We start from the raw sequence: 72,089 nt of genomic DNA, 5'->3' as shown, positions 1-72,089 counted from the left end.
TCCCGGAGCTTGCTCAAACTCATGTCCACTGAGCCAGTGATGCCAGCCAACCACCTCAACATCATCCCTGCTTCTTGTTTTTCTTTAAAAATCTCCTTTTCTATTTAGACTGTCTGCTGCAGAGGACAATGATGAGCTAGAAAGATATATTGGACTTGCAGTTTCACCTGCATACATGATGGCTTTTTAAAATATCCCTTCGCGTGGTTGAACTGTCCCTACCCTGGAAGCAAGGGCCACATGAAGTGGTAGGGAACGACTGATGTGACCATAAAGACAAAGGAGAAGGGGAAAGATATACCCAACTGAATACAGAGTTTCAGAGAATAGCAAGGATAGAGCTGAAAGCCTTCTTAAGTGAACAACACAAAGAAATAGAGGAAAACAATAGAATGGGAAAGACTAGAGCTCTCTTTAAGAAAATTAGAGATACCAAGGGAACATTTTGTGCAAAGATAAGCACAATAAAGGACAGAAACAGCAAGGACTTATCAGAAGCAGAAGAGATTAAGAAGAGGTGGCAAGAATACATAGAAGAACTACACAAAAAAGGACTTAATGACCCAGATAACCATGATGGTGTGGTCACTCACCTAGAGCCAGACATCTTGGAGTACGAAGTCAAGTGGACCTTAGAAAGCATTACTATGAGCACAACTAGTGGAGGTGATGGAATTTCAGCTGAGCTATTTCAAATCCTAAAAGATGATGCTGTGAAAGTGCTACACTCAATATGCCAGCAAATTTGGAAAACTCAGCAATGACCACGGGACTGGAAAAGGTCAGTTTTCATCCAATCCTCCCCCCCAAAAAAATGCCAAAACTGTTCAGTCACACGATTACGCTCATTTCACATGCTAGCAAGGTAATGCCCCAAATCCTTCAAGCCAGACTTCAACGTTATGTGAACCAAGAACTTCCAGATGTACAAGTTGGATTTAGAAAAGGAAGTGGAACCAGAGGTCAAACTGTCAACATCTGTTGGATCATAGAAAAAGCAAGGGAATTCTGAAAAATCATCTACCACTGATTCTTTGACTACACTAAAGCCTTTGACTATGTGGATCACAACAAACTGTGAAAAATTTTTAAGAGATTGGGACTACCAGACCACCCTACCTGTCTCCTGAGAAACCTGAATGCAGGACAAGAAGCAAGTTAGAACTGGACATGGAACAACAACTAAAAATTGGAAAGAAGTACATCAAGGCTGTATATTGTCACCCTGCTTTCTTAACATGTATGCAGAGTACATCATGTGAAATGTCACCCTGGATGAAGCACAAGCTGGAATCAAGATTGCCAGGAGATATATCAACAACCTCAGATATGCAGATGATACCACTCTAATGGCAGAAATCAGAGGAACTAAAGAACCTCTTGACAAAGGTGAAAGAGGAGAGTGAAAAAGCTGGCTTAAAATTCAACATTCAAAAAACTAAGTTCATGGCCTATAGTCCCATCACTTCATGGCAAATAGATGGGGAAACAATGGAAACAGTGGCAAATGTTATTTTCTTGGACTCCAAAACCACTGTAGATGGCAACTGCAGTCACAAAATTAAAAGACCTTTTCTCCTTGGAGGAAAAGCTATGACAAACCTAGATAAGGTATTATAAAGCAGAGACGTCCATATAGTCAAAGTTGTGGCTTTTCCGGTAGGCACACGCAGATGTGCGAGTTGGACCATAAAGAAGGCTGAGCTCCAAAAAATTAATGCTTTTGAATTGTGGTGCTTGAGAGACCCTTGGTCTCTTGAAAGACAGCAAGGATATCAAATCAGTCCATCCTAAAGAAAATTAACCCTTGAGACACCCTTGGTCTTTTGAGAGACAGCAAGGATATCAAATCAGTCCATCCTAAAGAAAATTAACCCTGAATATTCATTGGAGGAATTGATGCTGGAGCTGAAGCTCCAATACTTTGGCCACCAGATGTGAAGAGCCAACTTATTGGAAAAGACCCTTATGTTGGGAAAGAATGAGGGCAAGAGGAGAAGGGGACAGCAGAGGATGAGATGGTTAGACAGCATCACTGGCTCAATGGACATGAATCTGAGCAAACTCCAGAAAGTAGTGAAGGACAGGGAATGGTGTGCTGCAGGTTTTGTGGTCCCAAAGAGTTGGACACGACTTAGTCACTAACAACAATGTGACCATATATTTTATCTTCCAAACCAGGACACTTTGTAAGGTTACAAGACATCATTTGGACTTACAATAGAACAGTGGGTGAAAACCGCAAACTTGGGCTTACACTTACAAGGGAGGAAAGAGTCTGGATGTTGGAGTCAGACTTAGCTTTGAATCCTAGCTCTGTCTCTTACTGGCTAAGTGACCGTGTGCAAGTTACCTGAGCTCTCATAACCTCAGAATCTTTACCTAAAATTATAATAGAAGGCTTATCATCATATATGAGAATTACATTAGATAAAAGGCTCAAAATAATGTCTAAAAAGATATAGGTAGTTATTAGATGTACTTACAATAGTTATCATTTATATTATTAATACTTAGAACAGTGTCTGACACATGGAAAGTTTTCAATTAAGATATGTTGAATACATTAACAAAAAATTAATGAATGGATAAAAGCATTGAGAACTGAATTTCACTTAGAATTAAATTATGGTTGCTTTTTATGATAATCCTATAGGTCATAGGAGGGCTGGAAAAGAGAGAGATAGTGTGCTGGGGGCAATTGAGTCAGTCTTGGAGAAACTACAAAATAAATTCAAATCAGTATTATTCAGTAGAAAATTAATCTGCTTCATGTCTAAAATTATATTAAGTCTCAAGCAATTGTAGTTGGAGTTTCCGTTCATTTGTGTTAAACATGTAAAATGGTGTTTTTTTTTTTCTATTGGGTTATCAGATATTCTGTCATTGTCTCTTTTCTATTTTAAAATCCTATATTAACATGATCATTGTGATAAGAGGAAAAAGAAAGCTGGAGGGCCTCACTGTAACAAATAAATGTTTCAGCATGGATATGCCACAGGTCATCATTCCTATCACAGGACAGGTAAGGTAAAAAATTACAAAAAAAGCTTGAGTTAAACCAGTAATGAGGTACTTTGATAATTTAAGGCAGCAGCAATGAGATGCTGAACTATAACAATGCAAAAATAAATGAGAATCACCGAACCAGTACATTGATTGAAATTAGCAAATAGTTGTGTGTGTGTAAGTGTGTTAGTGACTCAGCCGTGTCCAACTCTTTATGACCCTCCGTACTCTAGCCTACCAGGCTCCTCTGTCCGTGGAGTTTCCCAGGCAAGAATACTGGAGCGGGTGGTGGTTCCCTTCTCCAGGGGATCTTCCTGACCCGGGGATTGAACCTGAGTCTCCCACATTGTGGGCAGATACTTCACATCTGAGCCACCTGGGAAGCCCCAGCAACATATAAGCAGATGCTTACCTATAGAGAATGAAAAACTGGAAAGTGTTGAAGACAATTTGAAGACACTAAACCCATACGCCCGTGGTGATAACACTGCTCTAGTGGAGAACAGCGGAGAAAGAGCCAGCTGATATTTGTTTGTAAACATGATGAGTTTGGAGCTTGGAACTGGCATTGGTTTCTGATTTTTGTACACCTTGGTCACTCCCATCCATTCACCTCAATTTCCTTTCAGGGATACATTTCCTCCCCTCTCTTAATCCTTAGATTGTGGTGACACTGACACAATGAACAGCTGCAAAAAAAAATAAGCCTGTAAATCAGACTTGAAGAAATTAGCACTTCCTACCCTGTCGCTGTGGGCTTCCCAGGTGGCACAGTGATAAAGAATCCACCTGCCAATGCAGGAGACATGAGTGACGCGCTTCTGTCTCTGGGGCAGGAACATGCCCTGGGGGAGGAAACGGCAACCCCCTCCAGTGTTTCTGCCTGGAAAATTCCATGGACAGAAGGAGCTTGGCGGGCTACAGTCTATGTGGTTGCAAAGAGCCAGAAGCTCCTGAGCACACACACACATCCCCTCTGGCTGCAGCCATGAAATGCCAATTGAAGCCAACTGGGAAGCAGCTTCATGTTTTTCCATTAGATCTTAAAACTTTAGGAAGATAGGTCCCAAGCTTCTGGATGCAGCCTTAAACATTTCAGGTTTTCATAAGTCAAATTTTAGGGAGCTGAAGTTTTTATGATGTTTTGTTTTATTTCCTAAGGTCCCGATTAGACACACCTACAAAACAAACAGCCACGATTCAGACTTCACACACACAGGCACATTTATTTCTGGTTATTACATTTGTACAAAACATAATTTAAAGATTAGCATAGTTTTTTGAAGCTTGCAGTCCTATATTTCTTTCTGTTTCTATCTCCTCACTCCTTTCCATCTCCCCAGAGACAACACTCTCACTTTTTTTTTTATATAATTTTAATTACAAATTTTTTTTACAAGGTTGTATTGGTCTAGGACATGCAACAACTTGAATCAGCCATAATTATGCATACATCCCTTCCTTCCCTAGACTCCCTCCCCTCCCCATCCCATTCCTTCAAGTCATCACAGAGCACCAGACTGGGTTCCCTGTGCTACACAGGGACTTCTCACCAGCTAGCCATCTTCCACCTGAGAGTGTATATATGTTGGTGTCCTTTCTCCATCCGTCTCACTCTCTCCTTCCCCCACTGTGTCCACAAGTCCTTTCTCTACATCTGTGTCTCCATCCCTTCGCTGCTGGAATTTTGTTTGGAATTTACTTTCATGTCTCTAATTAATCAGCCTGTACTTCTCGATTTTACCCCAATAAGCAATGGTTATGGATTCGTTAGTATCATTCAATGATTTCATAGCTCCTTTCCCTCCACAATTCAATCACTCCTTTTTATTCCAGAGATCTTGGTTAATTTCAGTAACTGATTATTTGGGCAGCTTGTTGTTTTTTTTTTCCTCTCTTCTCGAGTTGCTCTTATGTTTTAAATTCACCAATAAACAGTAAGCCCATGAAACCCTATGCCCCCCACTCGTGTTGAATGAAAACACACTCACAATGTAAGAGCTGTGAGGTGAGTTTTATTCAGTGTCTTACTAAGACTTACAACCTGGGAGACAACCTCTCAGATAGCTCCTAGGAATTACTACAAAGAGGTGGGGGGAAAGCCTGCATATATGTGATTTTGGCTAAAGAATACATGCAGTCAAGAGCATATCTCAGTAGAAGATTAATGCTAGTCACCAGAAACAGTTTTCTTAGTTAATGATTTTGGTGCTTTTCTATGTATGGGAAGATGCAAGAATCATGGTTCATAAATTTTTTTTCCTGAAATGCATCTCACTTTCTAAGGAGCCCATTTCCAAAGCACAGAGTGCCTTATCCCAGGCTCCTTTCAGGGTGTACAGTAGGCAGGTCATCAACTGCAGGGGCTATTGACTTCGTTCTTTACAGAACTGATCTTCCCCGGTAGGTAGATAAAAGCATCTACCTACAATGTGGGAGACCTGGGTTCTACCCCTGGGTCAGGAAGATCCCCTGGAGAAGGAAAGAGCAAACCACTCCAGTACTCTTTCTGGAAAATCCCATGGACAGAGGAGCCTGGCGGGCTACAGTCCATGGGGTTGCAAAGAGTCGGACACGACTGAGAGAATTCACTTTCACTTTCCAGAACCGAGTGGCGAGCAGTGTTCTTTGTCTTGTACCCTCAAACCATATAAAAGCAGAACCTCAGACCCATGGGTGCTAACTCTCTAGCCTCCACTATATAGTGAGGTCCAAGGGGTGCCACATGCTTTCCAAGACCTGTGAGTTATAAACCTTTTGTCCCCAAAGCGTCCAGATGGTTATTGCTGAGGGTGTCTTGCAATCCTTGTAAGAACCACAAGGGCAGGTCAGCTACAACATTGGTTATTGAGAGGCTGAGACTAGCACAAAATCATTACCAATTTGGCTGCTGCTTGGCATGAGCAAGTTGATTATTAGCTTGGTAGTCAACTTGCTCAATCAACGTAAGAGCCATATAAACTACTGCTGCAGGGCAGAAAGTAAGGGGCAAAGACAAAAGCAAATTGTGTGTCTATGGAGTTGGTCACTCACGTGATTGAGGAAAAACAAGTGGACAAGGGCCTCAAATATCAGCGCCATTGAGAGGATCAGAGTGGGCTTGTAATAGGAGGATGCACAAGCCCTCACCTCTAGTTGACAAATGAATGTTATTTCTGGCCTAATTTCTCTTTCTTCTCCCCTTACTCTCTTACCTCTTATTCTGGTATTATTTTTGACACAACCCCACAAAGTTTTTGAAAATTTCCTTTCACTAAAATCTATCCCAGGCACGTTTGTACTCTTTTTGTCTAAGACTTTGGAATCAATTGTTTTACTAAGGAATTTTAGTTACTTTAAGTGCAAAATGACTTCAAGGAGGCTAACCCTAGAGTTACAGATTCCCACCATTGGAATGATACTGTTTGCAGGTCATTTGAAAGGACAAAGACGATATTTAGAAGATACACTTTAAAATAATTGAATCACATGAATAAATCCAGTTCAATTTGAATATAACAATGGGCTTGCTTAAATTCTTTGAATTATGTCTGTCTTCAAATTATATCTACCTTCTCTAGCACTAATAATCTTAACTCAAAATAATATACTTATTTACTTTGTCTCATTATATAATAGAGATAGTTTCAAAATATTATTGCTAATGTTCCTAATATTAAATTATTGAAGAAACTAGAAATCATTCCTATTTGGTTCTGTGCTTATTGTACATTTCATTAAGGCTGTACAGTCAACATTATATGCTATAAAGTCCCATTCTTTGTGTGATTAGCTTTAAAATTAATTTATTTGTTTCAGTTTGTTTTTAAGCCCAAGGAATTATCTTGTTTTCTTTTGAATTGTAATTCATTTACAGGATTCAAAAGTAAACTATACAGATAGGTATACAGAGATTATTTTGTTCTTGTTTACATCCCTACCCTAGTCACCCTGTGATCCAACTGCCTCCCTTATTAGTAAATTTCCCTGTGGACTAGCTATTAACAGGTGCCAAGTGAGAGGTAAGAGCTTTTTGCAGGTAAAAGGAAGGGTTGAAGGCTAGCTCTCTGGGATTCTCAGCTCAAGGGCTCCCTCTTCTGTTAAGTGTCAAACAGTTTATTAAATAAAGGATTGTACTTTGTTCTTCAAATTTCAAAATCTTTTTAAAAATGCTTTCCCAGTATTCCTGTCTTGATCATTTCATTCTCAGACTTTTCATAGCAGTTATCCTAAAGATCCCTCCCTGGGGAGAGTGGGGGATCGTATTTGCATGGTTTTCTGGACTCTGCCTCTTCTCCGGCTAATATTGTATGTCTCCCACCTACCAAACCAGCCATTCTGTGCCCCATTGACTTGCCTCACTGCTGTTAACATCCACTCTGACTCTGCTGCCTCCAGCAGGTTTCTGTCCCTCTGCAAACACACTCTATTGAGCAACGGGATGAATCTGTAGGCATTCTCTGCCTGGAGGTATGGCTTGGTCTGTTATTAATAGTACTAGTCCTATAGGGTAGCTTAAAGGATTTTCTTGTTCTGTAGGATTTTTACAGAAGAAGTATGAGAGAATTGAAGTCAAGGATGCAGCCAGGCTTCTGTAAGAATACAGAACCCTTGAAGATTTCTCAGGGTATTTGCCATGAGAAATCTTTATCCTACCCCTTCAATGTAAACTATGTTGGAAAATGGAGAAGGCCCCTAAAGAAGGCCTTGAGGATCAAAAACTAAAGTAAAATCACACACATAGTCAAGTCAAGAAGCTGAAAGCATGCTGCTTTTATTTCAGAATTTTTTTTAAAGAGACACTCCTCTAAAGAAAAGTGCTCTCAATTCTGTTAAGCATTCTTAGTACCTAGTACCTAATGCTGAGTTCCTCAGTCATGTCTGACTCTTTGCAATTCCATGGACTGTAGCCCTCCAGGCTCCTCTGTTCTTGGGATTCTGCAAGCAAGAATACTGGAGTGGTGGCCATTCCATTCTCCAGGGGATCTTCCTGACATGGGAATCAAACCCAGGGATCAAATAAATTTTCTAGTTTGTTTTTAAATTTATCCTCAATACAAGAGGTATGTCTTTTCATCAAAGTGCTCTTTCTTCAGTTGTAAGGATTATCTGCTTTATTGCCTATGTATGCTATTATATGTATTCTTTCTGGTCCTCCTGTTAGTTAGATGTTGGAACTATTTAATGTATCATCCAGATTTCACAACTTTTCTTTCATATTCCCCAGTTCTTTCTCCATCTGGTGGTGCTCTCTTGTTTTATTCTGTAAGAAGATCTTCCAGAACCTAATTAATCTTCTCAGTTTATCCTGACCTTTTGTTCTTAATTTCAATAACAGTTTTTATTTTTGAGAGTTATAATTTTTATTCACTTACTTCATAGTGTGTTAGCCACTCAGTCGTGTCTGACTGACTTCCTTGGTGGCTCAGATGGTAAAGAATCTGCCTGCAATGCAGGAGACCTGGGTTCAAAACCTGGGTCAGAAAGACCCACTCCAGTGAGAAAGAAATGGCAACCCACTCCAGTATTCTTGCCCAGAAAAATCCATGAAGAGAGAATCCATGAAGAGAGAAGGCTGGTGGGCCGCAGTCCATAGGGTTGCAAAGAGTCCAACACTACTGAGCGATTAACCCTTATTTTGTCTTACTTTATAGTTCTTATTTTATGACTATGGTTTACTCTTTCATGTAACCCAAATAAAGTTGAAAGATATAAATAACCCAATTGAAGCTGAAACATATAGAGTCATATAAAGGTACTGGTCATATAGGAAATATTCAGTGCTAGTTATTATAATTATTATTATTCTGCTTATTTGAAAATGCAGCTCTGCCTCCTCTATTACCATTTTCCTCTGTTTAAGTTCCTCCATGTATGCTCAGTCACTCAGTCATGTCCAGCTCTTTGTGACCCTGTGGACTGTACTCCACCAGGCTCCTCAGTCCATGAGATTTTCCCAGCAAGAATACTGGAATGGGTTGCCACGACCTCCTCTAGAGGATCTTTCTGACCCAAGTCTCCTGCATTGCAGGCAGATTCTTTACTACCAAGCCACTGGTGAATAATTCTTCCATATATGAGCTTTTTTTTTTTTTTTTCTGTCTTGGATTTTTTGCTTTGTTAGATGTCCTGGTTGCATGCTAATCTTGGGGGCTGAGTTTCCATTTAGACTATCTTCTGTGTTGATTTGTACAAACTGATTAAAGAGAGTAAAACATATTGGATTCTAGTGCTGTTGCAGAAGAAAGTAGTATCCTAATTGGATTCTCAGTGCTAGAATTCTACACATTTCCCAGGGGAAAAGCATAATGTTTTCATGTAGTCATCAGATCTGTTAAGAATGAGTAGAAGTTCAGTATTCAGGAACTTTTGAAAAGTTTATATCAATAGAATTAATTTTATTACCAATTTAAGTCAAGCTTTAGAATTAGAAGGATAAATGTAATAAGAGTTAATCATATAAACTTGGAAGTCAAACATGATTTACAGTTGAAACATTTTAGTTTTAACTTTCTTTCTTACTGGACATTCCTTTGGTGACTGCATTTAACTTCAGTAAGCTAAGATGAGATAAAATTGCTAGTACATTATTATTATTTGTTCTTTTGTTTTGCCTCAATTTTGGTTTTTCTTAATGCCACTCTCTTCTTATATCTGTATTTCTTTTCTCCCCAGTCTCCATTTTTAGAATACTCTTACTTAGTAATACATTTTACACTCCATTTTTATAGTATGAGGAATTGCATATAAAGTTATTAAAATTACTGTTGAATCCCTCTTAATTGTAATGTCCTCAATATACAACAGATGGAAGATGTGTTGGTATGCATCCAAAAGAACTATCATATATAACTATTCATGGAAGTAAGGCTCATTTTCTGTAAAAAATAATTTTAAGAGTAAGGGACTACAAATTACATTGCTATTCATTTCCTAAACATTTTGGGTATCCTTAAAAATTCTTTAGTCTGGATGTATTCAAAAGGACAACTTTAGAAAAGTAGGTTTAATGATTGTGTTAAATATACAACCTCGTTGATTCTGTATGCTGTTGAACCTAGATATGATATATTTGGAAGTGCAGATAACTGAAGGATGATTGTCATTTTGAAAAGATTACTTTACGTCCTTATAGAGGTTATATAACTCTAAATAAGACTCATTAGTTGACTATACTCTCCGTCTTTGCCTATATTATGATAATCTTGCAAACTGAAAGAGAACATAGTTTTCAGTGAATGGATGAACAAACATTAGAATCTAAACTTGAGTCTTAGTCTCTCAAATTTTTTATTGGTGCAACTACAATTTGAATTGTTGCCCATTTAGACACATGACAAAAGATAAATTTCTAAAACATATAAAGGCATATGCCCTGATATAAAATATTCCTTGATTATAAAGGTGGCTTCTGTACATTGCCATAATGCCAGATATAAATGTGCTTTTTCATTTCATTATTTCAGAGTATGGCATTATAATTATCTTCCTCTGTATGTGAACCTTATTTTGTTTGACTTGTATATCTCCCATACAACAAAGCAACACCAAGTGCACAGAGTTCAACTATTGCCCAAGAGTTTAAAATTAAAATATGGACAATCTCATAAGATGATAAAGGCAATAGCAGGCCATTTGTTGGCTGGCTGTGCATCTGTTCTCACAGTAATTCAGATCTGGAAGGGAATATAATCTTGAGCTGGAAGAGATAACTGCTGTCAGTTGCCAAAGCCATATTTTTCCTTTGATGCATTAATCTGGTCAGTAACAGCACTTTTACCCAGGGGGACCTATTTAGAGAGGAGAAAATAAATCAACATGTTGAAAATGCTTTGTAGTAAGAATGAGCAGAATCAGAATAGAAATCTGCAGACCTATTTGTTCTTTAAAATGAAATGAAAAGACCGATTATTTGAATGGGAACGGAGGCTAGTTTTAAAAGCATTTAAGGACTAAAGTAACTTTTGAAATTAGAAACCATTTTAAAACAGTAGAACTGATGATTCATAGAATATTTATAAATATTTTTGAAAATGTTGGGAGAAGATTTGTGGTTTTTTAATTAAATGAAGTAATTGGCTTTTGCCAATTCCAGTTAAAATGCATCTCCCACAGCTGTTCAAGTGTCATATTTGGCTGAATAATGACAAAGTTCATAATATTTTGCTGTCTTAAAATTGATCATATATAGTGGGTAGGGAATAGCCACAGAGTGTGTGAGAATAATAAGTTGATACACACATAGAAATTTAACTTCTGTTTTCCATGATTGCAAAAGAATAATACGATTAAAAAAACAAAGCTTGAAAACTTTCTTGTACTGGCTCTAAAACATGACTAATTTCATCAGTCAGAGTTCAGTCACAGAAGAAGAACTACTGTAATACATTCAGACAAAGAGTTACTGGGATTGGACCTTACAAAATTTAGGAAGCTGGTTAAATAGCCTTTGGGAAGTTGTTTATTCTGCCTGGTGCTGTAGCCTGAAGTCAGCTGGATTGGCAATAAGGAAGGGAAGATGGACATCTGATGCAGACAGCAAGACTCAGAAAACTTCAAGGGTAAGTGAAACCCATGTGGACAGATTGAAACTTGCAGAGAACTGATAACACATGTAAACTGCCTCATGTCTGATGACCTGCGTTAACCTCAGGAGTGTTAAAAAAAAAAATACAGCTGTTATTTCATTATCTCTTCCAGTTTTCACAAAGAAATCTGGCTAAAACTAACTCAGAATGATAAAGGAAAGAATTTCTGGGAAATGTACTTCTACTTTTGGCTAAGTTGACACAATACAATCCCACTACAATTTACCGCTTGTCAACTTAACATTTCTATACATCTTTATTAATCATACTTATCATAATTTCTAAGAAAAATGATAGCAAAATTGTTTCCATATAACATAGTGCAACTGTCTTCTGTACAACCTTCTCCTCAAAATAAGATACAAAACCCCTTTATCTATCTTTAAGTGATCATTTCTCTTCTACATAGTCACATTTCCTCTTTGATATCTTGTAAATCAAATAAATGACTATTATGAATACTTCTTATTATATTAGGTATTAGGCAAATTTAAGAGGAAAAGATTTTAAAAGCAAACATATACACAACTATATACATATCAAAGTAAGAAAAGCTATCCATAACTATTACACTTCTCAGGTTTGCCACTGGTCATGTGATCACAATCAATGTCTATAGCAGTATTGTTCTACCACCTCTGCCTTCAGCAAAAAACCTTAGCTAGTTATGCTTTTAGTTGAGGTCATGAGATTCCCTCCTACATTAAATAGTTTTCATTTTTTTCCAGTGACGTTAATCACTGGGTAGGGAATACAAAGAACTATTTCTGAGGACCTTCTGCAATTTTTACCCCATTGTGTCTTAACACAATTTGTTTTTGATAATAGAGATCAATTACCTCAGCCAGAACACCAATACTCTTCTGCCTATTGATTCACCAGATGAGGAGCTCAAAGAAACTGACTGCTGGTTTAAACTGTGAGTTTAATGGAACTACTGATGTAGAGCTTAGTTAAAATATTTCCCCCTTGGGAACCAAGGCAAGCAGAGCCCAGAGGTTTTGAGAATGGGCAGCAATAATTATGTCAGTGTATCTCTCAGAGTAATAGTGAAAAAGTCACTTCTCTTTCTTCTTTTATTTCCTGAATCATGAGTTCTGATTATGAAGGAAATAAAACCATATGGTGGTTGCTCATATAGACCATATATCACATCCTGGAAGACACTACCCCAGCCCCAAAAGATTTAAGCATCCAGTTGGCATTTCAGAAGGCCATAGTGCCAATATATCAGGCCAGTTCCTCCAGAGTGATGGGGATCACAAGAACAATTAATTTCTTGAGCATTTCTCCACTTTATGTGCTATAAAACAGATTTCTTGGTACAGAAGCTCTGTTGCCTTGAATTTCACGACGGGGAATGAAACATTCCTTAATATCACAGATGATGGGTTTGGCAGAAACATTGAAGGTCAGGAAGATGAATCCATATCTAGAGGAAGTATCTATTCCTTTGAGAACAAAGTCCTGCTCCTCCCTTGATGAAAGTATGCAGGTGGGTGTCCTGGAGAAACGCTGCTGAAGGGTGGTTTTTCTTTGTTTTGTTTTGTTTTGTTTTGTAGATGTACTTCATAGACACCACACTGACCTCATTCCTCATGAAAAGCCATTTGCATTAAAACTAGCTTCCAATGTATTATATACTTATCTGCTGTAGGCATTTATGCTTTTATAAAGTCCTGATTGCTTTTGTTTATGACACCTCAGTTGTGAACCGTGGAAATGATTATGACAGCAGATACAATGAGGAAAGCTGTAGAAAACATTTTCATTTCCATATATTTAGCAGCACATTTTTAATATTTAAATATTTAAGCAAGTATTATTATTTGCCTGAAATAAATATCTATACATTCTAGGTTTAATTTGAGAGTCTGAAAGTCTGAGACCCTTGCTCCATTTAGACAGCCCAAATCTTATATCTTACCAATTACAAGTTAAAATTGTGTGAAATATGCTGAAGTCTTAATCTTAGAACCTCAGAATATAACTCTATTGAAACAGAAAGTCTTTAAAGAGGCGATTGAATTAAAATGAAGTCTTTAGGGTGAGTCCTAATCCAATATAACTGATGTCCTTATAAGAAAAAGAAATTTAGATATATAAAAAGACATACACAAGATGCACACACATAAGTACAACAATGTGAAGACACAGTCAGGAGACAGCCATCTGCAAGCCAAGAAGAGAGGCCTTAGGAGAAATCAAATTTGCCAATACCTTGATCATGGACATACAGGCTCCAAAACGGTGAAAATACACATTTCTGTTATAAAAGCCACCCACTCTGTTGTATCTTATTACCAAAGCCCTAGGAAATGAACATGCTACTTCACTAGTCTTGAAAAGTTTATGCATATGTTTTTCTCTTTGCAAAGTTATAAACCCTTGAGAATAGTAGCTATGTCTTTTCATTTTGCATTATCATCACAGCAACATGTGACAAACTAATTCCTCAATAAATATTTGTTAAATTAATAACAAAAAAAGAGTATTTAGATTTTGATGTGATTTTTTTCAAGTGGATTAGAGTGGTAATCACACTCTAAAAATTTTAAAGATATTTTAAATTTGGAATGGCAGAGCCATTAAATTCTAAAAGTTATATTTTTGGAGCACATTTCTTTTGTTTAAAAATATTGACAGAAATTTCGTATGAAAATATTTTCTTTAAAAAAAAAATAACACACCTGTAAATCCTTTACCAGTTACAACTGGGAAAAGTATTGATCCTCAGGCAAATGGTGCTTCTCTATGCATTTTTGTGCTAGAATCACAAGTGCTTACATGCCCTTTTCTTCACTCTTCATTCAACTTTCTATTTGTCTTTCAACCATTCATTCATTCAGCAAATATTTATTAAAGGATTGCTTACTGCATGCCAGTTACTAGGACGAGAGATATAAAGTGTGGTCATTCCTTCAAGAACACATAATTTATTTTTATAAAAGATAATTTGTTGGTGGGGTAAATTGGGAGATTGAGGTCGACATATAAACACTATTGATACTATGTATAAAATAGATCATTAATGAGAACCTACTATAAAACAGGGAGCTCTGCTCAGTGCTCTGAGGATCTAAATGGGAAGGAAATCCAAAAAAGAGGGGATTTATATATACCTATAGTTGATTCACTTTACTGTATAGTAGAATTTAACACATTGTAAAACAAATATATTCCAATAAAAATTAATTTAAAAAATAATTCAGTAAGATGTAATAAAAAGATAATTTGGTGCATTTGCATACATTAATGAACAGATCTATTAAAGCTATTTCAAGGCAGAGCCCTGAATGTAGTGATAACATCTTAATTACTCCACAAATTGAAAATAAAAGACTGTTGAATTCATCTGAAAACTCCAGTGTCAAACTGAATTTTACTCATCATCTTTCCCAAAAAGAGAGGATCCAGATGTTGGAGGGCAGTGATTGGAGGTGGAGGACAGCTGCTTCCATTTTCCTCTTGATATGGGCTGTCCAACCAGGCACATAGCCCAATAATATCTCATTAGTTTACTGAAAATCACAGTAGGCATTGCTCGGCACAGGAGAACATGCCATCTGACCACATCAAAAAGACTACACTGAAAATCATTTCTAGACAACATACCCTCTTCAGATCTTGTGATTCCATCTTCCAAGTGTCTCCTTAATTAACTTTGTTCCTCTTTAACAAAAACATCACTAATAATCAGCCTTTTTAATTCCACATCTTAGAGATAAAAGTTCATCTTCACACCACCAACTGATTCTCTCTTCAAAATACTGATTTGGTCATCTCATTTCCTGGCTTAAATCTTCCCAGGTCTCCTCTTGGTCTACGGGACCCCAAAGTACTTTTTGGCAAGGTAACAAGGCCCTTCACAGTCGAGAGTCCTATTTTCCCTTTGAAGCCTCTCCTCTTCAGCATGCTTGCTCCATGCACGTTGGATAAGTCACTGTTGCCAAGACGCATGCGCTCTCTTGCACACACTACCCCCACACCCGGAACTCCACATCCCTACTTTGTCTGCCTGTACACAGCTGCTCATCCTCACTTCCTTCTGCAAACACTTATTGAACACCACATTCTAATTACTGCACCAGCAATGAAGGATAAACAGATGATTAGAATGTGTTTCCTTTATTCTAAGGTAGTACTGGGGAAAATATGCATGTAAATAAATGTCACAATTTCACAGTAAAAGTTATACTATAGCAAATGTGATAGATAATGATACATGAGAAGAGGAAGAACAATGAATAGTACAAAGGAAGTGAGTTTGAATCTAAAATATAAAACAACGTAAGAGGCACAAATGTGAGGAAAAGAAGAGAGTAAAACGGGCACTCCAGGCCAAGGGAGCAGAATACACAAAAGCTCAGAGATGAAGAAGAGCAGGAAGTGGGTAATCTGCCATAACTGTCCAGGAGGATGAATGTGCAGAAACAGAGACAGAAGGAAAGGTCTACAGATTCAGTTCTGTGACTCAAATGTGCCAAGCTGTTGCTGTTGCTATTGGCGGTAGTTGCTCAGTTGTGTCCAGCTCTTTTGTGGCCCCATGGACTATAGCCCACCAGGTTTCTCTGGTGGGATTCTCCAGGCAAGAATACTGAAGTGGAAGTGGATTGCCATTTTCTTCTCCAGGGGACCTTCCCAACCCAGGGAGCAAATCCACATCTCCTGCATTGCAGGCAGGTTCTCTACCACTGAACCACCAGGAAAGCCCAAATGTGTCAAGTGAAGTGAAAGTCACTCAGTTGTGTCCAACTCTTTGTGACCCTGTGGACTACACAGTCCATGGAATTCTCCAGGCCAGAATACTGGAGTGGGTACCCTTTCCCTTCTCCAGGGGATATTCCCCACCCAGGGATTGAACCCAGGTCTCCCGCATTGCAAGAGATTCTTTATCAGCTGAGCCACCGGGGAAGCCCAAGAATGCTGGAGTGGAGAGTCTATCCCTTCTCCAACAGATCTTCATGACCCAGGAATTGAACTGGGATCTCCTGCATTGTAGGTGGATTCTTTACCAACTGATCTATCAGGGAAGCCTGGGCAACCTACCTTCAAAACCACATTTTTGTGAACACTTCATTAATATAACTTTGCTTATTAGCCCACAGTGTTTTTAGATAGTGTGTGAGTGAAAAACTATATGGCAGAGTCTTCCCATCTCAAATTAGATACCAAGAAATTTGTTCTTTTCAAATCTACTACTTATTTAAACTGCTATTAACAACATGACTGTATGCATATAAATGAGTATGTACTTTTAATAGAGATTTTTTTTCTCACTATAGATTGTTTTAAAATACTATTCAAACATAAATTCAAAAGCTTGGGAAAATATCTGATACATAAATATTTTGTTACTATTTTAGCACATTTTAAATTATTTTCTGTTTAATCACACTTACTTGCATGTGCTTCAAAAATAGAGAAAATGTAAATATTTTATAATGGCTCATTTTAACTTCTATGTATAAACTTTTATTTCCCAAAAGGGCTTACTTTTAAGACAATGTTATACAGACAGACAAGCAAGTAGTTTCATTCATTAATTAGAGTTCTTTAGAGATTAAAAAAAAAAAATGATGCTCTTTTAGAAGGACAAAATGAGTGTTCTATAATGTAGAAACTATAATTATGACTAAACAGTTTGACAAGTCATAAAATAATATATTCATTACATAAAGTTGCAATGTAAAATCAGTTTCAGGTTCAGCAATCTCGTCTTTAAGTGGAATAAAGAGGCAGATAACTTACCAAGTGTTTTCATCAGATGAACACATTTCTTTTTTCCCCAATTCACTAGTTGACATTGGCTAATGGCTTTTACTGAAAACCTCTAAACAGACCAGTACAGCTTCATTACAGATACAAATGGAAGTAATAGATATCTCCTATATCAGTTTACTAACTTTTCTTACACTGAGTTAAAAAAGAATCACAGAAATTATGAAAAATAAGAAGTGAAATCAAAGAATTATTAGAAAAGTACAACAGTGGTTAGAAATTACCAACTGAGGCATGACCTTCATCTGATTCTTTAAAACTGATGATTAAATTCCTGTGTTTGTGTGTGTGATTAAACTTTACTCGATTTATCTTCTCTCTTCTATTAGGTAACCACTAGATGGTGGGGCTAGTGATAAAGAACCAACCTGCCAATGCAGGAGACGTGGGTTCGATCCCTGGATTGGAAGATCCCATGGCACATCGCACGGTAATCTACTCCAGTCTTCTTGCTTGGAGACTCCCGTGGACAGAGGAGTCTGGCAGTCTAAGGTCTATAGGGTCGCGATGAGTTGGACACGACTGAAACAACTTAACACAACCTCCTCACGGTTCAACCTGCCTCAACCTTAGTGTCTCTTCTTGATAAATACTTTCTCTGTATACTTCTCACAGCACCAAAATTGCTTGTTCTGTTTCTTTTTTACATGTTGACAGCATGGCAGAGAGGTTCAGAGCATAGGTTCTGAAGTCAGAACATGGGGGTTTGAATTTCAGTCAGTTCAGTTCAGTTCAGCTCAGTCGCTCAGTCGTGTCCAACTCTTTGTGACCTCATGGACTGCAGCACACGCCAGGCCTCCCTGTCCATCACCAACTCCCAGAGCTTGCTCAAACTCATGTCCATTGAGTCGGTGATGCCATCCAGCCATCTCATTCTCTGTCGTCCCCTTCTCCTCCCACCTTCAATCTTTCCCAGCATCAGGGTCTTTTCCAGTGAGTCAGTTCTTTGCATCAGGTGGCCAAAGTACTGGAGTTTCAGCTTCAACATCAGTCCTTCCAATGAATATTTAGGACTGATTTCCTTTAGGATGGACTGGTTAGATCTGGCATGCAGAGAATAATCAATAAATACAGCTAGCAATGAATGAATTGATCTTTCTCTTTGAGTGAAAGTTATGAAATGAACTAACTTGTAGTAACTTCTTGGAGCTTTTGTGAGCTATCAATTAAATACCATGTATTAAAAATGCCTAGAACTTCCCTGGATAAGAATTCCCCTGCCAAGGCAGGAGACACAGGTTCTATTGTGGGTCCAGGAAGATTCCGCATACCGCTGGGCAACTATACCCATGCAGCACAGCTACTGAGCCCGCAAACCACAGCTGCTGAAGCCTGAGACCCTGGAGCCCACGCTCCAAGCAAGAGAAGCCACAGCAACGTGAAGCCCATGCACCGCAACCAGAGCAGCCTCTACAAATCACAACTAGAGAAAGCCCACACACAGCAACGAAGACCCAGTGCAACCAAAAACATATAAATAAATAATAAACAAAATACCTAGCTCACTGACAGAAATATGGTACACACTCAGTAAAAGTGAAATATTTCCTCTTCTGGGATCACTAAGAAACCCATGTATCTCTTCAATGCATCACATTTGTGATCTGTGTCTATAGTATGCATCTCTCTTCTGTCATTAGGATAATTTCCCCGATATTAAGTGACTGTTCTTTTATAACTTTCACCCATTATTGGAGTTTCACTGCAAAAAATCATTTATGGAGCTTCTTACACCACAATTCCAGAAGTTTTCCTTAAACTCATTTTTAACTTTTCTTCTTCCTGTGGTTTTTTGGGCCATTTAGGAAAGTCACACTGAAAAATGAGCTTAGACCTGGCGATCACTAAATGATATTCCATCACTTATTTGCTTGTTTTCTCTGTTAGAACAATGAATTCTTAGAAACCATAAGAAGAAGATGCGTGTCCCTGAACAACATTGTACAAGCATGCAATCACCCAGAATCCTAATTGAATTGAAATTTATGTAATCTTGGTGTCCTGCATTCCACTGAGATTTTTCAGTAGCCAGTGCTCTGAAGAATGTGTCAAACATTTTAAGCCGTAGACATTGAATGTGGGCAGCTGCATTTGTCTCTTCTCACATTTGAAATGGAAAAGCTAGAGAGCTTTGCACCTCTTTGAGGTTCTTGCCTTCCAGTGAATTTTTATTTCTTCGTCACTGAACCATTATATCAATCAAATAATTTTCTGTTCTATCCCATTTGTGTGGCATTCTTGGTGGGAGTGACAGTCTGACACCAGCTTAGCCCATCCCACTGGAAAGCTTTTATCTCTAGCATGTTAAGGGGCAGGTCAGAAGAGGCACTTGGATTGTTAGGAAGATATATGAGACCCTGAGTGGCTGTCTCATCTTTCACCTCTGCTGGTGGAATAATTCTTAGTATTCAGCCACTTTGTCCATGGATATGCTGTCAATTTAGGTAGTTCCTTAGATTTGATGTTTTACTGAACGGTATTTGAGGCAGGTCAGCAAGTCTGTCCCAAATTTAATGACTGTGACAGTCACAGGTTCAGATCGCTGTTGGGATAGTTCACACAATTTCTGTCACTTATAATTTACTTGAATAATATGTGGCTATTATTTAACAATAGTAAATAAGCACTATTTAATAGGAGCAGGATAATTTATTGAGTGATTTGTATATATGTTATTTCATTATAATTTGAGACATTTTCTAAGTGCTCAGTCATATCCAACTCTCTGTGACCCCATGGACGGTATCCCACAGGCTTCTCTGTCCATGGGAATTCCAGGCAAGAATACTGGAGTGGATTGCCATTTCCTTCTCCAATTGAGACATTGGTTATGACTAAATGATATCAGAATTGTTTGTGGTGTCAGTTCAGTTCAGTCACTCAGTCATGTCCAACTCTTTGCAACGTCATGGACTGTAGCACACCAGGCCTCCCTGTCCATCACCAACTCTCAGAGTTTACTCAAACTCATGTCCATTGAGTTGGTGATGTCATCCAACCATCTCATCCTCTGTCATCCCTTTGTCTTCCCACCTTCAATCTTTTCCAGCATCAAGGTCTTCTCCAGTGAGTCAGTTCTTCCCATCAGGTGACCAAAATATTGGAGCTTCAGCTTCAGCATCAGTCCTTCCAATGACTATTCAGGACTGATTTCCTTCAGGATTGACTGGTTGGATCCCCTTGCAGTCCAAGGGACTCTCAAGAGTCTTCAACAGCACAGTTCAAAAGCATCAATTCTTCGGCACTCAGCTTTCTTTATAGTCCAACTCTCACATCCATACATGACCACTGGAAAAACCATAGGCTTGACTATGCCAACAACGGACCTTTGTTGGCAAAGTAATGTCTCTCCTTTTTATTACGCTGTCTAGATTGGTCATAACTTTCCTTCCAAAGAGCAAGTGTCTTTTAATTTCATGACTGCAGTCACCATCTGCAGTGATTTTGGAGCCCCCCAAAATAAAGTCTGTCACTGTTTCCATTGTTTCCCTATCCAGTTGCCATGAAATAATGAGACCAGATGCCATGATCTTTGTTTTCTGAATGTTGAGCTTTAAGCCAACTTTTTCACTCTCTTCTTTCACTTTCATCAAGAGGCTCTTTAGTTCTTCTTCACTCTCTGCCATAAGTGTGGTGTCATCTGCATATATGAGTTTATTGATATTTCTCCCAGCAACCTCAATTCCAGCTTGTGCTTCATCCAGCCCAGCGTTTCTCATGATGTACTCTGCATATAAGTTAAATAAGCAGGGTGACAATATACAGCCTTGACATACTCCTTTCCAGATTTGGAATCAGTGTGTTGTTCCATGTCCAATTCTAACTGTTGTTTCTTGATCTGCACACAGGTTTCTCAGGAGGTCAGGCGGTCTGGTATTTCCATCACTTTCAGAATTTTCCACAGTTTATTGTGATCCACACAGTCAAAGGCTTTGGCATAGTCAATAAAGCAGAAGTAGATGTTTTTCTGGAACTCTTGTTTTTTTTGATGATCCAATGGATGTTGGCAATTTGATCTCCAGTCCCTCTGCCTTTTCTAAATCCAACTTGAACATCTGGAAGTTCATGGTTCACATACTGTTGAAGTCTGGTTTGGAGAATTTTGAGCATTACTTTGCTAGTGTGTGAGATGAGTGCAATTTGTGGTGTAGGTTACACAATTATGTGAAATACTGAAACTGTTGAACTGTACAATGTAATTGAATGAATTGTATGAATGTGAATTATATCTTAGTAAAACCCTTATAAGATCAGGCTGAGCTGTTTCTCCTTTTCTTTCTTTTCTGCACAGAGGATCCGTAAACACTCCAGTGCAATGCCATTCTGTCTGAGTCTTCATTCTTCTCGAAACCCTTCACTCTCCCACTTACTAGAGAGAGAAGGTTTTCCCCCATCCCTGCCCCACGAGTTTCTGCTTGAGATTGTAATGAATACTCTTCTTGCCTATATCCACATCCCCATGTCATTTGGTTGTGTCATAATAATTGAGAATCTTTGTACTCAGCACATTGCAGAAATCATTGCCCTCAGAACAGCCTCATGAGAGGTAATCTTTAATCACATTCCAGGTATGTGCCAAGGTTTTCAAAAAGCTTTGCTCTTTGTCTGTATCCCCTTCAACAGCCCTATACAACTGCAAATTTGATTCTCAACCACAGGGAATAAGCAAAATTGGCAAATCCCCTGGTGTCAAGTGTGGCTACAGAATTAAGTGCACCTCTTTGAGGTTCTTGCCTTCCAGTGAATTTTTATTTCTTCGTCACTGAACCATTATATCAATCAAATAATTTTCTGTTCTATCCCATTTGTGTGGCATTCTTGGTGGGAGTGACAGTCTGACACCAGCTTAGCCCATCCCACCTTGAAACAGAATTATAAGTAGAAAAAAGTTTTTATTTCTGGTAAGTTATTCTATTCTGTTTTGCACAAAACTAAATTACATAGTATGAAAGACACTAAAGCAAGCACTTCTAAGGTATGTATCAATATAAAGTGGCAGGACCAAAGTTCAAGAATAATTACACAATCCTTATTGCTGAATCATATTTGTCCACTAAATTGAAGTATCTATTAGGGAAACACCAATTCATAATTTTAAAAATGCAAAAATCCAGAAATTATATTTCTAAAAATCTATTGCTGCAAGGCTAAAATGCATTAGCACATTTCCATTTAAATAGAATTCAGTAGCTACAAGTTAATCTAAAAATCTATCTTCATAATCATGTGGAAAATCCTTCTGAATTTATATGAAAATAAAGCATTGAAAATAATTTCAGATTTATCCACAAGTTTGATGCAAAATGCAAACTTAACACAAAAAGAATCTACTTTTAAAAACATTTGATACTTATTTGAATAAACTGAAATAAACATCGTATCAGGATGAATTCTATCATGCACTGTTTTATGTTCCTAATATTTAGGTTCCCAGAAAATGTAATTTCAGATAATTTTTATATGATCATTTAATTAAAACTCTTTTGTTTTTAAATAATTGAATTGAACAATGACTATTTCATAAAGACAATGTTTCTAATCAAAAAGAATTAAATACTTAGCATAATTAACTTAGTCTAAAGATTCTGTTTTTTGCCTGTAGTTATCTCTTTCTTTTTCATGGTAGATGTGAATTTTGATATTGCACTTAAAAAAATGATAAAACAGAGCTTCTGTTATTTTTATCCAAAACACATAAAAAGGGAGTTTGGCAACTTATGCAGATCTAACTTGTGAAATATGTTTATATAAATAAAGAAAAGGGAAAGGTATTTGGATCCTCGTAGTTTCAATACTTTTTCCCTTACTCTGTAATAGTTAATCAAACTGCAGTTTTCTCTTTTATAATATGGAGATGTAGTTCATACTTCATTCAGTTAGTGAGAAACGTGTAATGTAGGCAAATATAGAGACATATCAGATTGTTTGATTCTCTATAAATACTTGCTATAATTTCAGTTATTATCACCTTTGTGTTACTTATTATTTATGTAATGCAAATTTGGCACAATGGTTAATCAAAATCTCACTGAAAGTATTTAAAACTGAACCTGACAAGTTTTTTCAAAAGAAGAGAAAGTACAATGGGTAAACTGATTTAATAATAGAGATCTTTACATTTTATTCACATCTGTAGCTACCTCTACATGTTTCCTTCTTTTTTTGAATTTCATTATAGGACCTGCATCTAATCTTTTGAAAGAAGTTAAGAAATCTGCAACAATGAATATAGAAAACAGAACTATACAGAGAATGTAATTATGCAATAAATTAAAATTATGCAATAAAAATTATGAAGTATTGTCAGCTTTTATAACATTGAATTCCCACTATAGAATCAGCCATTAAGAAACAACAAAGACATTAAGTAGAAGCAGTAGTAGTAGCCCAGCCTCCCAGGTGAAGAAAGTTAACTGCTGAGAGGTTTACTACCTTGCCTGTATTTGCAGAGCCAGTAAGTGCTACAGTTGGATTTTTTTTTTTTTTAGCCCAAGCAATTTTAATTGGCCACACCTCAGAGAGTAGTTCATGTTTGGTTTCAGATCACTGAAATAAAGTGAATAGCACAACAAAACAAGTCACACAAAGTTGTTTAGTTTTCCAGTGCATGTAAAAGTTATGTTTATGCTACACTGTAGTCTATTGAATTTGCAAAAGCATTAAATTTAAAAAAAAAAGTACATGCCTTAACTAAAAAAAATTGCTTTATTGCTAAAAAACATGCTACCATCATCTGACAACTCTAAAGTTACCACAGATCTTCAATTTGTGTGAAAAAAACAGAAACAACAAAAGAAAAAACTCACTATCTGTGAAGTGTAATGAAGCTAAACCCAATGAGCCTACCTTCTCCCCATTCTCAGGAGAGTTTACTCCACTGGCTTAGTGACTTTTGCTTATATGTTTCATAATGCACATGGTTCAAATCTGTAAAAGTAAACAGCAATAAATTAAATTACTGACCTTCCAAAGGCTACTATTTCATACAATCTAATTCACTTAAAGCCTCAGAGAAGGCAGAAAAGTGCTATTTGGAAAAAAGAATACAGTAAATAAAGATTAGAGTAAACCCTTACAAGAAAAAGTTTGGATTATTTTGTCTGTTTCTAATATTTGATTATTTTTAAAATGTCTCTATATGGTATCCATCTCTTTGTAACACCATAAGAAAATATAACATGATAATCTCCATTAATTTAATTAATCTTGGAATAATTGCAAGTGCTTGACTTTCTTGCACATGCTATATTCAAATTTAATTCAGCATTAAAAACTTTCCCATTTAAAAAGACCAGATATTATGATAGTCTCAATATTCAAGTTAAAATTATGAGAATTTGTAAGATCCCTAAATATAGCTTATTGCTTTTTATTATTATATTTTGAAGTATTCAAATATTTATTAACCTCCCATAGTAAACTTTGTGATTGTAGAATAAATTATGTCATTACACACAGAGTGTAAAGTCAGGCAGAAGTTATCAATAAAATACATTAAGCAATAATAAATTACTGAGAGGGAAACTAAGTAAACAGGTGGCTCAGATGGTAAAGACTCTGCCTGAGATTCAGGAGACCCGAGTTCGATCCCTGGGTCGGGAAAATTTCCAGGTGAAGGGAATGGCAAACCACTCCAGTATTCCTGCCTGGAGAATTCTGTGGACAGCGGATCCTGGCAGGCTACAGTTCATGGGTTCTCCTAGAGTCGGAAATGACTGAACAACCAACTCTTTCATCTTTACAGTTTCTCCTTTTTAAAGTATAAAATTATTGTGAATGCATAGATTCAGTAATATTTTGAAATACACATGTGTCCTTTTTAAAATATTGGGTCAGTATAATCCTTAGTTGTAGCTTTAGTAACTGAGGCGTTAATGAACATGTGATAACTTCTCAAGTAAATTTTAGCTATTACTAGTAGCTGTTACCGGAGAAGGCAGTGGCACCCCTCTCCAGTACTCTCGCCTGGAAAATCCCGTGGACGGAGGAGCCTGGTAGGCTGCAGTCCATGGGGTCGCAAAGAGTCGGACACGACTGAGCGACTTCACTTTCACTTTTCACTTTCACGCACTGGAGAAGGAAATGGCAACCCACTCCAGTGTTCTTGCTGGAGAATCCCAGGGACGGGGGAGCCTGGTGGGCTGCCGTCTATGGGGTCGCACAGAGTCGGACGCGACCGAAGTGACTTAGCAGAAGCAGCAGCAGCATTAGCTGTTACCTGGGGCTTCCTAGGTGGCGCTAGTGGTAAAGAATCTGTCTGCCAATGCAGGAGATTCAAGAGTCGCGGTTCCATCCCAGGGTCAGAAAGATCCCCTGGAGTAGGAAATGGAACCCCCCTCCAATATTCTTGCCAGGAAATCCCATGGACACAGGAGCCTGGCGGAATACAGTCTGTGGCGTCACAAAGAGTCAGACACAATTGAGTGAGCACACAAATTAGCTAGTACCACGTTGCTATAAAGTGATTTATTAAGATAAACAATCTTAAGAATTTAAAACAGAACTTCTCTCCACCCAAAATAAGCAGGAAGAAATATGAAATTCTGAAATTACATAAGAAATATGCCATCTGATTAACATCTCAATTATTTCATAGAGAATAATTATTTCATACTTCACATAGTAATTTGAGTTTTAGATGATGCTCAGCAATGAAAATGGGAGATGCTACTGCACCAATTTGTTATTGTAAAAGACATACAAAATCAAGAGTTTTTTTTTTAAACACAGACATTTCTTACTTTATTTGTGAAGTGATACTGAATGAATCTTATTTTTAAAATATATCATCAAGATTTTCTTCCCTTAAATGTCTCTGCATTAGGAAAATCGAAAATATTCCATCTCTGCTAGCATCACTTTTACAAGAAACTGATTTTTTTTCTCAGAAATGTAAATCCAAAGAAAAGTGTGAATTTGACATTTTTCTGTCTCTGCTAGTAACAAAAGCTAAATTGATTTGGCACTTCTTGGTAATTTGGTTCATAAGAAAGCTGAACCCACTCTTCCTGCATTTTTTCATCTGTTTCTGCAGAGGAAATGCGCGGCAAGAGAAATCATGTGATTCAAAATCAGCAAACACTGAGGTCTAGCCTATGCCAGAAATAATCATTTGTTTGATTTTGTGTGTATCACAGCAACTTCCAAATTTTATTAGCTCCTCATTATAGCAAAGCAAGAACTTCTGAACCAGAAATACTTGACTTCTAATTCAGGCTCTGTCCTACCCTTCCAGAACACTGGGGAAATAATAGTGCAAAATGTCAGATAACTCATCTGTAACACTAGGTAATGGGATTACTGTATCAAAAAAGGTCAACTTCCTGCCCCTACTTTCCCATAGCACCCTTCATCTACTTTTGTGGACTCTCACCAGTTTCAGTTAAATTTTTCATGCAGCTAAATTCAGATCTCTGGACAGTGCTTGATGAATGAGACATTCAATAAAACAATTATATGTTTAGTTCAATTGATTACACATATAGTTTCAGTGACCTGTATAGTTTTAGTCTGACATGGAATAAAGGAAAGTGAAGTCACTCAGTCATGTCCGACTCTTTGCGACGCCATGGACTGTAGCCTACCAGGCTCCTCTGTCCATGGGATTTTCCAGGCAAGGGTACTCGAGAGGGTTTCCATTTCCTGCTCTAGAGGATCTTCCCGATCCAGGGATTGAACCCGGGTCTCCCTCATTGCAGGCAGATGCTTTATCGTCTGAGCCACCAGTGAAGCCTGGAATAAGAGTTCATTAAATGGAATTACTATTATATATTGTCCCTCCATAAATTAGTATGGTTAACAAAATATTCCTCCACAAATAAAGAATGGTAGGTGAGAAATTAGTTATTATTTGGGTTCTTTACCACTAGCACCACCTAGGAAGATACCTATTATTCTAAAAAGTTATCTATTCCAAATTATTTCCTTAACATTGTTTTTGTATTGAACTTTATTCTCCTAACTATGGGAAAAAATACTCATGATGCATATTCTTTTCAATTAAGTCCAGGAGCCATCACTCATTATCTAGAAATTATCTATGCCATATAGACAAAGATATGCCTCCAAGAAGTCAGATATTTACCACATAATTTCACCTCATTTTTCATAAATGATTAACAGAGCAAGCAACTGATTCAGTTAACTAAGAAGTGATCATCACTTAGTCTCTGTAAAAAATGAGAACTACAGTGATTAATTTTTTGAGCCATAATTCAGATATCTCCTGGCTCTTGCAAAGAAAGCCAGTTCTTAGAAAAATGAGAATGAGATGCATAAGGAAGAAGAGAGGCAGGCAAAGGCAAGGGAGGACTGAATGTGTACCTAAGATTTCCAGTTTCTCCATCCAACTCTAGTAAGGTTGCAGGAGAGATAAACAGAATCTCAGTCTTGGTTCCCCCTTGAACTCATATCCCAGTTTGTTTTTGTTCAGTGTTTGTTGTTTCTTATTGAAACAGCAACACATTAAAGCTCATTTGTTCACCTTCAAAATAGTGGAGATCTCACTATCAGGCGTGAATATCACAAACTCTTGTCTAGCATCTCAAAAAAAGAAAGAGAGAGAGAGAGAGAATTTGTTTACCATTTGCTATTATTGCTTTTGTTAATGTGTGTGTGTGTCCTTAAAACATTAGAGAATATTTTATCTCTACAATTCCCTTTGGAAATATTAATCACGATGTCAATGGTTTTATTGTAAAACAGTCAGGATAATTTGTAGGTGTAATTTTAAAATTCTGAGCTAATGCTAGTCTTGTTCATCTTTTAATTTTTTGGGAAAAACTGAGAGCCAATTGAAAATTAAATGGAAATATAGAAAACATTTAATTCACTTTATTCTAAATATAAAGAAGTTCTGAAAAGGTGCAGTAAAATTTTACTCTATTAATACTCTTTGCATGTGACAACACTCACTTTGCATTATGAATCACTTCACTCACTTCAGTCGCTCAGTCATGTCCAACTCTTTGCAACCCCATGGACTGCAGCACGCTGGGCTTCCCTGTCCATCACCAACTCCTGGAGCTTGCTCAAACTCATGTCTATTGAGTCAGTGATGCCATCCAACCATCTCATCCTCTATCATCCCCTTCTCCTCCTGCCTTCAATCTTTCCCAGCATCAGGGTCTTTTCCAATGAGTCAGTTCTTCTGAATATGAATTATGATTATAGTATTATGAACAGTTTTAGACATTTTGAAATCACTTCATTAGATACCATTACATTAGACTAAATCATGTTTTCTAATTCTATCTATTTTTTGATTTATTGAAGGCAGCTGAAAATGAGGTTTCTAGGTTTCTGAAAAAGAACAGATTTGCCCTTGATGAGAATAAGGTTCTTAAACTGCCTTTCTTTCTAATTAGAACCAATTCTGATCAGAAGGAAGATGAATATTATAACCATAGAATTCAACAGAAAGTAGAACAATATTTTAATTACATTCAATGAATTATTTTCAATGAATTACATTCAATTAATTTTTTCAGAAAGAAAAACTACACAGTGTAGTCAATGGACAATTCACGAAAAGGGGACTGTGCAAACTGTATTTATATCTAGAGACGCTGCTAAGTTGTTAGGCTAGGAGGTATTTACTCTGCAAGAAAAGAATAAATGATTTCAAAAACACTTCCAACTCTAAACATCATTTATATGATAAAAAAATAAAATTCCAAGGTATTTCCACTATCAAATTTTATCTTTTATTCATCCCTTTAAAACAGTGCAATTTTACCTTTTTATTTGCCTTTCTACATTTTGAATCCCAATAAATATATGCTCACTGAAGCATCTTTAAATTCGACCAAATGGTTTGTAATGAAAATCAAATAACTGATTACAGATGCAGCTTCATTATATTGGGATTCATTTGCATGATAATTCTTTATTCATTCTTGATATCATAATGCATAACCAATTAAATACTAACATTTGTTTGCAAAGTTGAAAACTAATTTTCTTTTTTCTCATAGCTGTCACACTTTTACTTTTAGTATTATTAGTTCAACTTTAACGATATTCTAACTGCAACAGTTAGTGTTCTAAATAAAGCTGGGGTATATAATGTTAATTTGTTTATGTTTATATAGTTCAGCTTTTCTTTAACTAAGTGGTTCAGGCAATTTCCAATGGAATTTACATAAAATGATCATGTTTGTTGAGATTCCCCTTGTATAATTAGACTTAGTTACTTTAGTGAAATATTTTACTCATAAGTTAATATTTTTACCCTGGATTATTATATTCATTTAATTAAAGTGATATAAAGTTTCAAACTGTTAAAAATGAGCAATTTGCATAAAATAAAGCTTTTTTTAAAATTAGGAGCTTCTTTAATTTCTCAAACATTTTGAAAAAATAAAACCCTTTAAAATCACTTTCCTCCAATGCTTTCACACATTCAGCAAAATGTTATAGCTAATAAACAATAAACCAATATATATGTCTATAGGTATTCTGTACTTGTGTAAAAACTGTGACATATCCTTGTTCTCAATCTTTTTTCATTCTCATCCTGAAACCATGTGCAAAGTAAGCCTTCAGCTCTGTTCAAAGTATTAACTCAAGTCTGCATGACCTTTTACCGTTTAGAAGAGAAGGCTTAATGCTAAGAACACCTTTCTGTTGACACTAATAGATATTCTCAGGGCCAAATAGGATCCTGAGTTACAAAAATATAATAAAAGATACAATGCTTGGGAAAGAGCAAGGACCACTTTGAACCTTTGAAGTTCCTAGTTATAGTGTTTCGTATTTTAAAATGTCTTCCGTTTGTATTTTAATTGGCTCATTACAATTAAACAAAGCATTAATTTGAAAAGATAAATTTTTATTTTTCTTTTACTTTCATATTTTAAATTTTATTAATTAAACATTTTGTCATCACCTAAATGAGCCAATATTCAGCATCATTTAACAAAACCTGTATTATTTTTCCCTTTTACAAGGGGAAATATGTGAACCATGTAAAAATACTTTGATCTTTAAAATTCAACAGAAAACTTAAATGGTTTTAATTATATAATCATAGAAGAAGTATGACCAAAAATCTTCCACCAGACCTTTATTCAAATGTTTAGTAACATTTTCCAGCTATATCAAATATATAATTATTTTTTTAATTTAAAAAGTGTTTGTCTTTATATATTCATCAAGGTAGATTGTTCTACTATTTAAGAGTATATTTCAGCCACATATTTTATTCATGTCCCTGCAATCTCTCTACATTACAAATATTTAAGGCCCAGTACAAAACTATGTACAGCTAATGTATAAGAAAATCATATACATTATGAAGTTCTGCATAAAAATATTTTTTCAGTAGTAATATTTTCTGATATGTGTACCAGGCAAAGATATCAAATAACTTATCCCATATGGCTAAATTAGTACATGCTGAAAACTGATAACAGGAAAAAATGTGTTCCTTAAAAGGAACTGTCTGTTAATGTAATATTCCTATGTCTACCTTAAATATTTGGTCACACAAACACTTAGGGCCAGTCTTTACAACTTAGGAAAATACTGGGAAAAATGTCATCAACCCTGGGGCTGTTGTCCCTTAAACACTTTCCCATCTATATTCAAACCACATGAGTATAGTCTCAATAAGGTTGCATAGCTTCATAATTATACAGGAATATGACAAGTGTTTAGAGGTTACTCATAAGTTAATATTTTTACCCTGGATTATTATATTCATTTAATTAAAGTGATATAAAGTTTTAAACTGTTAAAAATGAGCAATTTGCATAAAATAAAGATTTTTTTTAAATTAGGAGCTTCTTTAATTTCTCAAACATTTTGAAAAAAATAAAACCCTTTAAAATCACTTTAAAAGTGAAAGAGACCCAAGGTACATTACATGATAGATGTATATCAAACAGTGCACAAAATCAATGCTCATTGGAACTGGGATAAAAACAAATGGGGAACTTTAGATATGAGAATATAGCCCTGGGATAATGTTATTATTTTTTTTATGAAATCCATGTGGGCCACATAACCATCATGGATAACATAAAGTTTTTATTGAAAATGGTCTAGCAATGCAAACTTGAGATCTTGATGCAGTTCAGTATAAAGTAATACAAATAAGAATTTTTAGAAGTTATATCTACTTATCTTACATAATCTGGAAACCACTGTGCTAGGCATTATCGCTGTATTATATTTCATTTCTTATTTAGTCAACTCAAAAGCCACTAGAAATATGCACTATTATCTTTGTTCCCTTGTTATGAATCAGATTCCTGAGAAAAGAGAAGCTAAGTGACTAGTTTAAGATCACAAGTTAATGAATGTGAGAAGCCTGAATGCTCTATGTCCAAGCCCATAAGTACCATTAGGGAACATTGCCATTGAAAAAGAACTTTTAAAATTTGTTCCAAGAAGGTTAAAAAGTAATAATCTCAGCTTCTGGTTTAAATTCCTTCACATAAAGAACTTCTAAGTTGTCATCATTACCACGGTTACAACAAGAAAATATTGGACAAGGTAATAGATTTCTTTTTTTTTTTTGGACTTATCAGAGACCTGAGGTAGCAGACCAAACAACAAAACTAAAATCTAGAAAGACAAACATTCAGAGAATCACAGTCAACTTCCAATTATTATAAGAAAAGTCCCTGGAGCAATAAACTGGTGTGAATACTTAATTTAGACTCGATGTTGGCCAAGTGCAGACTAGCATAAGAGTTTGAAACTTTGAGGGACCATAACCTTAGGGGAAATCCCATACTTTGTGGCCTTTACGTCCAGCAAGTCCACCAGATTCTCTAAGATCCAAGAAAGGCTTTCATGACTCTGGTTGGGAAGGTGAAAAGCAATCATATATAATATACATCTAGAACCTTATGCGTCACATCAACAAGGCTTACATAATAACACTGGATAACAGCGGGAAATGCGATCAGACACAAGGTCTCTCAGAGGAGAAGTACTTAGGGAAGCTCAAAGTCATATGGGTGATGAAAACCAGGACAGAAGACAACTTTGAAGGCCAAATCATCTATATCTATGACAAACATTAAGCACAGCTCAATTTCCAGTCTAATTAGCATAAATCTTCACATTAATAAAAAAAGTCCATCTAGAATTCCATTCAGTGAAATTATCCTTCAAAAGTGAAAGAGAAATAAAGACTTTCTCAGAAAAAGAAAAACTGAGGGAATTCATTGCCAGAAGAGCTACCCCAAAAGAAATTTTTAGAGATGAGGGTCAGAAACTTATAGCTACATGAAGAAAGGAAGAGCAATGAGGAATGAATAAAGGAGGTTAAAAAAAAATTCATTTTTCTTATCCTTAAATAATTGAAAATATAATCACTTTTTAAAACAATAAGAGTAACAATTGTCATTATATTATATGGATAGAAGAAATGAATGACAGTAATATCACAAGGAAGCAGAGAAAGGAATTAGGAACACTGTTATAAGGTACTTTCACAATACACGAAGTGGTATAATACTATTGGAAAATGGACTTACAATTATTTAAAATATATATTGTAAATTCTAGGACAACAATGAAAAAAAACTTTTAAAAAGAAATGCAATTGATATGCTAAAAGAAGAGATAAAATGAATCATAAAATTCTCAGTAAAGTCAGAGAAACCAGTAAAGAACTTCTATGTAAAAGAGATATGTAGGAAGTTACCATTTTGGAAGATGGTTTTGGTTAAGGCAAGGTAGAGATGACTTTGTGCTGAGAGAAGAAAATATAGAGAGTCTTATTTTAAAATGTTAAATATAAGTTGAGTGATAAGGAGTGCCTAGTGGGAAGTACTGGGAAGAAGCCAGTAAATTAAATTAAATAAATTAAATTACAACAAAACAAAATATTGAGCTAGTTGAGTAACATCAATGAATATTTGAGGAATTGTTTATCAACACTTTTAAATAACTTTATAGCAAAAAGCCTAATTTGAATCAAAGTATATTTGTTTATCAAAAGAAATTTCAATATATTTGTCATTTAAGTAAAAGAGGTCTTTCAGTTAAAAAAAAAATAAAATTGCACCCTTGAAACACAATTTAAAAAATTTAATTATCTGAACTTTTTGTTAGTGGCAAGAAAGGTGTTCTAGCCAATAAAAAGCAAAAGTGATAGATATTTTTTTTTGGCCATTTCTTACCACCTATTCATACCACCTTTATATAACAAACGTCAACCATTAAAGTGAAGGATTATGAATAACCATATTGAGCATAATATCTGGTTTATAAATGAAGCTACAGAAACAAACTCATCTTCAAAAGAGGAAAAAGCACCTTTCCTTATAATTTTAGAATCTAAATAAAATGTAGTGGCTTATTTTAACAGAGCCCATGTAGACTCACCCAAACCTGCTATATTTTGGCCTAAGCTTAAATGCAAATATACTTTTCTATATAGACTATGACATGGAAATCAGACTGTTTTCATATTGTCTGGAACAGTAGCTGATCTGATTCCACAGTTGACTAGGTAACACATGCAAAATCTCAAGTGAAAAATAAAAAAACTTCAGACAACAGCAACATTATGAAACTTTGCTAAAGTACTATTTTACAGAGAGTTGAATAAAAATAGAATATAAATCATTGGAAAAAGTAACACACACAAAAAATGAAAGGACGAATTTGGGTTTCTTCAGAATGAAATTAATGACCTTTTCAGAAACGGAATTGATCTTATTCAGCCAGATTAACTAACAAAGTTTACAGTAATAGAGGGCTTCCTATGTGGCTCTAGTGGTAAACAGCCCTCTTACCAAGGTAGAAGACATGAGAGATACAGGTTCAATCCCTGGGTTGGGAAGATACCGTGGGGGATGGCATGACAATCCTCTCCAGTGTTCTGGCCTGGAGAATACCATGGACAGAGGAGCCTGGTGGGGTATACAGTCCATAGGGTGGTGAAGAGTCAGACACACCTAAAGCGACTTAGCACGCATGCACTATTGTAATAGACTTTGAGATTTGAATAGATCATCAGAGCTCAAGAGATATACTAATAAGATTTGCCTAAACAGCCATGAATAGAGTGACTATACAATTTATTGTTCAAATGAGAGCACGTCCAGGATAAAAAAGCAACACCTATAATGCAGAAACCAGTAACTGTCCCAAGTGAACCATGACATGTAGTTGTCCTGACCTGAATCACAAAAACATAAAACTATGCTTTCCTCGCGCTTACCAACCTCATGTGGAATGCAATGGCAAGGGGCGCATTACCTATGTTATGCTGTGTTCCAGAGTGCTAATGTTGTAGAAATCACTGTGAATAGTGCCCCTGAAGCTCTGCAGTGTGGTGGCCCTGGTCCTTACTCCAAGCCAGGCAATTTTCTTAGTATTTAATCCATATTAATTTACTTACTATATAATACTTACTTACTTACTATAATACATATTAATTTACTTACAGAGTTCAAAAACTCTGAAATGCTTATCTCCATTTTAAGAGGAAGAAACCAAGATAGATTGTTTGAATAACCTGCCCAGAGTCACAGGGCTAAAATTGGTTGAGCAAAGATATGAAACGACAAGGTCTAGCTTTCCAATTCCTATTTTAATCATTGTTTATACACCTCCTTGTTAATTCTTTTTCTCTTGCATAAATTTTCTTTAATAATCGGAACAATACTTTAAGAGGATAAAACTTTTAGGATGAATAAATTTCCCAGAAGGTATTTTATTCAAATATTTTTCATTGCATCATTAAGGGATCTGCAAGCAAAATAATAAGTTGTGAGTTGGGAATATTTTGCAAAGAACAGTTTAAAGTGATAGACTTTGTAAGTCAGAGCTTTACCACCAGCAATTTTGTTTTGAATCGTAAAATAAAATGAAGAAAATGTGCTTTTCAGAATTGTATTCAAGTATTCAATATTCTTGCTTCATACTTCCAGGCTCAATGAGAAGGGGAAATCATGTGAAAAAATTCATTCTTTACCTCCTCTTAACAGTTACTCAGGTCACAATTTTTTGAACTAGTATCACAATGTAAATGTTCTTTCAATAAATTACTTTCCTAGTGTAGAAATTCTGAAAATCTGCTTAAAATCATATAAAATATGAAGTAAAATACACATACAGTATTCCCACACATTTGTATACTGCGTTTGGTCTCAATCCTGAACCTAATTATGCAAATCATGGAAGAGAAAAGTGGGTTCAGAATGAGAAGTGAAGTACTCTAGAAAGTGTGTTAGGAGGAAATTATTCAGAAAATAGCAAGAAGAAAAAAGAAGTGAATGAATGATCAAAGATGAAATATTTAGCATGGGAATAGTTCCTTTTATCTTTATTTAGCTTCTAGTTTTTCAATATTCAGTTTAAAGCAAAATTTAAGTCATAACTTGAACAATGAACATCACTAATGTGTTCTTCTTTTGTGTGTGTGACAAGAATCAGTTTCTTGGGTCTCTCTGTGACCCATGTCTGTAAGTTTTCTATGGAGGTTTTTCCTTGACTCACTGGATTAGTTGCTACAAATAGTGGGTTGCTTCTTGAGCTGATTGTTGCAGATTGTGGGTTATAATTCTATTTTTATGTATGATGTAGCTGTTGTCCATTTGCATATTCAGTGTTTCAAGTGTATAAAGGCCCAGTGCCCCCAGTCCAATTTTGAACAAATCAGATTTTCTAGCTCTGAAGTTACCTTTAGGACCAGCTGAGGACTACTGGAATTATCCATCTCTTCAATCTTGCTTTCTTTCCATCTCATATTGTCACCTAGATCACTCCCTGATAAACAATGGATTTCAAATTTGCATTTCAGAATCTTTTTTCTTTGGGAACCCAACATCAAACAAGCCATAAGAGCCTTGATTGCTCCAGGCCCTGCTTGCTCGATCCGAAAACAGAAGAACTTTATATATTGCGCACCCTTAACCTATTTGTATCACTCCAGTGTACTGAAGCACTTCAGTGTCCAAGAACTACTAGTTCAGCCTACTAGATTATAGTTCAAGATGTAAGCAATTAACTGAGGGACAACTCCTTCAACATTACTTAGGAAAATATGGTTGCAAACAGCAGCAAGCAGTTAGTTACCTTGGCCCCATCTTCAGAGAATCTAGAGAGACAAGGTGAAAACTGCCACCAATGCAGAAATATCATTGATTCCAATCACATTTAGGGATTTATCATAAGAATTATCCTCCTATATGAATTATTGTGAAAAAAGTATCAAATATATATTCATGTATATATTTGTAAGCAAGCATCAGTTAATGAGAATAAATAACAGTTGCATAAATTTAAGTGACTGTATTTTCTAATATGAAAAGGTAAAGACAGGTTTTAACCAAAGGTTTACCACACTCCGGGAGAAATATCAATACCCTCAGATATGCAGATGACACTACCCTTATGGCAGAAAGTGAAGAACTAAAGAGCCTCTTGATTAAAGTGAAAGAGGACAGTGAAAAAGTTGGTTTAAAGCTCAACATTCAGAAAACAAAGATCATGGAATCTGGTCCCATCACTTCATGGCAAATAGTTGGGGAAACAATGGGAACAGTGGCAGACTTTATTTTTTGGGGCTCCAAAATCAGTGCAGATGGTGACTACAGCCATGAAATTAAAAAATCCTTGCTCCTTAGAAGAAAAGTTGTGACCAACAAGACAGCATAATAAAAAGGAAAGACATTACTTTGCCAACAAATGTCTGTCTAGTCAAGGCTATGGTTTTTCCAGTGGTCATGTATGGATGTGAGAGTTGGACTGTAAAGAAAGCTGAGCGCCGAAGGATTGATGCTTTTGAAATGTGATGTTGGAGAAAACGCTTGAGAGTCCCTTGGGCTGCAAGGAGATCCAACCAGTTCATCCTAAAGGAAATCAGTCCTGAAAATTCATTGGAAGGGTTGATGGTGAAGCTGAAACTCCAATATTTTGGCCACCTGATGCAAAGAGCTGATTCATTTGAAAAGTCCCTGATGCTGGGAAAGATTGAAGGCAGGAGGAGAAGGGGACGACAGAGAATGAGATGGTTGGATGGCATCACCAACTCAATGGCATGAGTTTGAGTAAACTCTGGGAGTTGGTGATGAACAGGGAGGCCTGGCATGCTGCAGTCCATGGGGTTGCAAAGAGTCGGACATGACTAAGTGACTGAACTGAACTGAACTTACCACACTCTCAGAGGCCTGAGACCCTTGCTGTTGATGATTGTTGTTTCTAGGCAGCTGTTTAAATCATGGGAAATGGGTTCTCCTTTCTCCTAAGAATTGAAGAGCAAATGAGCAAACTCAATGAGTGAAATAAGGTAAGACATTAGAGAATAGAGAAGTTGGTGTGATAGACCACTATGGTTCTGCAACCTTGCTTTTATTGTACTGTTATCCTTCTCTTGTGTATTGCTAGGGGTCCAGAAGAAAAACTTCTATTGTGCAAAATCTGAACCCGTCAGGCCAATGCTAGCCTTTGACAAAAACTTCCCTTTTTTATCAAAGGTTTTAAATTATAACCACAGCAATATAACTTTTATAATATAGTAATTTAAGTATAGGTGTAAATGCTGTGTTAGAATTGTAAAGATATAATATGACAAATAGATGGGGAAACAATGGAAACAGTGAGAGACTTTATTTTGGGGGGCTCCAAAATCACTGCAGATGATGACTGCAGACATAAAATTAAAAGACTCTTGCTACTCAGAAGAAAAGCTATGGTCAACTTAGACAGCATATTAAAAAGCAGAGACATTACTCTGCCAAGGAAGGTCCATCTAGTCAAAACTATGGTTTTTCCAGTAGTCATGTACGGATGTGAGAGTTGGGCTATAAAGAAAGCTGAGTGCCAAAAAATTGATGCTTTTTAAAAATTTTTATTTATTTTTTTATTGAAGGATAGTTGCTTTACAGAATTTTGTTGTTTTCTGACAAACCTCAACATGAATCAGCCATAGGTATACATAGATCCCCTCCCTTTTGAACCTCCCTCCCATCTCACTCCCCATCCCACCCCTCTAGGTTGGTACAGAGGCCCTGTTTTAGTTTCCTGAGCCAGACAGCAAATTCCCATTGGCTATATATTTGCATATGGTAATGTAAGTTTCCATGTTACTCTTTCCATACATCTCACCTGCTTCTCCCCTCTCCCCATGTCCGTAAGTCTGTTCTCTATGTCTGTTTCTCCACTGCTGCCCTGTAAATAAATTCTTTGGTACTACTTTTCCAGATTCTGTATATGTGCATTAGAATATGATATTTATCTTTCTCTTTCTGACTCATTTCACTCTGTGTAATAGCTTCTAGGTTCATCCACCTCATTAGAACTGACTCAGATGTGTTTCATTTTATGGCTGAATAATATTCCATTGTGTATATGTACCACAGCTTCTTTATCCATTCATCTGTTGAAGGGCATCTAGGTTGCTTCCATGTTCTAGCTATTGTAAATAGTGCTGCAATGAACAATGGGATACATGTGGCTCTTTCAATTTTGGTTTTCTCAGGGTATATGCCTAGGAATGGGATTTCTGGGTCTTTTGGTGGTTTTATTCCTAGTTTTTTAAGGAATCTCTATACTGTCTTCCATAGTGGCTGTATCAATTTAGATTCCCACCAACAGTGCAAGAGCATTCCCTTTTCTCCACACCCTCTCCAACATTTATTGTTTGTAGACTTTTTGATGATGGCCATTCTGACTGGTGTGAGGTGATATCTTACTGTAGTTTTGATTTGCATTTCTCTGACAATGAGCGATTTGAGTATCTTTTCATGTGTTTGTTAGTCATCTGTATGTATTCTTTGGAGAAATGTCTGTTTAGGTCTTTTTCCCACTTATTGATTGGGTTGTTTGTTTTTCTGGTATTGAGTTGTATGAGCTGCTTGTATTTTTTGGAAACTAATCCTTTGTCACTTGTTTGATTTGCTATTATTTTCTCCCATTCTGAGGGTTGTCTTTTCACCTTGTTTATAGTTTCCTTTGCTGTGCAAAAGCTTTTCAGTTTAATCAGGTCCCACTTGTTTACTTTTGCTTTTATTTCCATTACTCTGGAAGGTGGGTCATAGAGGATCTTGCTTTGAGTTATATCATCTAGTGTTCTGCCTATATTTTCCTCTAAAAATTAGTTTCTGGTCTTACATTCATATCTTTAATCTGTTTTGAGTTTATCTTTGTGTATGGTATTAGGAAGTCTTCTAATTTCATTCTTTTACATGTGGCTGTCCATTTTTCCCAGCACCATTTATTGAAGAGGGTGTCTTTGTCCCATTGCATATTCTTGCCTTCTTTGTCAAAAACAAGGTACCCATAGGTGCATGGGTTTATTTCTGGGCTTTCTATCTTGTTCCATTGGTCTATATTTCTGTTTTTGTTTTAGTACCACACTGTCTTGATGACTGTAGCTTTGTAGTATAATCTGAAGTCAGGAAGGTTGATTTCTCCACCTCCATTCTTCTTTCTCAAGACTGCTTTGGCTATTCAAGGTCTTTTGTGTTTCCATATGAATTGTGAAATTTTTTGTTCTAGTTCTGTGAAAAATGTCATCAGTAATCAAATAGGAATCACTTTGAATCTGTAGATTGCATTTGGTAGTATAGTCATTTTCACAATGTTGATTCTTCCTACCCAAGAACATGGAATATCACTCCATCTGTTTATGTCTTTTATTTCTTTCATTAGTGTCTTATAATTTTCTCTGTACAGTTATTTTGTTTCCTTAGGTAAGTTTATTCCTTAATTCTTTTTGTTGCAATGGTGAATGAGATTGATTCCTTAATATCTCTTTCTGATTTTTCATTGTTAGTATATAGATATACAAGTGATTTCTGTGTATTGATTTTGTATCCTGCAACCTTGCTAATAAATTCACTGATTAGCTTTAGTAATTTTCTGATATTATCTTTAGGGTTTGTACAGCATGTACAATATCATGTCATCTGCAAACAATGAGAGCTTTACTTCTTCTTTTCCAATCTGGATTACTTTTATTTCATTTTCTTCTCTGATTGCTGTAGCTAGAAGAACTATGTTTAGCTAGCTTCCAGAACCATGTTGAACAATAGTGGTGAAAGTGGACACCCTTGTCTTGTTCCTGATCTTAGGGGGAATGCTTCCAGTTTTTCACCATTGAGAATGTTTGCTGTAGACTTATCATATACAGCCTTCACTATGTAGAGGTAGGTTCCTTCTATGCTCATTTTTTGAAGAGTTTGAATCATAAATGGGTGCTGAATTTTGTCAGAGGCTTTTTATGCATCTATTGAGATTATCATATGGTTTTATCTTTCAATTTGTTAAAATGGTGTATCACATTGATTGATTTGCATATATTGAAGAATCCTTGCATCCCTGGAATAAACCCAACTTGATCATGGTGTATGAGGTTTTTGATGTGCTGCTCAATTCTGTTTGCTAAAATTTTGTTGAGGATTTTTGCATCTATATTCATCAGTGATATTGGCCTGTAGTTTTCATTTTTGTGTGTGTTGTCTTTGTCAGGGCCTTTTCAAATGAATCAGCTCTTTACATGAGGTGGCCAAGTATTGGAGTTTCACCTTCAGCATCAGTCCTTCCAATGAACACCCAGGACTGATCTCCTTTAGAATGGCCTGGTTGGATCTCCTCACAGTCCAAGGAACTCTCAAGAGTTTTCTCCAACACCACAGTTCAAAAGCATCAATTTTTTGGCACTCAGCTTTCTTCACAGTCCAGCTCTCACATCCTTACATGACCACTGGAAAACCATAGCCTTGACTAGATGGACTTTTGATGGCAATGTAATGTCTCTGCTTTTTAGTATGCTATCTAGGTTGGTCATAACTTTCCTTCCAAGGAGTAAGCGTCTTTTAATTTCATGGCTGCAATCACCATCTGCAGTGATTTTGGAGCCCAAAAATATAAAGTCTGACACTGTTTCCACTATTTCCCCATCTATTTCCCATGAAGTGATGGGACCAGATGCCATGATCTTAGTTTTCTGAATGTTGAGCTTTAAGCCAACTTTTTCACTCTCCTCTTTCACATTCATCAAGAGGCTTTTTAGTTGCTCTTCACTTTCTGCCATAAGGGTGGTGTCATCTGCATATCTGAGGTTATCGATATGTCTCCCAGCAATCTTGATTCCAGCTTGTGCTTCTTCCAGCCCAGTGTTTCTCCTGATGTACTTTGCATAGAAGTTAAATAAGCAGGGGGACAATATACAGCCTTAACATACTCCTTTTCCTATTTGGAACCAGTCTGTTGTTCCATGTGCAGTTCTAACTGTTGCTTCCTGATCTGCATATAGGTTTCTCAAGAGGCATGTCAGGTGGTCTGGTATTCCCATCTCTTTCAGATTTTTCCACAGTTTATTGTGATCCACATAGTCAAAGGCTTTGGCATAGTCAATAAAGCAGAAATCGATGTTTTTCTGGAACTCTCTTGCTTTTTCAATGATCCAGTGGATGTTGGCAATTTGATCTCTGGTTCCTCTGCCTTTTCCAAAACCAGCTTAAACATCTGGAAGTTCACAATTCAGGTATTGCTGAAGCCTGGCTTGGAGAATTTTGAGCATTACTTTACTAGCGTGTGAGATGAGTGCAATATTTATTTCACTTCATTTTTCCTTTATTTCTGCTCGGATATTTATGATTTCTTTCCTTCTACTAATTTTTTTTTTTTTTTTTTGGCGGTGGCGGGGGTGGAGGTTGTTCTTCTTTTTCCAGTTGTTTTAGGTGTAAGTTTAGGTTGCCTATTTGATGTTTTTCTTGTTTCTTGAGGTAGGATTGTATTGCCATAAACTTCCCTCTTAAAACTACTTTTGCTGCATCCCATAGGTTTTTGAATTTTTTGTGTTTTCATTGTCATTTATTTCTAGGAATATTTTGATTTCCCTTTTGATTTCTTCAGTAACCTTCTGGTTATTCAGAAATGTGTTGTTTAATCTCCATTTGTTTGTGTTTCTTACAGGCTTTTTTTTTTTTTTTTTTGTAATTGATATCTACTGTCATAGTGTTATGGTCAGAGAAGATGCTTGATATGATTTCAATTTTCTCAAATTTACTGAGGTTTCCTTTGTGACCCAAGATGTGGTCTATCCTGGAGAATCTTCCATGTGCACTTGAGAAGAAGGTGTATTCTTTTGCATTTGGAGGAAATGTCCTGAAGACATCAATGAAATCCATCTCATCTAATGTATCATTTAAGGCTTCTGTTTCCTTATTAATTTTCTGTTTTGATGATCTGTCTGTTGCTGTGAAGGGGAGTTAAAGTCTCCTACTATTATTGTGTTGCTGTCATTTTCTCCTTTTATGTCTGTCAGTGTTTGTCTTATGTATTGAGGTGCTCCTATGTTGGGTTCATAAATATTTACAATTGTTATGTCTTCCTCTTGGACTGATCCCTTGATCATTATGTAGTGTCCTTCCTTATCTCTTGTAATATTCTTTGTTTTATGGTCTATTTTGTCTGATATGAGGATTGCTGTTCCAGCTTTCTTTTGCTTCCCATTTGCATGGAACATATTTTTCCATCCTCTCACTTTCATTCTATATACGTCTTTAGGTCTGAAGTGGGTTTTTGTAGACAGCATATATATGGGTCTTGTTTTTGTATTCTTTCAGCCTGTCTGTGTCTTTTGGTTTGAGCATTTAATTCATTTACATTTAAAGTAATTATTGATATATATGTTCCTATTGCCATTTTCTTAATTGTTTGGGGTTGATTTTATAGTTCTTTTTTCTTCTCTTGTATTTCTTGACTATATAAGTCCCTTTAACATTTGTTTTAAAGCTGGTTTGTTGGTACTGAATTCTCTTAACTTTTACTTGTCTGAAAAGCTTTTTAATTCTCCATCATTTTTGAATGATATCCTTGTTTGTAGATTTTTCCCTTTCAGTATTTTAAATATATCCTGCCATTCCTTTCTGGCCTGCAGAATTTCTGCTGAAAGATCAGCTGTTATGTATATGGGGTTTCTTCTGTATGGTATTTGTTGCTTCTCCCTTGTTGCTTTTAATATTCTTTCTTTGTGTTTAGTCTTTGTTAATTTGATTAGTAAGTGCCTTGGTGTTTCTCCTTAGGTTTCTCCTGTATGGGACTCTTTGTGCCTCTTGGACTTGATTGACTTTCCTTTTCCATGTTGTGGAAAATTTCAACTATAATCTCTTCAAAAATTTTCTCATATCCTTTCTTTTTCTCTCCTTCTTCTGGGACCCCTATAATTCAAATGTTGGTGTGTCTGATATTGTCCCAGAAGTCTCTGAGACTATCCTCAGTTATTTTCATTCTTTTTACTTTATTCTGCTCTTCAGAAGTTATGTCCACCATTTTATCTTCCACTTCACTTATTTGTTCTGCTTCAGATACTCTGCTATCGATTTCTTCAAGAGTATTTTTAATTTTGGTAATTGTGATGTTTTTCTCTGTATGTTCATTCTTTAATTTTTCTAGGTCTTTCTTAATTGATTCTTGCATTTTCCCCATTTTGTTTTCAAGGTTTTTGATCATCTTTACTATCATTTTTCTGAATTCTTTTTCAGGTAATTTGCCTATTTCCTCTTCATTTATTTGGACTTCTGTGCTTCTAATTTGTTCCTTCATTTGTTCAGTATTTCTATGCCTTTTCATTTTTTTTTTTAACTTATAGTGTTTGAGGTCTCCTTTTCCCAGGCTTCAGCATTGAATTCTTTCTTCCTTTTAGTTTCTGCCCTCCTAATGCTGGTCCAGTGGTTTGTGTAAGCTTCATATAGGGTGAGATTTGTGCTGAGTTTTTTGTTTGTTTCTTTGTTTTTCCTTTAATGGGCAAGGCTGAGTTAGGTGGTAATACTGTCTGCTGATGATTGGGTTTATATTTTTCTTTTGTTTGTTGTTTAGTTGAGGCGTTCTGCACAGGGTGCTACTGGTGGTTGGGTGATGCCGGCTGGGTCTTGTATTCAAGTGGTGTCTGTGTGTGAGTTCCCACAACATGATATTCCCTAGGGTTAGTTCTCTGGTAGTCTAGGACCTTGGAGTCAGTGCTCCCACTCCAAAGGCTTAGGGCTTGATCTCTGGTCAGGAACAAAGTTTCCAGAAGTGGTTTGTTATGGTGTTAAGTGAAATTAAAACAAATACTCAAAAATGAGAAACCAAAGATTAACCCCAAATGGCAGTTTCAAAATCAGGCAAATAATAATTAAAATAATGGAATATACATATAAACACTGATAAGCAAAGTCAAAATAGTCCAACAAAAATAAAATATGGTAGATTGACCTGGCAAACAAAGGAAATCAAAAATTATATTTACCAGTTAAGAGCAAAACTAACTGAAGCACAAACTGGAAAACAAAACTAAAGCAAGGTGCCATGTGGGGAATAAAGCAATGAAAACAAAACTAACAAATATGTTGAGAGGAAGGAAAGAAAGAAAGAATAGATATGCACAGTTAAATAGAGGTAGATGAATAAGATTTATATAAAGATTAACTGCAAGGGGAAAAGAGCAGTAAGAAAAGCAAACAAAGAAATAAATGTAGAAATAATATAATAGGTTTATAAAAATTAAAACTATAAAAAAGAGAAAAGAAAAAAAAAAGGCAGAAGAAAGAAAAAAAGAAAAAAAAAAAAAAAGGAAAACTCCACAGAAATGCAAAGGCCCAACATAGAAGCAGAGGTTTATACCAACAATAAAAAATGTGACTGAGGAAAAATAAAATCTCAAAAGCTTAATTAGATTTCTACTGCCAATAAAATCGACAACTGCAACAGAGTGGAGCAAAAAGAGAAAAAAAAAAGGGAAAAAATCTACAGAACAAGTCAAAGCATAAGAATAATAAATGTTTTTCTTGAGTCACTGCCGTCAGGGTCCTTTCTCTCCCTGGGAGTCATAGTCCACCTCACCTCCCTAGGATGCCCTCCAACACTGTACTGATCTCTGGACCTGCTGTGGGGGCAGCTCAGATTCTAATCTGGTCCTATTCCTGTGTGTCCTTGCCTCCAATGTCCACAGCCATCAGAACTAGTGCACCTTCTTCTGTGGGAGCTCTCAATGTCCTTTTATATATTCCATGGACACAGAGTCTGCCTAGTTGATCGTGTGGATCTAATCTGCAGCTTAAACAGCTGGTGGGAAGGTTTGGGGTCTTCTTCCTTAGCCACATTGCCCCTGGGTTTGAATTGTGGTTTTATTTCCACCTTTGCATGTGGATCGTCCCCTGGGGTTTGCTCCTGAGGCTGCCCTGGTATACTTGGGTTGCCCCTGTGAGGGTCAGGTGTGAAGGTGGTTCAGTTGCTTGGATTGCAGGGGTTCTGGCAATGTCAGGTACTCAGAGGAGTTGGCAGCTAGGGTAGCAGGAAATATAGTGCTCTAGATGGGTATGGTGACCTGTATTGGCCAATAAACTCCAGTATTGTTGCCTGGAGAACTCCCCTGACAGAGAAGCTTAGCAGGCCACAGTCTACAGGGTTGCAAAGAGTTGAACATGACCGAAGTAACCCTGCACGCAGAGATAAAGACTTTTTAACCTGTGGCAGCTCTGCCCCAGTGAGAGTTGAGCATGAAGGTGGCGCAGCTGCTTGGCTTGTGGGGACCCTGGTGGTGTTAAGTGTGCAGGGAAACGGACTGCTTCCACCGCAGGCATTATGGCCCTATCAGTCTTTTTTAGAGCCTCTTGTAGCTGCGATCTGAAAGCCTCTTTGGCCAGTCTTTCTCCATAGCTCTGCCTATTCATGCACTTGGATGGCTCCCTTACCTGGGGTCTTTTTCTGTTGTTCAGTGCATTAGGCACATAGAAGGGCCCCCATCGCTGGGGTCCTCCTCTATAGATCAGCACGTCAGGCACTTAAAGGGGCACTTGGGGTGGGGTCCTACTCTGTAGTTCAGTATGTCAGGCGTTTGATGGGCCAACCTCTCTATTGTTCAGCTGCTGGTGCTGGCTGTGTGGGGAGAGAGAGGCTATGGTGATCGCTCCACCCCCTACACATGACTCAAGAGTATTGCCTTGCTCCCATGCCTGCCCGGCTCTCCTCCACAGGCATTTCCCACCACAATCTCCTCCCTCACATCCCCTCCATCCATCTCTCCACTGTCCACAGTAGCCCTCACCCTGGGAGTGTTCCACAGTTCCTAAACTTCCAGCTCCCAGCTGCTGCACCTTCCAGGGAACCTGAGTCCCTGTCCACGATATGTATGGCTATGGCAAGGACTATCTGATTCTCATTCCATTTAGGCTGCCAAAGATCAGCTGTTTCACTCTCAGCCTTAAATGTTTTTCCTCTGACTCAGACAATTGCCCTGATGTGGGGATTGGACCCCTGCTTCAGTTCCCCAACCCACTGAGGGCAAGTCCAATCCTAATAACACTCCTGTTTTTCCCCCTAGTTCCTTGTCCTACTGAATTTTGTGTGGTTCTATATATTCTTTTCTACTAGTCAGGTACTCCTATCCACTCTCAACTGATGTTCTGCTTGCACTTCTGTGTCTGAAGGTGTATCCCTGATGTATCTGTGGAGAGAGATGTACTCCATATCCACTTACTCCTCAACCATCTTGTTCTCTCAAATTGATGCTTTTCAACTGGGGTGTTGGAAAAGACTCTTGAGAGTTTCAAGAGTCAAACCAGTTAATCCTAAAGGAAATCAGTCCTGAATATTCATTGGAAAAACTGATGCTGAAGCTGAAACTCCAATACTTTGGCCACCTGATGTGAAAAACTTGACTCATTGGAAAAGACCCTAATTCTGGGAAAGATTGAAGGCAGGAGGAGAAGGGGATGACAGAGGATGATATGGTTGCATAGCATCACCAACTCAATGGACATGAGTTTGAGTAAGCTCCGGGAATTAGTGATGGACAAGGAAGCCTGGTTTGCTGCAGTCCATGGGGTCGCAAAGAGTCAGACACAACTGAGTGACTGAACTGAATAGAATCTGGGTGATATAATTAGAAAGAAATGGGTCTTCACTTGTGCATGGGAAGCCAAGTCTACAAATGACTGGTCACTCAATATAAAAATCTTGGCTACAACAAGTAAACAACATAAAGGGTGGGTGTTGACTCCAAGGAAGTAACTGCTAACGCACTTAAAGAACTAAGAAAATTATATCTTCTTTTGTTGTTCAATCAACACATCAAATATCAGAACTATGTCTCAGATATAATCTAACTTATTACATTTAAAGGTTGTTTGCAGTACTTGCAATTCTTATTACCCAGTGGGCTTCAATTTTGTCTACCATATTTGTCATTGATTTTCATAGTGTTTCCTAGGAACATGACATTTAAAAGAAACTTGGTCTCAAAGGGTAATCAATACCATATCCTTCTGACTGGCCTTGGTTACATACACACATTTGCTAACTAGACCTCTTTCGCCAAATGGAAACATCACATTCAGGAATATTCTGAGGTTATTTTCCCAACTAGTTTGGCATTTCTCCACGGCAATTATTTACTCTAAACTCATCACATAACCATTGCACGATGGGCAAAGAGTCTGCCTTTCACCTACAATCAAACATGCTTAAGAATAAAAGTTATTAACTGAGGATAAAAATATCAAAACCCAACAAAACATGCACTTAAGATTTTAAAAATTATCTGTTCCAAATGGCTCTGCCAAAAAGAAAAGAAAAAAAACTTTAAAGCATAATGTTTGACAACAGTTTCAGGCTATTTTTCTATTGTGAACACGCCTGCCTTTCATTATCTCCACAGGTTCAAGGAAGACAAATGTTAATGAACAGAATTACTAAAATAGCTTCCTAATTGCCCTTGAGTGCAGACCACATTTAACAAAATGTGTCATTTTTCTGATCTATTTCTGCCTCCATGTATAGCGAAATGACAGAAGAGGAGTTGAAAATGTCTCCGTATTCTCTAGAGAAAATATCTTAGATTTAAAGGACATAAAATAGAGATTTAACTGCTAATCAAGAATATAAGCTACAATCTTCATGGCTCCAAAACTTAATGGCAAGCTTTCATCATCTCCCCAGGGCTTTAAAATGATCAATACTTATCTAATGCGTATAGCCATAAATTGGATTATTCAGTTCTAAAAAGATGTGATAATATTTCTCAAACATTATTTTGCAGCCATTTCTTCAAAATTATGATCTTCTACAGAATAACTTGCTACAAAGAAAACAATAATAACTATAATGTTATTTATGTGAGATAAATAACCACTGTGTTTGAAAAATTAGAAAATATAGCCAAAAGAACTGGCTGTTTTATTTTCTTACCTCATATATTTAAATCTTAATAAAATTCTGAGGTGATGCTTAAAATTTGTCAATTTTTTTTTAATTAAATGACCTAAAGCCTAAGAATAAGACACAGATAGTCTTTGCAGTTTTCTTACTTTTTAATAATGATTCTTAAGTGCCTTAAAAGTTGGTTCCCATAACCTATGTTTTCTTTGACTTAAAGGCACAAAAGTTAAAAGTAGCTTTTCCTCAGGTCCTCCCCAAAATTGGTCAAAGATCCAGGCAATAATGGTCATCATAGGCCTGGCAACCAAGCCTGCCCACCATCTGGAGCTGTCTGAGTGCATCAGTTCTGATAACAACTTAACACAGATCAATCATTAATACAGAAAATAAAGACAAAAAGAGAACATGCTAGTGGAGCACCCCATGAGTAAATTGTTTGAAAGTTTTAAAAAGAAAAATTTCTGCAAGATTTTTCTCCCTCTATTAATTTCTGCAAGATTTTTCTCCCTCTATTTTTTCCTTTGTGTAAACACATTTGCAGAAAGATATTAAGAGAAAGAACTTATTATTGATCTACTCCATAGGCATCTCCTGTGCAAAGGAACACTTTTTGGTCTATTTATACTTTGCATCACCTTTGAAATTTTGAGGGTGATAAATTTGGTTCTTTTCAATGAAGTTATTCTTTATTTTGGGCTTCTCTGAAACCCAGTTAGCATATTAAAAAGCAGAGACATTACTTTGCCAACAAAGGTCCATCTAGTCAAGGCTATGGTTTTTCCAGTAGTCATGTATGGATGTGAGAGTTGGACTATAAAGAAAGCTGAGCACTGAAGAATTGATGCTTTTGAACTGTGGTGTTGGAGAAGACTCTTGAGAGTCCCTTGGACTGCAAGGAGATCCAGCCAGTGCATCCTAAAGGAGATCAGTCCTTGGTGTTCATTGGCAGGACTGATGTTGAAGCTGAAACTCCAATACTTTGGCCACCTCATGTGAAGAGTTGGCTCATTGGAAAAGACCCTTATGCTGGGAGGGATTGGGGGCAGGAGGAGAAGGGGACAACAGAGGATGAGATGGCTGGATGGCATCACTGACTTGATGGACATGAGTTTGGGTAGACTCTGGGAGTTGGTGATGGACAGGGAGGCCTGGCGTGCTGCAATTCATGGGGTTGCAGAGTCTGACACGACTGAGCAATTGAACTGAACTGAACTGAACTGATAGCCCAGTTGGTAGCATATCCACCTGCAATGTAGGAGACTCTGGTTTGATTCCTGGTCAGGAAGATCTGCTAGAGAAGGGATAGGCTACCCATTCCAGTATTCCTGGGCTTCCCTTGTAGTTCACTGGTAAAGAATACACCTGCAATGCAGGAGATCTGGGGTCAATGCCTGGGTTGGGGAGATCCCCTGGAGAAGGGAAAGGTTACCCACCCCAGTATTCTGGCCTGGAAAACTCCATGGACTGTATAGTCCATGGAGTAGCAAAGAGTCGGATATGAAGGAGTGACTTTCACGTTTCTTTATTTTGGATATCTTGAGCTTCTGATTATCTCGGTAGTGAAGATTTTTTTGTACCGTTCTTCTGTGTATTCTTGCCACCTCTTCTTAATATCTTCTGCTTCTGTTAGGTCCATACCATTTCTGTCCTTTATTGAGCCCATCTCTGCATGAAATGTTCCCTTGGTATCTATAATTTTCTTGAAGAGATCTCTAGTCTTTCCCATTCTGTTGTTTTCCTCTATTTCTTTGCATTGATCACTGAGGAAGGCTTTCTTATCTCTCCTTGCTATTCCTTGGAACTCTGCATTCAAATGGAAATATCTTTCCTTTTCTCCTTTGCTTTTCGCTTCTCTTCTTTTCACAGCTATTTGTAAGCCCTCCTCAGACAGCCATTTTGCTTTTTTGCATTTTTTTTCCCCTTGGGGGTGGTCTTGATTCCTGTCTCCTGCACAGTGTCATGAACCTCCGTCCATAGTTCATCAGGCACTCTGTCAATCAGATCTAGTCCCTTAAATTTATTTCTCACTTCCACTGTATAGTCATAAGAGATTTGATTTAGGTCATACCTGAATGGTCTAATGGTTTTCCCCACTTTCTTCAATTTAAGTCTGAATTTGGAAATAAGGAGTTCATGATCTGAGCCACAGTCAGCTCTTGGTTTTGTTAGTGCTGACTGTATAGTGTAGAGCCAGGCATCCTGGAATGTGAACTCAAGCAGGCCTTAGGAAGCATCACTACGAACAAAGCTAGTGGAGGTGATGGAATTCCAGTTGAGCTATTTCAAATCCTGAAAGATGATGCTGTGAAAGTGCTGCACTCAATATGCCAGCAAATTTGGAAAGCTCAGCAGTGTCCACAAGACTGGAAAAGGTCAGTTTTCATTCCAATCCCAAAGAAAGACAATGCCAAAGAATGCTCGAATTACCGCACAATTGCACTCATTTCACACAGTAGTAAAGTAATGCTCAAAATTCTCCAAGCCAGGCTTCAGCAATATGTGAATCATGAACTTCCAGATGTTTAAGCTGGTTTTAGAAAAGGCTGAGGAACCAGAGATCAAATTGTCAACATCTGCTGGATCATCGAAAAAGCAAGAGGGTTTCAGAAAAACATCAATTTCTGCTTTATTGACTATGCCAAAGCCTTTGACTGTGTGGATCACAATAAACTGTTTAAAATTCTGAAGGATATGGGAATACCAGACCATCTGACCTGCCTCCTGAGAAACCTGTGTGCAGGTCAGGAGGCAACAGTTAGAACTGGACATGGAACAACAGACTGGTTTCAAATAGGAAAAGGAGTACATCAAGGCTGTATATTGTCACTCTGCTTATTTAACTTATATGCAGAGTATATCATGAGAAACGCTGGGCTGGATGAAGCACAAGCTGGAATCAAGATTGCCGGGAGAAATACCAATAACCTCAGATATGCAGATGACACCACCCTTATGGCAGAAAGTGAAGAGAAACTAAAGAGCCTCTTGATGAAAGTGAAAGAGGAGAGTGAAAAAGTTTGCTTAAAGTTCAACATTGAGAAAACTAAGATTATGGCATCCAGTCCTCTCACTTTATGGCAAATAGATGGGGAAACATTAGAAACAGTGGCTGACTTTATTTTTGGGGGCTCCAAAATCACTGCAGATGGTGATTGCAGCCATGAAATTAAAAGACACTTACTCCTTGGAAGGAAAGTTATGATCAACCTAGACAGCATATTAAAAAGCAGACATTACTTTGTCAACAAAGGTCCGTGTAGTCAAGGCTATGGTTTTTCCAGTGGTCATATATGGATGTGATAGTTGGACTATAAAGAAAGCAGATCGCCAAAAAATTGATGCTTTTGAACTGTGGTGTTGGAGAAGACTCTTGAGAGTCCCTTGGACTGCAAGGAGATCCAACCAGTCCATCCTGTAGGAGATCAGCCCTGGGTGTTCATTGGAAGGACTGATGTTGAAGCTGAAACTCGAATGCTTTGGCCACCTCGTGTGAAGAGTTGACTCATTGGAAAAGACCCTGATGCTGGGAGGGATTGGGGGCAGGAGGAGAAGGGGATGGTAGAGGATGAGATGGCTGGATGGCATCACTGACTTAATGGACATGAGTTTGAGTAAACTCCGGGAGTTGGTGATGGACAGAGAGGCCTGGTATGCTGCGATTCATGGGGTCACAAAGAATCAGACACGACTGAGTGACTGAACTGAACTGAACTGAACTGAACTGAGCTTATGAACATCTCACTCAGGCTCTCTGCCCTTCAAGGAATGGTTTTAATCAATTATTATATATCCACAGAGTATTTATTCAGCTTAAGAATTGTAAACTGGAGAGAGTAAAATGAAAAGTCAAATGAAAATCAATTGTAGCTCAATCCTCAATATATGATAGAGACAAACTTCATTCTTAAAGTGAAAAATTGGAATAGATGCCATTGTATTATCCCTACATTAGGAAGCAAACCTTAAATGGAGCTTAAGGTTGACCATATTTCTTAGGGAATGTCTTTGGGATCAATATATACGGAATAGGGTGGAAGGACGCAACACTATGCAGGCTCAACTGTTTCAGGGACACAACAGGGAATCTAGAGCGGCAGTGGCCCCATCAAAGTTGTCCCATGGGTGATAGAAATAGCCAGGTTAATATACTTTCATCTTGATCAGTCACTGGATATTGACCATGTGTGGAAGGACATGAGCTTGGGCAAGGCAGCAATCCCTGGAGAGTTTAATAACTGAATGCTGTTCACTGATAGCATTCTGAAAAGCAAAGACAAGTATTCTCTTGCAGGGGGATCTCGGTGGTAAATCTCCATGCCCACAATAGACACTTCTCAAAGTACTTTGCAGTCAGCCTCAGTTCCTCCACTTGTAGCTGATGCCTCATTTCGCTTTCCTTTTATTTGCTGTCGATGCCAGTGTTTCTTAAACTCACTTATGGATTGCATTTAAAAACAATGAAAAACTAGATCAGAATGCAGTGGGGCAACTAAGCCTGTGTGCGGCAACTACTGAGCCAAGGCACCACAACTAGAGAGAAGCATCAAAAGATCACGCATATCTCAATGAAGATCCCTTGTGCTGCAATTAAGACCTGATACAGCCAACAAATAAATAAAAAGTACATCAGAGATATTCAGTGTTGAGTTAGAATGTCATAAGCATCAAATCTTTTAAGTAGCTGCAAATTTACATTCTTTAAGTTTATACCTTTTAAAATTGAATAAAAATTAGGTTTAAAATATGATTATAAGCAAATAATAAGAACTTGCAACTTAACATTAATATGCTAGATAATCTTCTCTTGGTTTAATAGTTGAAAGATCAAACCTAGAAATAGATATAGTTCTCTGGTTTGGCAATAATAATAGTAGTAGTAGTAATAAATAATGCAAAGTAAGCTAGCTGTTTTAAGTTTTGAGAAATGGTATCATGTTTAGAAGTCTTTTGCAGAACAGTCTTTGAATGCTTCAATAAGATGACATTTAGCAACCCTTTAAAATTCTGCTTTTCCTTGCCAGTATGGTTATCAAGGCATATTGTACTGCATGCTGAGAATCAGGAACAGAAAAACTCACATAAATAATAAATAATATTTCCTCACTGTATGCTATTCACTCTTTAAAGCATTTTACTTTCATTCCTTCATTTAACTCACAAAAGAGAACTGTGTGGTAGATTTTATTAATAACACATTTTTATAAAGAGTAAGATTGAGGCAAAGAGAATCTAAAAAACTAACACAAGATCTCAAAGCTTGACTGCATTAGTGTGTATATATACACACGTGTATTTTAAATTTTTAAATTATATTATTACATTTTTATTTGCTGCAAATATACTATTTGTTATCCAAAGAGCTGTCACAAAATCATTATTAATTTTGCTCTATTTTTGCATGGATCATAAGCCCAAAGTATTCATGTTTTTTATGATTATAGTATTTCAAGTTATTTAGTGATTTCAAAAGTATTTCACAGGATATTATGTATATGAGGTCTTCTGTCATGAATATGAGGTGGCACTAGTGTTAAAGGACCTGCCTGCTGATGCAGGAGGCATAAGAGATGCAGTGATATGAAGTTACACATTAAAATATATATTTTACAGTTAATGAAATAAAGAATAATATGGACTATAGATCATCTTACTACCAAGAAAGAGAGAGGAGAAGAAAAATTTTCTAATTTTATGTTCATGTAAAAACAGTTCTTATAAAGGTTAGTAACCTCTGCAAGGCTTTCCTGATGGCTCGGACAGTAAAGAAGCCACTTGCAATGAGGAGACCCAGGTTCGATCCCTGGATTGGGAAAATCCCCTGGAGAAGGGAATGGCTACCCCCTCCAGTATTCTTGCCTGGAGAATCCAATGGACAGAAGAGCCTGGCAGGCAATAGTCCATGGTTGCAAAGAATTGGATACAACTGAGAGACAGCATGCATACACTCAACCTCTGTAGCAAGCAACAAGATTTTTAAAAAGAAAAAATAGAAAACAAACAAACATGATTTCAGCATGTAACTCTTGATAATTATGTTTCCAAATTTTACCAAGTAAAAAAGTTCACAGTATATAATGAGTCTGAATTAATCAAGCTGAAATAGAGGAATAGAGCTTATATTTCAAATGCCATAGAAAGTAAGCATAAACACTGAGCATTTGTCATTGACTATTTTAGTAAATAGCAAACTTAGCTGTATAAAAACCAGTGTGTTTAAAAAAATGGTTATGCAGTTAGATAATGATTTCTTTGCATAAATAAACATTTTAGTCCAAAATAAGATGCATGATATACAGTTTGTTGATATTAAAGCAATAAACTTTGAATAACTGGTGCTCTCAGAGAAGATATTTTATGAGATACTCATGACTGTAGAATAAGAAAACATTTTCATGGTCTATCAAGTCCATTCTTTGATGGAAGGATAAGAGCAAAATTTGGGGTAATAAAAAAAAAAGAAAAAAATAAGAATTTCTATGAGACTTTATTAAAAGAAAAATTACCACATTTTTCTCTTTTTGTTATTTCATTTTCAACAGACAGGTCTTTCTTTTCTCAACACCAGGCATCATCTGTGAAAACAGGTAAGAGCCCAGTTCCTTCTCCTTCACAGAACATATATACTTGGAAAGTCACAGTGCTTTTTGTCACTGATCACCATGCATGTGTTACCAGTCCCAGGGGAATACTCCAACTACCCAGAGGATAGGAAAGATCATTACAATGCCAGGGGTAGAATTTCAAATACTTCTACCCACTGCATCTTGCAATCAGAGGGACCAAGATGAGCCCCAGTGTGGTCAAGCACTGGATGGAATAATGATTTACTTACCTAGAGAAGAAAAAGAACAAGACCAGCTTCAATAGCTGGTGATGCTCTCCAGTGGCTAAAAGATTCTCTCCCCAACACCAGTGTGCACCCTATTCCTGCCCTGCAGAGGGGTTATGATCTGTGGCCCTCATGCTTCAGGAGAAGACTAGGTGAAAAGGCACAGAATGTGGAGGATCTTCACCTCTAGGTAAAATATGCTCCAAGCCCAATAACCATTTTTATGTGGCTGAGTTGGGGTGAAAAGACTACATGCACAAGGACTGTCTTTCCCAACAATTTTCATCTCTGGATTAGTTCTGCAGTATCTCTAAAATATCCCAACATCTTTTGTAAGGTTTCCAAGGCAAAAACCCAACATTTTTCCTGGTATTGAAGAGCACTGAAGAAGTTCACAAAAGAATTCATCCCATTGAAGATTTCTTATAACTATGGCTTATGCCTTATTTATTGTGAAAGAAATGTCCTGCATAATATAATAGAGATTCAAGGTGATATGCTTTCAGGCAATAGAGACCAGTATAGTTTAATGTCACCTGATAATACACAGCTTTTTTTTTTTTTTAATATAGTAGAACTTTCTTCTTCTTCAGGGTTTCTCTGGTGGTGCAAAGAATCTGCCCACAATGTAGGAGACCCAGATTCAGTCTCTGGGTTGGGAAGATCCCCTGGAGAATGAAATGGCAATCCACTCCAGTATTCTTGCCTGGGAAATTTCATGAAGGGAGGAGCCTGGTTGGCTACAGTCCAAAGGATGGCAAAGAGTTGTTCACTACTGAGCCTAACACATTCTTTGTAAGACCTCTAAAGTAATACTATTACTCAATGATCAGTGTGTTTTAGTTCTTTCTGCTCTGCTCCATGGTGTAGATTTCATAAGCATAGCTAGATTTTGCTTTTATCAATTTACCTCTTGAATTTAATTGGTCTCTAAGGACATATACTCTAGAACACCAAATACTTGGTAACTGCCTCAATGTCTGATTTTTGATCCAATTATTTACAATTCTAAAAGGAAAACATTAAAAAAATTGTTTATTCAAATGTTGCTACAGAACTTCAACTTAGCATGTTCTTAGATGGTCAGTGAGTATTACTTTACAAAAATATATAAACTTTGCTCAAGGCCACTGCATCAACAGCACTTTGTTGGCACTAAAGTAAACAATGGGGGCTCTTTATTGCTATTTCATTGCCTCAGCAAGGTAATCTTAATTTCCTTTTGCTAATAGACTGTGTACTGAGACAATATATTGAATATTCACAGCACACACAGGACCAGAATATGGCAATGGAAGTATGGTTGGGGAAATTTTAAAAGGAGAATTTATTTAATTTGCAAAATCTGCTAAAGATGCAAATCATAAACCTCAATACATTTCTTCCACAGCAGGTGAAACCAACTGAATCAAAGATTCTGTTGAATTAGGAAGTCTCATTTTCCTCCTGAATATTTGCAGATGCACTACTGAGATTTGGGCAATGATGAAAAAAGAGGTATTTGGATAATATGACATTGTATGTAAAAATACTGTAGCATTTAAGTGCTAAGCAGGATGATTATTTGAACAATCTGAGACAGAGAAAAAGTAAAAGAGAGTTAGCATCTAGGAGAACCAGGAGGAATGAAGATATGGGGCTCAGAGGCAGTATTAAATAACAGCCTGGAAACTGATCTCCAACAACTGAGGGTCATGACAGGCTTCCCTGGAAAAGAGCTCAGACCAGGGCAATATGAGATTTCAGGTTTCCAGGAAGTTGAGGTAATGGAAACTATTTACAGCTATGATCTGTGCTGCTGCTGCTGCTGTCACTGCAGTCGTGTCCGACCCTGTGCAACCGCATAGACGGCAGCCCCCCAGGCTCCCCCATCCCTGGGATTCTCCAGTCAAGAACACTGGAGTGGGATGCCATTTCCTTCTCCAATGCATGAAAGTGAAAAGTGAAAGTGAAGTCGCTCAGTCGTGTCCGACTCCTAGCGACCCCATGGACTGCAGCCTACCAGGCTCCTCTGTCCATGGGATTTTCCAGGCAAGAGTACTGGAGTGGGGTGCCATTGCCTTCTCCAGTGATCTGTGAAGCACCACAAATACACCATGATAATCAGCAGAGCAAGATGACTTTGGTCTCAACGGAAACTAAGAGAACTTAAAAGAAAACAAGCCTCACCTGGAGAACTACAGCCTACTCTTTATCACCATCTTTTTTAAAAGTCTGTTTCTAATCTCCTCACCATTGCCCAGTCACTTATTACATATACATTTGCTTGTGTACTTTGCTTTGATTTTTGCTATATTGTATGATAAGCAAGTGAAGAGACTAGTCTACATTTGATCATTTTTCTCTTACTTTCCTTCTCCTGCCTATTTTTTGGAGCAGTGCTAGAAACAGTAAAGTGAAAAATATACTAATCTTTATGTATTCTAACGGCATCAACATTTATGTGTGCTTAATAACTTTCTCTTCCTAAAATGGCAACCTATGTCTTCAAGACCTAGACTAGAAAAACTCAACTCTCTATAGCTATCACTAGAGCATACCTGCTGCCCTGGAAACACCCCTCCACCGTTCTGATCACTAGTGTGTGTAACCATTACATAGCTCCCCTTTTCACAGTTGTTGTTCTGTCCCTAAGTCATGTGCCACTCTTTGGGACCTCATGGACTGCAGCACACCAGACTTTCCTTCCTTCACTATCTCCTGGAGTTTTCTCAAACTCATGTTCATTGGATGCCATCCAACCATCTCATCTGTTGGGGTCCTTTAATGGACCGGAACCTTGTAGTACGGAGTCGATGATAAGAAAGTGAAAGAGAGAAAGAGAGAGAGAGAAAGAGACAAAAAAGACCCGGGGACCTAAGCTCTGGTGGAGCAAAGGTGCTTTAATGATTTTCCTATGAGTATATATAGGCTGTGGTACAAGAAACTTCTTTCGGGAATGATAGAGATCAGAAAACCAAACGTACAGCAACCGTTACCAAGGGAACAAGGGGTAATGTAGTCACAAGGTCAGGACACAATCTATATCTCAAGAAAGGGGAACGAGACTAAGCAGTTTTGTCCTAAAGAGAATGTTTACTAAAGGAGACCCAAGCCTGCCTCACACAATGACCTCAGTCCCTGGGAGCAGCGTGCTGTTCCGCTTGAAGAGGGACAAAGGACTCATGAGAGACAGCACGTAGGAATCCTCCCGTCAAACATTCCCTGACACTCATCCTCTGTCTTCCCCTTCTCCTCCCACCTTCAATCTTTCCCAGCATCAGGATCTTTTCTAATGAGTCGGTTCTTCCCATTAGGTGGCCAAAGTACTGGAGCTTCAGCTTCAGCATCAGTCCTTCCAATGAATATTCAGGGTTGATTTCCTTAGGATTGACTGGTTTGATCTTGCTGTTTAGCGAACTCCCAAGAGTCTTCTCCAGTACCACAATGTGAAAGCATCAATTCCTCGGCACTCAGCCTTCTTTATGGTCCAACTCACATTCATACATGACTACTGGAAAAACCATAGTTTTGACTAGACAGACCTTTGTCCAAAAGGGATGTCTCTGCTTTTCAATAAGCTGTCTAGGTTGGTCATAACTTCCCTTCCAAGGAGCAAGCATCTTTTAATTTCATGACTGCAGTCACTGTCTACAGTGATTTTGGAGCCAAGAGAATAAATCTGCCACTGCTCCACTATTTCCCCATCTATTTGCCATAAAGTGATGGGACCGGAAGCCATGGTTTTAAGCCAGTATTTTCACTCTCCTCTTTCGCTGTCATCTAAAGCTCTTTAGTTCCTCTTCACTTTCTGCCATTACAGTGGTATAATCTACATATCTTAGATTGTTAACACTTCTCCTGGAAATATTGATTCCAGCCTGTGATTTATCCAGCCTGGCATTTTGCTTGATGTCCTCTGCATAGAAGTTAAATAAGCAAGGTGACAATATATAGTCTTGTCATACTCCTTTCCAAATTTTGAACCAGTCCATTATTCCATGTCTGGTTCTAATTCTTGCTTCTTGACCTGCATGCAGGTTTCTTAGGAGGCAGGTAAGGTGGTCTGCTATACCAATCTCTTTAAGAATTTTCCACAGTTTGTTGTCATCCACACAGTCAAAGGCTTTAGTGTAGTCAATGAAACAGAAGTAGATGTTTTACTGGAATTCCCTCTCTTTCTCTATGATCCAACAGATATTGTCAACTTGATTTCTGGTTCCTTTGCCTTTTCTAAATCCAGCTTGTACATTTAGAAGTTCTTATTTCATGTACTGTTGAAGACTAGCTTGAAGAATTTTGAGAATTACCCTGCTAGCATGTGAAATGAGTGCAACTGTACAGAAGTTTGAACATTCTTTGGCATTGCTTTTCTTTGGAATTGAAATGAAAACTGACTGCTTCCTTATCATTACACTGGTGTTATATTGATCAAAAGAAGCAAGTATGAGCAGTAGTAACATTGGATTTCTGAATATTAAATCTATATAAATTAGAAATGAAGGTCAGTTCAGTTAGTCAGTTCAGTCGCTCAGTCGTGTCCGACTCTTTGCGAAAAATGAAGGTATATATTACCAAATAAAGTAGTAGACAAAGCAAATTTGGTCAATAAATATATGAAGGGAAGAAGAAGTTTGGTATGTAGAATGTCACTCAGAAAGTACAGAACAGAGAGAAATTGAAAAGATTAGATCATAGAAACCAGTACTTTTTGATTCTTTATTGATTACATACCTAAAAGATGACGCTGTGAAAGTGCTGCACTCAATATGCTAGCAAATTTGAAAAACTCAGCAGTGGCCACAGGACTGGAAAAGGTCAGTTTTCATTCCACTCCCAAAGAAAGGCAATGCCAAAGAATGTTAAAACCACTGGACAATTGCATTCATCTCACATGCTAGCAAAGTAATGCTCAAAATTTCAAGCCAGGCTTCAACAGTACGTGAATCATGAACTTCCAGATGTTCAAGCTGAAATTAGAAAAAGCAGAGGAACCGGAGATCAAATTGCCAACTTTTGTTGGATCATCAAAAAGCAAGAAAGCTTGAGAAAAACATCTACTTCTGCTTTACTGACACTGCCAAATCCTTTAACTGTGTAGATCACAACAAACTGTGGACAATTCTTAGAAATGGGAATACCAGACCACCTGACCTGCCTCCTGAGAAATCTGTATGCAGGTCAAGAAGCAACAGTTAAAACTGGACATGGAACAACAGACTGGTTCCAAATTAGGAAAGGAATATGTCAAGGCTATATATTGTCACCCTGCTTATTTAACTTATATGTAGAGTATATCATGCAAAATGCCAGGCTGGATGAAGCACAAGCTGGAATCAAAGTTGCCGGGAGAAATACCAATAACCTCAGATATGCAGATGACACCACCCTTATGGCAAAAAGTGAAGAACTAAAGAGCCTCTTGATGAAAGTGAAAGAGGAGAGTGAAAAAGTTGGCTTAAAGTTCAACATTCAGAAACCTAAGATCATGGCATCTGGTCCCATCACTTCATGGCAAATAGATGGGGAAAAAATGGAAACAGTGAGAGATTTTATTTTGGGGGGCTTCAAAAGCAGTGCAGATAGTGACTGCAGTCATGAAATTAAAAGGTGCTTGCTCCTTGGAAGAAAAGACATGACCAACCAAGAAAGCATATTAAAAAGCAGAGACATTACTTTGCCAACAAAGGTCCATCTTGTCAAAGCTATGGTTTTTCCAGTAGTCATGTATGGATGTGAGAGTTGGACTATAAACAAAGCTGAGCACCAAAGAATTGATGCTTTTGAACTGTGGTGTTGGAGAAGACTCTTGAGAGTCCCTTGAACTGCAAGGAGATCCAACCAGTCAATCCTAAAGGAAATCAGTCCTGAATATCCACTGAAGGACTGATGCTAAAGCTGAAACTCCAATACTTGGTCCACAAAATGTGAAGAACTGACTCATTTGAAAAGACCCTGGTGCTGGGAAAGATTGAAGGCAGGAGAAGGGGACAACAGAGGAAGAGATGGTTGGATGGCATCACCAACTCAATGGACATGAGTTTGAGCAAGCTCTGGGAGTTGGTGATGGACAGGGAAGCCTGGCATGCTGCAGTCCATGGGTCACAGAGACTGGGACATGACTGAATGATTGAACTGAACTGAACTTCACAATTTTACTGTATTTAATCTCCACAGAAGTTCTCTAAAGAAGCTGATTTTATTCTTATTTTACAGATGAAGAAAGTGAACAGTAGAGGTTGGTTTGCTCGTCTTAAGTGTGTATGCAAAATCTGAACACAGCCTCAACTTTAGATTCTTTAGCTAGTGCAGAATGATTCCTTCATCATGCAGACAGTTAAAACTCACCCTGGCAAAACATTCTGCAGGTCCATGTATTCCATAATGACTAATAATTAAATTACTCTTCACGAGTTTAGTTAAATAAATAATCACAGAGAAATAGAGAAATTTTGATTCCAGGAAGATCATAGTAAGAGCTCTGATGGAGTTACAATACATACTAGAGGAGAAAGAAAGGCATGCTAAAAATAAATAAATAAATAACCCTGGGTGTATCTGAGAAGCATCTTGGAGAGTGAAACTTGAGTGGGCTTCAAAAATACTTTTGTTAGGTTTATAAGGTGGCAAAGAATATTTTAGGCAAAAAAAAAGCAGTTTGAGCAAAGAGTTAGAGGCAAGAAAAGTATCAGGATTCTGGAGGATAGCTTATACATAAATGAAATTTAAATGCCAGGTGCATGGGGGATGTAATCAGAGATGAGATTAGTAAAGCAGAGAAGGAATGAAATCTAAAGAGTTTTTCAAGTCAGGTTGAGGTTATGAACTTAACTTTTTCTCCCAGAGTCTGTCCTAGGCTTTTTTTTTTTCAACCCAGGAAAGACAACATAATTATGGGAAATGTAAGAAGTTATCAATTTTTTAAAGATGTTCACATCTTCTCAGATGCTGTGTTTTTGAGTGCAGCTTCCCGAGGCATGAAATGTCATGACAAAGAATTTGAACAAGCATATTCACAATACAGAGAAATCTAAATTATTCTAGTGCAAAATTCTTTAGAAAAAAATCTATGCATAGAAAGAGATTTAAATTATCCTTCAGAGAATGGCAAGCCAAAATAAGATCCTTAAAGGATTCTACTCCCAGTTGAAAGGAAAGAAAGAAATTAAGAGGGAAAGGACGAAAGGTATGAAAAAACGAATGAATGAACAAACATAGGCAATACATATACAAAAAAGACAATTAAATGTAGGTGCCAGCTACTTAACACATGTTGGTTGAGTAATAAACATTACAAATAATTTAGAACCCAAATGATTTGCAAATTGAAGGATGCACTCTTGCCACCTTGCCAAACACCACCTTGAAGAATCGCCTTGAAAATGGCATCTGTGAGTGTATAATAAACGAAGAGAAAATTAAAGAAGAAAATAATTTACTAAATGCTTTCATCCACTTTTATACTTCTTTATGGAAAGAACCTGTGAATAGGGAAGAACTAAAGCTGGGAGGAAAAAACAAACTTGCATCTTTAAATTATAATTTGAGTCATCTACTTTGTTATTTTTGTCCAACAAACATACTGCACGTACTAAATTCAAGGTAGATTTTCTAGGTGTTTAATAATCTGAAGCTCATTTAATTTTTATAACAATCTTAAGAGGTAGGCAAAGTTATTATCACTATTTTTCAAATGAGAAAACTGAGGTACATCATTAACTTGCAGAAAAATTAGATATACTATCAGGAGAAAGATAATTGTCCATCCATGTGCATTACAACTAGACTACAACCTTACATGTTTGTTTGCAAATTGTTTTCCAAGAGGTGGTGAAAATGTTATTATTCACTTAAACTAAAAAAAAAAAAAAAGATTTATTAGCCTTTGTTTTAAAAACAGACATTTTCTAGCTGGTTAGGATGCTGTGACAAACTAAAGACAGGTAATGACCGTGCCTGTCTGGACCTCAATTTCTGTTAGACAAGGCAAGGAATGTATAATTAAATCATGAAATAAACAAGATTATTTCAAAGAGGAATAGGAATCTTGAAAACGATAAGGGGTTATTTGAAGGGAGTAACTGAAAGTAGAACAAAATTTACAAACCTATGCAAAACTGACTCTAGGTGTGAGACCCAACTGTCCCCCCAACAGACAGAGTTGATTTACATATCTCCTGACAAGAATCAGTCACTTCACTGCAATCAGCTACCTACAACTTACACAGTTGCAAAATAGCTCAAAGACAGTGAAAGACCAAGTCCTACAAAATCAAATATCCCAGAAGGATATGCTATAGATAAGATGTAGTTTTCCATTGATTCTGCTCAATAATCTTTGTCCATTTCTTTTCAAAATCTTCCACAATTTTGGCTAACACTATCTGTGTCATAGATAACTAGTGTCATGTAAGCTTTACTTAAATGACTTAGACATAGACACCTCAAGTCAACATTTCCTCTGTATTCTGACTCATTTACTATTTTCCCTATGTGCTGCTGCTGTTTCCTCGCTAACGTGAAGTGAAGCGAAGTGAAGTGAAAGTCACTCAGTCAAGTCCGACTCTTTGCGACCCCAGGGACTAATACAGTCCATGGAATTCTCCAGGTCAGAATACTGAAGTGGGTAGCCTTTCCCTTCTCCAGGGGATCTTCCCAACCCAGGGATCGAACCCAGGTCTTGGCGAATTCTTTACCTGCTGAGCCACAAGGGAAGTCGCTAAATCATGTCCAGCTCTTTGTGACCCTGTGGGCTGTAACCCACCAGGCTCCTCTGTGTGTGGGATTTCCCAGGCAAGAATACTGGAGTGGGTGGCCACTTCCTTCTCCAGGGGATCTTCCCAACCCAGGGATGGAACCCAGGTCTTCTGTTTGGTAAGCAGATTCTTTACCACTGATCCACCTGGGAAGCTCACTACCTATGTGATAACTCTACAATGTCTAAAAGGCACCTGAACTTTAAAATATATATATATATATATATATGTGTGTGTGTGTGTATGTATGTATATATGTGTACATATATATGTGTGTGTGTGTGTATATATATATATAAACTGTTGAATTTTTCACTGAACCTATTTCTTTTTCACTTTTCACAATAGTAAATGACATCATTATCCATCCAATGACTCAAACTCAGAAACCTTAGGTGTCATACTAGGGTCTTTATTCCATCAGACTCGGACTCCATGTAAAATCTATTAGCAAATCCCATCCATCAGCTCTTCCTCCATACTGCCTTTTGATCCCTTCACTCTTATTCCTCTCGTTTGTCACCATCTGTGTTCAAGCTGTTTTTCTCTCTGAGTTGACAACTTCAGTAACTTTGAGTGTCATCTCCCTTTTTCTATTCTTGTCTCTCTCCTTTCCATTCTCCTGACAGCAAGCCACCAGAGCATCCTTCATCAATGTAAATTGGATCAGATTGTCATGAGGTTTAGAATCCTTTGGTGCATTTCCACAGAATGAAAAACAAATCACTCACCATGAGTCTGTCAGGCTCTTTATGAGCTGCCTATCTATGTCTTCAATGGCATCTAGTACTCAATGGCATTTAAAATATATATACAGTAGTACGGACACTTGGATTCTCCTCTACCACTTCTGGGCATACACACTGAGGAAACCAGATCTGAAAGAGACACGTGCACCCCAATGTTCATCGCAGCACTGTTTATAATAGCCAGGACATGGAAGCAACCTAGATGCCCATCAGCAGACGAATGGATAAGGAAGCTGTGGTACATATACACCATGGAATATTACTCAGCCATTAAAAAGAATTCATTTGAATCAGTCCTAATGAGATGGATGAAACTGGAACCCATTATACAGAGTGAAGTCAGCCAGAAAGATAAAGACCATTACAGCATACTAACACATATATATGGAATTTAGAAAGATGGTAATGATAACCCTATATGCAAAACAGAAAAAGAGACATAGAAGTACAGAACAGACTTTTGAACTCTGTGGGAGAAGGTGAGGGTGGGATGTTTCGAAAGAACAGCATGTATATTATCTATGGTGAAACAGATCACCAGCCCAGGTGGGATGCATGAGACAAGTGCTCGGGCCTGGTGCACTGGGAAGACCCAGAGGAATCGGGTGGAGAGGGAGGTGGGAGGGGGGATCGGGATGGGGAATACGTGTAAATCTATGGCTGATTCATGTCAATGTATGACAAAACCCACTGAAATGTTGTGACGTAATTAGCCTCCAACTAATAAAAACAATTAAAAAAAAAGAGAAAAAGGGGGGGAGGAAAAGATGATTTGTTCATTATTAGATTAAAAAATAAGCTTGGAGGAAAAAATAAATAAACAAATAAAATATATATACAGTAGTACGGACACTTGGACTCCCCACTCCTCAAATATAACATGGTTCCTATCTCAAAAATTCTTCACTTTCCAGTCTCCGTGTCTGTCCTAGTATTTCTTGGCTCTTCCTAGAGCTGGATCCTACTCAAACTTCAGATTTCAACTTTAAAACCCACTCTGCAAAGTCTGACCTCCCTATCAGAAAGAGGTCATTCCTTCTCATTCTTTTGTTATATTTCCCTGGTACATCTTCTCAGAGAACTCACAACAGACATTTTACCTGGCTATTGATTTATTTTCTGTGTCCCCTGAAAAGAAAAGTCTAGGGGGACAGAGGTCCCAACTTTCTTATTCTTGGATATACTGACATTCAATAAACATATATTGGTTAATTTATTTAAAATAGTTACTTGGATAGGTATTTCCCAAAGTGTATTTCATGAAAGAATAGAATGTTAATGACTGACACAAAAAATTATTTCATTAACATCACTAAAATTAGTAAATGCTGAGAAAATACTTTCCCAAAAGTTTTATATGTACTTTTTTCTTTGGTAAATCTAATATATTAATGTGCACTGTGAATTTCCAAGAGGGGACATAATGTATTATATTCTTTCTTTGTCTTACTATTTTGCATTAAAGCCATATTTAAATTGATCATATTTTATAATATGGCAATTTTGATGTGTGTATAATGTATGTTTTTATTTGATTTCATTGTAAAATGGGGAAAATATGAATAGAAAATACAGGTTGGCATTTCTTATCTATTTAATATCTTTATTTCACCATTTTTTGTGACTAATTCTTTGTCATTTATACTTTTTTAGTGTTTTCTGATTTTTTAAATAAACAGGCAATCAATAAAAGCATTAGATATGGAAGTAATGAGTTTTAGTTTCAATATAAAAATATACTGTTTACACAATTGCTTTTACTTTGAACAGATTACATGAGAAAATAAAATTAGTCAATGGTGAAATGTAATGTACAAGACTATAGATTATCAGGCTCATTAATTAACATAGAGCACCCTCCAAGTCTGTTTAATTGTACTACAGTTTCAGGGACTTTAAGTTTTCATTCATCTGATATATAAATAAATTAAAAAAAAAAAACTTTTCACTAGAATTATCTGACTGTAATACCTTTAAACAGACATTATATGAACAAATAATATGACTTTTTTTTTACTCTTGATATAAAGTAATCTATAACTTCGCATTTATTGACAGATCTATGGACTTTAGAATAAGGAAGGAAAGAATTGATAAGTTTTTTGCATCCAGATTTACATATCTATAATGGATTGCCAATGAGAGGGAAAAAAGGAGGATTTTTCAAAGTTGCACCTAATAATCTTTCTAATTCATTAGATTTCAAACACTGTATAAACAAATTGACTAGGCCTTTACTGAAAATATTAAGAGAAATTCAGGTGGCTATGCATGAATACCCCAGCCTCATTTAGATCAGAGTTACTTATTAGTTGATTAATTTTATAAATATTCACTGTATGTCTCCTCCCAGGTACTGGGAATTCAGCAAGGAAAATACAAAACAAAACAGGCTTTGCCTCTCATAGAATTTATAATCTCATGAGGAAGACAGATATTAATAAACAGCAATTGAGCAAATAAGCCCATAATTACAGATCTGATCATTGCGATGAAAAACAACAATACAGGTTAAACACATAGTAGGGCAACTAATTTAGATTTGAGGTTCAGTGTGGCCTTCTCTTAGACATTTGAAAGGTTCAATGAATATAATTTCATATTAAGTAATTTCTTTTTTGGTAAAAGAATGGCCATTATTACCTATAATTTGGTTACAAGTGACATGTAAATACATAGATATAAACATATAAATGCATTTCTTCCTGAATTTCTTCTTCACATTATCATTCAAAAGAATGACAACTTAGAAAAGAATGAAAATAATACCTACTCAATTATATTCTCTTACTATCATCCATGGAAATATTTCCCATTAACACATTTATTAATTTATCTTTTTTTGAAGTAAAAGTCACAGAGATTTTTAAAGAACATAAAATTAATATTGATTTTGGCATTTGCCCTGTAAGTTTGTTTCAGTTTCTGCTATCAGATCTTAATGAGATTTAAAATTTTGTAAAGAGGATAAGAACATGTCAATGAGGCTGATAATTTGTAGCTAAAGGCTTGGCCTTTGGTTTCCCAGGTGGCTCAAGTGGTAAGGAATCTGCCTGCCAAAGGAGGAGATGCATGTTCGATCCCCAGGTCAGAAAGATCTCCTGGAGGAGGAAATGGCAACCCACTCCAGTAATCTTGCCTGGAAAATCCCATGGACAGAGGAGCCTAACAGGCTACAGTCCATAGGGCCACAAACAGTTGGACATGGCTGAGCACACACAGACTTTGTCTTCACCATTAAAAGAAAGGAAGCAAAATTTAGAATGAAAATTAATCACCCTTTGCTTCTAGGAAAAAGAAAGAAAATCTCCTTTTCAGACTCAATGATCTTTTTTTTGTTTAGAATCACAAAATGTATCATATTCACCTCCACTTTTAAAAACCTTTTGAAAATATATAATGAATCCTAGACAGTCTTTCAGGTTAGTGGTAATTAGGTAATCTGCTGAAAGTTTCAGACAGATGCATTTGTCACCCTAACCTTGGTTTTCAACCTTTAATAAAATCAGAAAAGTCCCTTACTATAAAAATTAATGCAGAGTATTCTGTAGTTGTTTTCTGTCTAGTTGAGGAGTCACAGGAGTTATTCTAATTCAATTTAGACATAAATTGGCAAATGTAATTGCATTAGCTATACAGAAGAACCTTTAAATACTAATATACTTGCACAGAAGTAATAATAGACAATAAAACTAATAGATATGTTTTTGATGTGTTTCCAGATTTAATTTAATGACAGTTTATGGAGTGTTTACTATGTATATGTGGCATTGTGAAGGTCATACATCGAGAAATCATGGTTCCTAGACTGTGGTTAATGGCAGATTACTCTCATTTTGAAAATACTGACCTCCAACTGTGTGCCATGGCCCTATGACAGGTGCAGGCTCAGATGTCAAGGTGAAAACATCATAGACAGTAGCACTAAAGAGCTTACAATATTGAAATGAAATTAGGATTCTAGTATCAAGGTTAGGAAACTGTTGTAAACATAGATAACATTCCCTAAGGAAAAGTAAAAATAAATCTCCTAAATACAGAACATAGACAATGGACTTGGTGTGACCAACAGAGATGCAAAATAAAATAGAGCCAGGCAATTATGACAGAGCTGGGGTTCAGTAATATAGTCTTGCTCTTAGAAAAAGCACAATAAAAACTATGAGAATTTCTGATCCTGCTAAAGTTCCTACCTGGAAAGCCCCTGTAGAGAAGCTCTGATGAAAGCCACTCATTGAAAACTTTTGGTCAATTTTTTAAGGGCCACCCAGTACTCTTAGAAGTCTCCCAACTGGGGCTTCTTCAGTTTTTGCTATTAAAAATCCATCATCACCTTCACCTTCACTGCACCAACGTACTTTTGGTTCTAACTGAAGGCTGCATATCCCCAGTTTGCAAATCTTGTAAATGATAAAGTAGTCTTTTAGCTTCAAGATAATCCCAATTGTTTCCTGGAGTTTATTTCTGATTTAGGACAATGCTATTATAACATTAGAGCAAACTCAAATTATTTACTCTTTATTATTTATATCATGCCTCATTTAAAGATGACTAACTCTAATATATACGATACAGCAGAAATGAAAAATAAAATTAAGGAATTTATATAATAGAAAAGTAACATGGAGGGCACAGAGATTTTTAGTATGTGAAACTACTCATTCTCTGTGCCCTCCATGCTACTTTTCTATTATATAAATTCCTTAACTTTACTTTTCATTTCTGCTGTATCATATATATCAAGAGTTAGTCATCTTTAAATGAGGCATGATATATGACTAACTCCTTGGAAGGAAAGTTAAGACTAACCTAGATAGCATATTTAAAAGCAGAGACATTACTTTGCCAACAAAGGTCCATCTAGTCAAGGCTATGGTTTTCCAGTGGTCATGTATGGATGTGAGAGTTGGACTGTGAAGAAAGCTGAGCGCCAAAGAATTGATGCTTTTGAACTGTGGTGTTGGAGAAGACTCTTGAGAGTCCCTTGGACTGCAAGGAGATCCAACCAGTCCATCCTGAAGGAGATCAGTCCTGGGTGTTCATTGGAAGGACTGATGTTGAGGCTGAAACTCCGATAACTTTGGCCACCTCATGCGAAGAGTTGACTCATTGAAAAAGACCCTGATGCTGGGAAGGATTGGGGGCAGGAGGAGAAGGGGATGACAGAGGATGAGATGGCTGGATGGCATCACCGACTCGATGGACATGGGTTTGGGTAAACTCCGGCAGTTGGTGACGGACAGGGAGGCCTGGCGTGCTGTGGTTCATGGGGTCGCAAAGAGTTGGACACGACTGAGTGACTGAACTGAACCAATACATTCCAAATTCATAGAATGCACAACACCAAGAGTGAACTCTAATGGGAACTATAGACTTTTGCTGATAATGATGTGCTAATATAGGTTCATTGATTGTAACACATGTAGCACTTGGTGAGAGATTTTGATAGTATGGAGGCTGTGTATATGTGGAAGAAGAGAGCACATGGGAAACCTTTGTATCTACTGCTCAATTTTGCTGTGAGTCTAAAACTTCTCTTTAAAAATGTATTTAACAATTGAAAAAAGTAAGATTAAGAAAAATAAAATTTCAAATCTACTCAAAAATGCATTCCATAAAGGCCCAGGTAGTTTCTAACAGGGGGCCAATACTATGGCTTTTGACAAGAGAAGGAGGAAATTAGTGTCCTTACCTCAGTGTTAGATAAGACCAGGAAGTTATCCTAATAATGAAGCCCTGAGAAAAATTCCCCTTTCTCTCTTGTGTAGTAGAATACAGTGCAATAAATATATCAATAATGCTTCTAAAGTTACTTCCTCTGTGTGTGTGTGTGTGTGTGTGTGTGTGTGTGTGTGTGTGTGTGTGTGCACGCATGTGTGTGTTAGTCGCTCAATTGTGTCTGATTCTTTCTGACATACAATTGAACTGTGGCTAGCCAGGCTCTTCGGTCCGTGGGATTCTCCAGGCAAGAATACTGAAGTGGGTAGCCATTCTCTTCTCCTAGGGATCTTCCCAACCCAGGGCTCAAACCCAGGTCTCTTTCACTGCAGGAGCCGCCTGAGGCACCAGGGAAGCCCTAATGACAATTCAACTAATGTAATTTTAGGAAGTACCGAAATAGTGACTCCTGCATGGACAGCTTTTCAGGGATCTGAATGTTTCAGATACAAAATTTAGACCATCTAGAAGGTGTGCTTCTCAAACTGTGTTAAAAACGCACCTATAGATGTGAAAGTGTGTCGGGGTATTCAGAATCACATTTTCGGCAGTGTTGAACCATTTAAAAATTTTTTTTTTTTGGTCACTCCGTCGTGTCCGTCTCTTTGTGACCCCATGGACTGTAGTCTATCAGGCTCCTCCGTCCATGGGATTTTCCAGGCAAGAGTACTGGAGTGGGTTGCCATTTCCTTCTCCAGGGGATCTTCCCGACCCAGGGATCGAGCCCGGGTCTCCCTCATTGCAGGCAGACGCTTTTATGTCTGAGCCACCAGGGAAGTAAGAGACATGGCTATAATGGAACAGTGTACACAATTAGTATAACTTTTCCTCCACATCAAAATAAAGAAAAATAAAAATTATCAAAGTTTAAGTTTTACTCCCTTTTCACAGCAGGTTAGTTAGCTTTGTTCTTCATTTTCCTATGAATACCAATTTACTCTTGTACCATTAGTATGATTTCATTAAAAACATATGAAATAATGGTTCCAGAGGAAATTTTATATTTGGGATAAGGTTTGTGATGTGTTTCATGGGGCTATAAACTTCAGCAAGGCTGCACCCTAATTTTCCCTCCAAAGTCCATCATCCTCTGATAGCAGCAGGATTTCACTGAAGTGAAAGATGAAGAGACTAAAAATAGATACAGCAGACATAGAGGAGGAAACTTTGAAAGGCAATGTGTGGATTTAGGAAAATGGGCTGTGGAGTAAGAGAATTCCTTATTTAATCCCTGGTGATGCCACATATTTGTTCAATCAATTACTTTACCTCTCTGAGCCTTAATATTCTCATTTGCAAATAAGAATAACAATAATATCATCTTCATTGGTTGAAATGAGGATTATATAATATGACTGTTCAATACAGTAGTCACTACTCAGTTGTGGTTATTGAGCACTTAAAATTATAGCACTTGAGATGTGCTATAATTGTAAAATATACCCTGGATTTTCAAGACTCAGTTTGAGAAAGAATACAAAATATTGTGCAGTATTTTAATTTTACTTTAATTTTATTTTACTTTTACTTTAATTTTATTGAATAATTTTCCATATGGAGAAGGAAATGGCAGCCCACTCCAGTGTTC

At 37.1% G+C, this 72,089-nt stretch overlaps 1 long non-coding RNA gene across 1 annotated transcript; it reads left to right on the top strand.

Moving 5' to 3' along the window:
• The first annotated feature begins 44,255 nt into the window (after positions 1-44,255).
• LOC122705592 lies at positions 44,256-59,833 on the top strand. The gene is made up of 3 exons (XR_006344148.1): positions 44,256-44,361; positions 56,946-56,948; positions 59,788-59,833. It is a non-coding gene; the product is annotated as an uncharacterized LOC122705592 (long non-coding RNA).
• Positions 59,834-72,089: the final 12,256 nt, after the last annotated feature.

The sequence above is a fragment of the Cervus elaphus genome, chromosome 2 (genome assembly GCF_910594005.1).
Source record: "Cervus elaphus chromosome 2, mCerEla1.1, whole genome shotgun sequence".
Taxonomy (NCBI): domain Eukaryota; kingdom Metazoa; phylum Chordata; class Mammalia; order Artiodactyla; family Cervidae; genus Cervus; species Cervus elaphus.
The sequence above is the reverse complement of the archived record's forward strand: the minus strand, read 5'-3'. Positions and strand labels throughout refer to the sequence as shown.